Source organism: Capsicum annuum, chromosome 5 (assembly GCF_002878395.1).
Source record: "Capsicum annuum cultivar UCD-10X-F1 chromosome 5, UCD10Xv1.1, whole genome shotgun sequence".
Lineage (NCBI taxonomy): Eukaryota > Viridiplantae > Streptophyta > Magnoliopsida > Solanales > Solanaceae > Capsicum > Capsicum annuum.
Window position 1 is genome coordinate 93,456,634 of NC_061115.1, and position 61,564 is coordinate 93,518,197.

A 61,564-nucleotide genomic window follows, 5' to 3' on the forward strand; every position below is an offset into this window, starting at 1 on the left:
ATGACTTGGCTTAGGTAAGTTGTATGTTGGACAGTGTTGGGTCCAAGGGGGATTTGTAGGGTACGAGTGGTGGGCACCACTCGTATTGGTGGATACGACTGATGTGGGATGGTCATACCCTATCGCGGGGATTTTATGTTGTTTAAGTAGGGGGTAATTGGGATATTTTCCCATGTAACCACTTAAGTCCCCACGACTTATAACTTTATTGGGATATTATTTACCCTAATATTCTATTCTTAAAGAATTAAACACACTCTCTAATTCTCTCTAAGGCTCTAGGGAAAGAAAACCTAGGGTTTCATCTAGATAGGCAATTTGGGGCTTGTTTGAGTGATTTCTCTCCATCATCTTCATAATCTAAGGCATGTACTCTTCCCTCATTGTTAGTTCAAACTAAATTCATGATTTATAAATGTTTTCATTGCATGATTATGGTATGGTTTTGGGGTTTTCAAATATATGTTGAGGTTTTGGTATTAAATGTTTGGTTATGATTTTCTCATGTTTTAATTATGTTTTTACATGAATTAATGGTGGTTTGAACAATTGGTTGCATAGGAATGTTTATTGGTAATTGGAAATAGTTTTGGAAACACTATGCCCCCAACATGATTGATAAAATGTCTTTGATAATGCTTTTACTATATTATTGGACTTTTAAGAGAACTATTGCATGGTATGGTTTGTTAATGGAACCCTATATGGTATGATTGGTTTAAGCAGTTAGAAATGGCTAAAGTGTAAGGTTTGGTGGTCATGGTCATGGTTAATTAAACTTCCTTATGGGGTACGAGAAAATCCTCCAAGTAAACATGTTAATGAACTACTTGTGGGGTACTTGGGATTCCCCCAAGAAAACTCAATAATGGAACACTTGTGAGGTACACGGGATTCCCCTGAGTTAATTTGTTAAGGTAATCTATGGGTACATAGGAATTCCTTTACATAAAAATGTTGGCTAAGGACATTTCTTGCACGCTATAGTCGGTATGATTATACCACTGCTCATAGCCTTGGTTAATAAAAATAATGGAATGATGGTTTGGTTGGATGTCAATGGTTTTAATTGGGCAATAATGGCGGGGTGTGATAGTTAATCTTGAAGGTGAGAGTCTAATGAACTGACACTGGAAACTCATGTTTGCCGACATGAGGGTTGGTCATAGCGACGATACTATAAGGTACATAGGAATTCTCTGAGTACACTATACATATGTATCATGGAGAGAAAAGGGTACAAAGAAATCCTCTACTTTTATGGTATCTCTGGTTTGTGCAATTAAATACATCTAGGCCCATTCAGGGGGTTACACTGGAACCCATATAGCACGTGGGTGGCTCTAGGAATATTAAGCTACCCATACCCAGGTTAATGGTTTTATATAAATACTAAACCTGGTTCCCTTTCCCGGCATGGATATATATATGTTTAGATTGTATTCATATGGTTGGTTTACTTGGTTTTTCCGGATGGAATTGTTTTATCCTTATCCTGAGTAATTGCTAGCGTTCACCAGCTAACCCATCTTCAGCAACTGTATCCGCACGCGATGCAGGAATCGGCCATTCTACTTCTCCTGCTTAGTGAACGGATTTGAGATTAGCTATTGGGCTGAAGTGGTGAGCTTTCATATTCAGGAAGGCTCTATTTCATATCATGGAAGTCTTTACATTGGTTATTTTATAGATATTAGTTTTGTCCATAGTTGGGGGCATGTCCAAATCGGATATTATTTCTTTTTTGGTTAGAGGCTTATGTGACTACAATGGATTGGAATGGGCAAGATTGGTATAAGTGACATCCTTAGATTGTCATTGGTATTAAGGCTGATACCATTGAACTAGATTTATGATTGTTCCATCCTTTTATATTATGTTACGGATAAGAACTTGGTTATTGTTTTGGTTGTTGGCCAATGGTTTTTGTTCAGTAATTTGGTTATTGATTGGGTTTGGAATGTTGGACTCATTTTGGTCGGTCACGGTCATAGACCTATCCCAGAGTCTTGAAGTTGACTAAAATATGCTATCTTGTTATATGTTTGGAATTCATCCTACTCAGGGTTTGCGTTTGGATGGTTGGGTTGGATATTGGGGGTGTTTTTGGTCCTGGTTGAACTTAAGATGCCCATTACGACAAAGCCCTGGGACGGTTTATGTTAAGTTAGTATCAAAACTTTAGGTTTATGGTCAATTAGGAGTCTAAATGCCATGTCAATTAGAGTCTCTTTTAAGGGTATTTAGCGCACCACACTCATAGGGGAGGGGCTACAAGGTATTTAGGAATATTTTACTTTCTTGGTATTCTATTTCAAGCTTGGAGTATAAGTCCTGGAACCTTTTCTAATCTTGGTTTGTTCGCTTTTCAGATCATGCCTCGACAATCTGAGACTCAAGGCAACTTTTCTATCCAAGCTGGGGATAATGTTAAAGGGATATATACTACTTAGGGGATCCATACTCAGTCTAGGGATCTAGTCCCTGATATTGTTGAACTTTCACCGATTGCTACTAGTCCTCCTCAAGATGCGGTGACAGATGTGGAATTTTTCCAATCGATTCATGTTATTGCTCAATTAGTTTCTCCTCAGACTAAGCGATATGCATCTAGTGTTTTATCTGCTGAGGCCACAAGGGTTGGACAGTTTATAAAGATGAATCCTTCTACTTTACTGGTGTGAAGGTGGAAAAGGATCCTTAGGGTTTCTCGGATGAAATGGAGAAAATCTTCAAGGTGATGTAGGCCACGAATGTACAAGGGGTGAATTTTGCTGCTTACTAGCTTAAGGGTGTGGCATACCAATGGTACGAGAAGTGGGATAGGGTGAGAGGTGATGTTGAGGAGTCAACGTTGTAGGAGACTTTCTATAGTACTTTTCTGGACTGTTTCTTCCTGTCGGAGTTGAGGGAAGTAAAGTCAGAGGAATTTGTCAATTTGAGACAAGGGGAGATGTATGTCAAGGAATATGGCTTGATATTTATTCAACTATAAAAGTATGCTCCAGAACTATTGTCTGATATTAGGGAAAAGATGAGAAAGTTCATTTCTGGACTATCTTGATATTTGATCCTTTAAAGTAAGACTGTGTTGGTGATCAAGGATATGGATATGTCTAGGTTAGTGGTTCATATGCAATAGGTGGAGGAATAAAAGATGAAGCAGATTGAGTTTAGGAAAAGGCAAGGTAAGAAGTTCAGGTCTTCTAAATAAAGCGGTGGGCAACAGCAAGGTGATCGGGATGGCGGTAAGTTGCCAAAAAACAATGGGAGAGTTCTGGTTCCTTCTCTATAGCTGGTGCTCCTTAGCCAAAATAGTCGGGTGATATATTTCAGCAGAGTGGCGATAATTATTAGGCACAAAGTGCCCAATCTAAGGCAAGTGGGGCTCAATTGGCCTCTTCATGTCCTCCTTGTCGGTTCTGTGGTATGTTTTATAGGGTTTCAGTGATGAGAGGAGAGGCGTGTGTTTCAAATATGGCCAGTCAGGATATATTCTTAGAAACTGTCCAGTTGGTTAGAGTTCTTTAGGAGAGATTAAGGCTTTGATTGCTTCATCTTCTGCTCCTGCACCAAAGGGTGTTGCTTCTGTATTTGTTTATGGTACTGGTACTGGCACAGGTCTGAATAGGTTATATATTTTTTCTACTCAGCAGGAACCTGAGGCATCACCTGATGTCATTACTGGTATGTTACAACTCTTTTCTAGTGACCTGTATTATTTTCTTTATCTGAAGTCCACTCTTTCTTACATGACCCCATTTGTGGTTGTGTATTTTGGTTTTGATCACAAGGTTATTTCTAATCTTTTTTTCTTTTTACCCCGATAGGAGACTCGGTGGTTTCTGAAAGAGTCTATAGAGGGTTTGTGGTATCTGTTGGTAGTAGGTAGACTTTTGTGGATTTCTTTAAACTTGATATGGTGGATTTTTATGTTATTCTGGGGGTGGATTTTTATGTTATTCTGGGGGTGGATTGGCTACACTCTTTTTATGCGTTGTTAGATAGTCGGACCCATATGGTTGTCTTTAGGTTCCCTGATGAACCAATTATTGAGTGGGAGGATGGTTCCCTAGCTCCTAAGGAGAGGTTTATTTCATATCTTAGAGCTCATAGGTTAATCTCTAAAGGCTGTCTCTATCATCTGGTTTGATTTAAAGATTATAACTCTAAAGGTCCTTTCTATTCAGTTTCGGTGGTAAATGAGTTTCCTAAAGTCTTTTCGGATGATCTTCCTAAAGTTTCTCTAGATAGAGAGATTGAGTTTAGTATCGATTTGGTTTCGGACACCCATCTAATATCTATTCCTCCTTGAAGAATGGCTCCAGCTAAGTTGAGGGAACTCAAGGAGCAACTTAAGGATATTTTTTTTTGGGATTTCATCCGTCCTAGTGTATCCCTGTAGGGAGCACCCGATGTTATTCATGAGAAATAAGGATTGTTTTCTTTGAATGTGCAGTGACTATCAGCAGTTGAATAAGGTAATGGTTAAGAACAAAAATCCTCTCCCAAGGATGGATGACTTGTTTGATCAGTTGCAAAGTGTCAAATTCTTTCCTAAGATTGATCTTCGTTCTGGGTATCATCATCTTAAGATTAGGGAGGAGGATATCCCTAAGATAGCTTTTCATACACGATATGGGCACTTCGAGTTCTGGGTTAGCTCATTCAGTTTGATTAATGCCCCAATGACATTTATGGATTTGATGAATAGGGTTTTCAGGCAATTTATGGATCGTTTTATCATTGTGTTCCTTAATGACATCTTGGTGTAATCGAAGAGTAAGGTGGTTTATGACAATCACCTTTGTGTGGTGTTGCAGACCTTAAATGAGCAACAGTTGTATGTCAAATTCTCCAAGTGTGAGTTTTGGATGAACGTTGTTTCTTGGTCATATTATTTCTAGTGAAGAGATCATGATGGATCCACAAAAGGTGGTTGTGATTAAAAGATGGCCTAGACCTACGACTCTAACCGATATTCAAAGATTGTTAGATTTATCTTGGTATTATAGGCGGTTCATGGAAGGGTTCTCGACGATAGCTACCCCATTGACTAAGTTAACTCAAAAGAAGGTAAAGTTTTCTTGGTCGGATGCTTGTGAGGGGAGTTTTGAGAAGCTGAAGGATAAGCTAACTTCTACTCCAGTTTTGATATTGCCTAAAGGTAATGAGGGGTTTGTGGTTTATTACGATGCATCTCGGGTGGGACTTGGTTGTATTTTGATGCAGCATGGAAAAGTGATAGCCTATGCTTCTAGGCAGTTAAATGTGCATGTGATGAATTATCTTATTCATGATTTAGAGCTTTTAGCGGTGGTCTTTACCTTGAAAATCTAGCAGTATTATCTATATGGAGTGCACATGGACATTTTTTCTAATCATAAGATTCTACAGTAAGTTTTACTTAAAAGAAGCTAAATCTTAAGTAGAGAAGATGGTTGAAACTTCCCAAGGACTATTATATAAGTCTTCACTACCACTCAGGGAAAGCTAACATGGTTGTTGATTCTCTTAGCAGGTTGTCCATGGGAAGTTTAGCTCATGTGGATAAGGATAAGTGGGAATTAGTGAAGGTTATTCACCGCTTAGCTAAACTTAGAGTTCACCTCTTGGACTCTCATGATACTGATGTGATGTTACAGGAAGTGGTGCGATCATCTCTTGGTGCAGAGATCAAGGAGAAGCAAATACTAGATCGCATCTTAATTAAAACCAAGAGTGATATTGGTGGGCAAAGGGTGATGATACCTTAAGGTACCAAGGGAGGTTATGTGTTTCTGACGTTGATGGGTTGCGACAAAGGGTTTTGGCCGAGGTGCATGAATTATGCTACATTGTTCATCCTTGTTTGACCAAAATATATCATAATCTTAAGAAGATGTATTAGTGGAATGGTATGAAGAAGGATGTGGCCGATTTTGTGGCCAAGTATATGGTGTGCCAACAAGTTAAAGTTGAGCACATGAGGCTTAGTGGGTTATATCTGGAAATAGAGTTGCCAAAATGGAAATGGGAGGTAATCAAAATGGATTTTGTTACCAGTCTTTCTTGGTCTCAAAACCAATTTTATTCAATTTGGGTCATTATGGATAGGATGACAAAGTCCGCTCACTTCTTGCCAGCGAGGACTAACTTTTTGGAAGAGGATTATGCCAGGTTGTATCTTCAGAAGATTTTAAAGCTTTATGGGATACCTATTTTGATTATCTATAATCATGGTATGCAGTTTTTATCTCACTTCTGGCAATCTTTTTAGAAGGGGTTGGGTACTAAGGTTAGTTTGAGTACTACTTTTCATTCACAGATGAATAGGCAAGCACAGAGAATTATTCAGACATTGGATGACATGCTTCAGGCCTGTATGATTGATTATGGTGGCAATTAGGTTGAGCATCTATCTTTGTTAGATTTTTCTTACAAAAATAACTATTATTCTAGGATTGGGATGGACCTTTTTGACGCATTGTATGGTAGGAGGTGCAGTTCTTCTATTAGGTGGTTTGAACTTTGTGAGGCGGATATGTTCGGTTCAGATTTGGTTTATCAGGCTATGGAAAAGGTATAGGTGATTCAGTATAGTCTTAAGGCTGCCCAAAGTCGCTGAAAGTCCTATACAAATGTAAGGCAAAGACACTTAGAGTTTGAGGTTAGGGATAAGCTATTCCTAAAGGTATCTCCCATGAAGGGAGTGATGCAGTTTGGTAAAAAAGGGAAGCTCAGTCCCTGTTATGTTGGTTCTTATGTGGTTTTGTGAAGGGTTGGTAACGTGGTGTATGAATTAGAGTTTCCTTCTAGTTTGAGCTTCATTCATCCATTATTTCATGTCTCTATATTGAAGAAGCTTTTTGGTGATCCTTCTTCGGTGGTTCCTTTGAAAGGATTGGGTATCTAGGATTCTCTATCTTATAAAGAGGTCCTAGTTGATATATTCGATCAGCAGGTTTGTCGATTATGGACTAAGAATGTAGCTTCGGTTAAGCTTCTGTGGTGAAACCATAAGGTGGAAGAGGCTACATAGGAAGCGAAGGCGGACATGAAGTCTAAATATCCTTATTTGTTTTATGCTCTAGATATTCATATGGAAGGTATGTGTTCTTGATCACATATTTATTTTCTAACTTAGTTAAGGGTTTGAATAGATCCTTGCATCTTTATTTTCTAACTTGGTTAAGGGTTGGATTGATATTTGATAATGCAAATGAATCGTGCTTGCATTTGACCTACCTATCTGTCATTCGGGGACGAATGATCCTAGTAGGGGAGACTGAAACCCCCTGGGATGTGGAAACTTAGAAAATTTCCTGGATTTCTGGTTTATGGTCAAGATACGACTAGGGGGTATAGGTTGTATGTTGGGGTACGGTTGGTAAGGCTTGGTCGTACACTAACCAGTGTTGGTTGGTGGATTAGATTAGTTTTTCGAAAGGATATGACTTGATGGGTAGGAGTCATATGGTTGCATAGGGGTCTTATGGTTTAGGTTTTTCCTTTACTTAATTTGAGACTCAGTAACCTAAGTTGGATCTGAGTACGAATGGCTCACCATAAGCCATAAGCTCAAGTACGAGTTGTAGCACTAACTCGTATGATAGGCAGTATTCAACTTCCATGGGTTCTATTCTTCCAGGGATATAGTTTGGGGGCACTAATCGTATGGGTTGGGTATGACTTAGTTTAGGCAAGTCATATGTTAGATAGTGTTAGGTCTAAAGGGGAGGCCTGGGGTACGAGTGGTGAATACCACTCGTATTGGTGGATACGACCTGTATGGAAAGGTCGTATCCTAGGGCGGGGATTTTGTGCAATTTAAGGTGGGGGTAATCTGGATATTTTCCTACTTAACCACTTATATCCCCAAGACTTATAACTTTATTGGGACATTATTCACCTTATTATTCTAATCTTAAACACTTAGAAACACTCTCTAATTCTCTCTAAGACTCTTGAGTAAAGGAAGGCTAGGGTTTCATCTAGTGGAGCAACCGAAAAACAATCTCTAATTATCATGGAGAGAAAAGGGTATTCGGGGATCCCCTACTCTTCTGGTATCTCTGATTTATGTGGCTACACCCATCGATGCCCGTTCAGGGAGTTACACTGAACCCATATAGCCCATGGGTAGTTCTAGGACTGTTAAGCTACACATACACAAGTTAATGGTTTTAAATACATGCTAAACCCGATCCCTTTTCCCAGCATAGATGTATATATGTGAGTATGGTTTGTATGCATATAGTTGGTTTACTTGGTTTTACTGGATGACATTATTTTTTCCTTATCCTAAGTACTTGCTAGTGTTTACCTGCTAACCCATTTTCGGGTGATTGTATCCCCATACGATGCAAGAACCAGCCATTCTACTTCTTCTGCTTAGTGAACGGATTCAAGATCAGTTATTAGATTGAAGTATTGATCTTTGATATTTTGAAAGGCTTCATTTCATATTATGGATGGTTTTACATACTTTAGTTATTTTATGGATATTGGTTTTGGCTATGGTTTGGGGCATGTTCCAAATGGATATTATTTCTCTTTTGGTTAAAGTCTTGTCTGACTATAATTGGTTGGAATGGGTAGGATCGGTATTGGTGTCAGCCTTAGTATTGTTATTAGTAATGGGGATGAAACCATTGAACTGGATTTATGATTGTTCCATCCTCTTATATTATGTTATGTACAGGAACTTAGTTATTTTTTTGGTTGTTGACCTATGATTTTGGTTCAATAATTTGGTTATTGATTGAGTTTGGATGGTTGGACTCGTTTGGGTCGGTCATAGTCATAGACCTATCCCAGAGTCTAGAAGTTGTATAAAATATGCTATCGTAGGTTCAAAATTCATCCAACTCATGCTATGTGTTTGGATAGTTGGGTTGGGTATCAGGGGTGGTCCCCGATCCTGGTTGGACTTGGGATGCCCATTACGACAAGGCCCCGAGTCGGGTCGGGTCAGTATATGGATATGGTTGTATATGATATTTTGACTGGGTTTTGAATAAATGCACTAGTTTATCCTTATCCTGTATTTAAATTCTAGCGCTCCAACCATTAACTGTCTCTGAATGTTGTGTCCCTATGCGACACAGAGGGTAAAGCATCTTCTTCTATTCCTGCGCAGTAACCAGGTGTTCGAGCGGTTCGTGTGTTAACTTTGAAGTGGTGAGCTTCCATACTTCAGAAGGCATACATTTCATGGTTTTACTATCATAGACTTGTATTAGACTTGGTTTTTGACTATTGTCGGGGGCATGTCCTGACATATTTAGACATTGGATTTCTAGAGGCTTTGTAGATGACTGTAGACTTGGGTATGTTGGTTTTGTCTGTTGACATTAATGGATAGATTAGGCACTTCGTAAGTAATGATTGTTAGTCTTGTTTCTGCTATCATATTATATAATCGGAGTTCATTGGACACTTGTGGATTGATGTGATGGTAAGGTTCGGTTAACGGGGCAATCTACGGTCCTTATTGGACTCGAGATGCCCATACGACAAGGCCCATTTTTTAGTCGTGTTACTTTAGTAAATTGATCATAACTTTTTACTCTAAAAGCGAATTAACAAAGGGTTAAAGTTCTTTGAAAGATACTTAATGATCTTTTATTAGGTGGGCATTGGGCTCCATTACTCCTTATATTCTATGAGTAGTGCTTGTTTGAAGTTGACCTTTATTTAACTCAGCTCAAACTCAATCTATAAGAACACTTCAAATTTAATTTTATGCTAGAGTTATTATATGACCTTTATTCATATATATGCATACATATACTAATGGATTGATCCTATAAACTATGACGAATGTGGTTCTTATGCCTTTATCACAAATATTTTCATTAACAACAAAATGAGTCATTATAGTATAAAGATATTCTCTTTATTATAATTCATCTCTCAATTGAAATAAGAAATCTCCTCTCTTCTCTCCATTCTTCTTATTCTTACTTAATATTTTATAAAACGTTATCAGTACGAGATTCTACCATCTCAAAATTTGAAGGTTAAAATATGGTTAATTCTCAAAGCAAGTTGTCCAATTATGAAGATATTTATTTTATTGATTTTGGTACAATGCATGTGGTATTCAAAGAAGAGAAATAGTTTTCTCATTTAAAAATCAAGATAAATGTTACTATGATTTCTGGTAGTACTAATTTTATTGAAGGATTTGAAAAAGACATTATCATCTTAGCTAAGGGAGCTCAACTCATCATAAATAATGTTATTTTTTCTCCTAACCTCGAAGAAATTTATTGATTTTTAAAGAAATCCATAAAAATGGTTACCATATCAAGACAATGGATGAGATGAATCTTAAATATCTTGGTATCACAGTGAATGTCTCTGGTCAGACATATGTTATAAGAAGTACCCTAATTTATCTTCTAGCTTATATTTGACTAAGATTAGTATGATTGAGGCACATTCTAAAGTAGATCAGAAGATTACCAATTTCAATACCTTTGAACTTTGACATGATTGATTGGAGCATCCTGGATCAACAATAATGAGATGAATTATAAGAAAATTCAAATGGACATTCATTACAAAACTTGAAGGTTCTTTTCAGTAATAAATTTTATTGTACTGTTTGTTATCAAGACATGTTAATTGTGAGAGTATCACTAACTAAGGTTGAGTTTGAATCCCCTGCGTTCTTGGAAAGTATACAAGGGGATATTTGTGGACCTATTCAACCACCTAGTGAGTCGTTCATATATTTTATGGTCCTAGTAGACACTCCTTTTAGATGGTATTATGTGTTCCTATTAACATCTCACAACTTGGCATTTACAAAACTATTGGCGAAAATAATACGATTACAGAAACAGTTTCCTAATAATCAGAATAAGCCTATTCTCCTTGACAATGCTATAGAATTTTCATCCCAAGTATTTAATGATTATTGTTTAGTGATTGGGATAAGAGTTGAACATCATGTAGATCATGTTCACACTCAAAATAGATTTTCTAAGTCATTAATTAAACGTTAATTGATAGTAAGACCATTGCTTATGAAAATTAGATTTTCCATTTTTATTTCGAGTCATCCAAATTGCTGCAACACTTGTTCATCTCAGACTGACTAATTATCACAAGTTTTCTCCATTGCAACTGATTTTGGGTCAAGAACCCAATCCATATAATAATTTTTAGGTCCATTACATATGTTCATTTTGTACCACCACATTGCACTAAGATGGGATCTCAAAGAAGGTTAGAAATATATGTTGGATTTGAATCGCCCTCCATTATTTGCAACATTAAATCATTAACTGAAGAAATGTTTATTACTAAATTTGCAGATTGTCAATTTGATTAGACAATATTTTAAAAATTAGGGGGCAAATAGTGAAATCAAAAGGAAAACTTTGTCAAAAAATTCATCATTGTGTCATCTTGATCCATGTGCTTCTATTTTTTAGCAAGAAGTCCAAAAAACTATTCACCTATAAAAAATAGCATATCAAAAGCTAGACTTATTTAAAAAATTTGAAAAGTATTAACAAATCACATGTATATGTAGAGAATGTCCCAATTTGAATTGATCTCCATGTAGGACCATCCACTGGTGTCATAGCTACTGAGTCCAAAGCATGCCGAAAGCATATAAGACTATTGGATTCTAAGGATCAAAATCCAATAAAAACAAAAATAGTTGGTCAAGATGATAAAATGAAAAATTATTGTATGGATTTCAAGATTTGAGAAATTTTGAAATCCCTGAAGGAACCAATGACCCGAGATTTAAGATAATAAGGACTATCCATAAATTAAAGTAATGGTGGAAGTAATTTGTATAGATCTTAAATAGTGGTGGATTATGTATGCATATAATGTCGTAACAAAAATCATTCAAAATGATGAGGATCTTAAGGCTCAGTCTGTCACTGAATTTCGACAAAGATATGATTGACTAAAATGGAAAGAAATGATTCAATCAGAGTTGAATTTTCTAGTAAAACATGAAGTTTTTGGACCTATAGCTTAAACACCTAATGGTATGAAAACTATAGGCTATAAATGGGTCTTTATGCAAAAAAAGTAATGAGTAAAATGAATTACTAAGGTATACAACATGCGTTCTTGTACGAGGATTTTCACAAATGTCAGGTGTCACTTTGAAAGATCTATATTCACCAGTTATGAATGCAATAACATTGTGTTATCTTATTAGTTTCACTGTCCATGAGAGACTTTAAATATATTTGATGGATATCGTTATAATCTATCCATATGGATCATTCGATAATGAGATACACATGAAAATTTCCAAAGGATTTAAGATTCCTGAAGCATATAATTCAAACATATAGTTCAAAGTCTTGAGAAATGTATTCAATTAGATTGCAAAGATCATTGTACATTTTAAACCAATCTGGACACATGTGGTATAACCAACTTAGTGAGTATTTATCTAAGAAAGTCCATATAAACGTTAAAATTTGTCCATGTGTGTTTATAAAGAAAACAAATCAGGGTTTGTTGTACTTGTATATGTTGATGACATAAACCTTATTGAAACTCCAATATAGCTTCAAAAGGTGACTGATTATTAAAAGAAGGAATTTAAGATGAAAGATATTGGAAGGAAAAAATTATCTCTTGGTTTGTAGATTGAGTATTTAACAAATAGTATCTTCGTTCATCAATTTGCCTATATAGAAAAGGTATTAAAAAGAATTTATATGGATGAAGCATATGTATTAAGTACTACAATGGTTGTTCGATTACTTGATGTGAATAAGGATTCATTCTGACGTCAAGAAAAGAATAAGAAAAATCATGATCCTAAATTAGCATATCCTAGTGCAAGTGGTACACTAGTGTATCTTACAAATACTACAAGGTATGATATAGTCGTTTCGGTAAAATTGTTAGCAGGTATAGTTTTTTTCCTACTAGGAGACATTGAAATAGGATAAAATACATATTTTGGTATCTAAGAGGGACTGTCGATATAGGCTAAGTTTATTCTAATGATTATAGTCCCGATCTTGTTGTTTATGCTGATGCATGATATTTTATTTGACCCACACAAAGTTTAGTCTCAAATAGGCTTTGTGTTCATATGTGGGGTACTGACAAATCTTGAATATCTATAAAACAATCTGTGGTTGTTACTTCATCGAATCATGTTGAGATAATAGCTATTTATGAAGTTAGCCGAGAGTGTGTCGTCTTGAGAGCCATGATATGCCTCATTCGAGAAAAATATGGTTTCAAATGTGAAAAGTACCCATGATTTTATATAAAGATAAAGCAACATGCATAGCACAACTTAAGCAGGATTCATAAAAGATGACAAAATGAAGCAGGTTACGTCAAAACTTTTCTACACACGTGAGCTCCAAAAGAATGGTTATATCAACATGCAACAGATTCATTCAAGTGACAGTGTGGCTGGTTAATTCACAAGTCTCTACCAACTACAAATTTCAAGAAGATGGTGCACAAGTCGATATGTGAAGATTCAAGGATGTTTTCATTAATGGGACTTGATACGCGTTGTACTCTTTTTTCATTTTAAGAGTTTATCCCACTGAATTTTCCTTGTACAATTTTTAAAGAAGCAGTCTAAAGGCGTGTGATTATATATGTGTACTCTTTTTCCTTCACTAGAATTTTTTTTTCTATTGAGTTTTTTTTCTAGCAAGCTTTTAATAAGGCTCATTATCTATTTAGACATTCAAATGGGTATTGTTATAAATGATATTGATGTCTATCATTTTGATGTATGTCTATCAACATATAGTTAGTATCTATCAAGATATGGAATTTCTATATTTTGAAGAAAAATTTGGAAAAAATTATAAATAGAGGGTTCTCTTCATTATAAATCATCCCTCAACTTAAATAAGAAATCTCCTCCCTTCTCTCTGTTCTTTTTGTTCTTACTTTATATTTTATAGGAAAAATAGCCAAATTTACCCCTGAACTAATAAAAATGGATCAGTTCTACAAGATACCCTTTCCATACAAAAATAGACCACTTATACCCCTATACATCTACTATGTGGCACCACCGTAAAGAAAAAATCCTAATCCATTCTATTATACTATTCACTATTCTTACCTTATAGACTTAAGGCCCCACTTATATCATCTTTACCAAATTGACTCATAAAATATTTTATAACTTCACTGATAACTAAAGTCCAGTGACACGACCTCACCCGGGGCCTTATCGTAATGAACATCCCAGGTCCAACCAGGACCGAAGGCCACCCCCATTACCCAACTCAACCTTCAGCCGCCTGTCCTGAGTTGGCTAAATTTCGAACATATAACAAGATAGCGTAACTGGACAAGGACTGACCTTGGGATAGGTCTATTCCTGGACTAACCCTAACAAGTCATCTCATCCACCAAACCCCACCAACAAAACACCAAGCCAAACCAATACCAAACCAAGGGCCATAAACCAGGTCAAAACCAAAAGAAATCCAAATCATAATATGATTAATCCTAAAATGAAATACGATGGAACAACCAACAATATCATCAATCGGTATCATCCCCAATACCAATTCCAATGCTATGGATGACACTACTACCGACCCCGTCCATTCCAACCCATAGCAGTATCACAAAGCCTCTAACCAAAAGAATACCAAAATCCTATTTGGACATGTCCCCAACCATAGCTAAAACCAATATCCATAAATAAGTCAAAGTATGAAATAACATCCATGAAATAGAGCCTTTCAAATAGATGGAAGCTCACCACTTCAATACAAATACTAACTCCAAAGCTTGAATTTCTAAAGAGAAAGAGTGGAATGGCCGGCTCCTACATCGCGTGGGGATACAGCGCCCGAAGATAGGTTAGTGGGTGAACTCTAGCATGAACTCAGGATAAGAATAAAATAATGTCATTTATAAAACCCAGTAAAAACTATCCATATTCATACAACTATACATATATATATAACCATGCCGGGAAAGAAAACCAGGTTCAACATGCTATTAAAACCTTTACCTGAGTTGTGTAGCTTTGCCATCATAAATTACCCACGGGTTATATAGGTTCAGCTCCCCCTGCTAAAAGGGCCCCAGTACGTGAAGCTGCATAACCAGAAAAGAAAACCTAGGATGACTAGTACATCCCCCAAAATATATAGTGTTACATCATGCACACGGTCATTAGGACCAAACCTCACATCAGCAAATATGAGTTTCTAGTTTAGATCCCCCTGGGACCTCCACGTTCTTTGGCTTTTAAACACATCTCTCTTTTAAGCACAATTAAAACCATTTTCCATCCAAACCAGTATTCCATTATTATTAACCAAGGCTATTAGTAATGGTATCGTCATACCAATAATAACTTGCAAGTATTATCCTTATCCAATCCTTAAGGGATTCCCATGTACCCCACATAATTTCCAATTAATCAAAACCATGGCCACCAAGGCCTTTCCAAACAATTTAAACCATTCATATCATTTAGAATTCCATTACCAAGTTTAAACCATGCATAAGTTCCATTGAAAAACAAATATTATAGTGAAACCATTGTTATGGGCATTTTATCAAATACGTTGGGGACGTAGTATTTCCAAAACCAAAGTTCATTACCAAAAAAGTATTCCCATGTAACTAATTATCCAAAACCACCAATAATGCAAGAAAAGCATAATTAAAATATGGGAAAGCCATAACAAAGCATTTATAATCAAAAAACCCAAATCATATTGGAAAATCCAAAATCATACGACATTCAAATCATGATAACATTGTATAAAACCATGCCTTTAGTTGGAACTAACAATGAGGGAAGAGACCATGAGTTAAACCAAGATGATGATGAAGAGAAATTACCAACACAAGCCCCAATTTACTCCTTAAGATGAAACCCTAGCTTTCTTTGCCCAGAAACTCTGGAGAGGATTTAAGAGTGTTTTTCAAGTGTCTAAGAATAGAATAATAGGGCAAATAACCTCCCAAGAGCAATAAAAGTTGTGGGACCTTATTAGGATAAGTTGGAAATGTCTAGACTCACTTAAACTGCATTAAATTCTCGTCATAGGGATACGACTGACTCTTACGAGTAGTACCCACCACTCGTACCGTTGGCCTCCCCCTTGGACCCAATACTTCCAAGGTACGAATCATCTAACTCAAGTCGTATCCAAGTGCACCACTGGTACCCATAAACCGTACCCCTGACAAGATAAAATCCAGGAGATTTAGACACTGACCACCATACGAGTCTCAGTTACGACTCACACCCTATCTTACAGGTCATGGTGAGCCACTCTTACTCAGATCCAACCTAAGCTACCAATTCTAAGGTTAAGTGAAGGAACCAAATGATCTGTATCCATCAATATGACTTGTATCACCAAGTCGTACCCATTTCAGTAACTAAAATCCATTCCCCCAACCAACATTGTTCAGTATACGACTAGACCATACCATCCGTACCCAAGTGTACGACTCATTCCCCTAAGTCGTATCTTCCCCAGAAACCAAAAATCAAGAAAATTTCCTAAGGTCCAAAAACCAGTGTGTTTCAGTCTCCCAACCTAGGAATATTTTTCCCCAAATGATGGACAAAGTAGGGGTAACCACGCGCACGAGTCATTTACATTATCAAATATATTTCCAATCTTTAATACTTTTGAAAACAAAGAGGCAAAGTTATTAATCTTTCTTTTAATAAACTCAAAAAATAAAGATGTATTAAAGACATATACCTTCCGCATGAATCCCAGGAGCAGAAAATAGATGCAGATACTTGGACTTCATGTCCTCCTCCGTTTTTCATGTAATTTCTTCCACCTTATGGTTCCACACAGAACCTATACTGAAGGGACATCCTCGTTTCGCAACCGAAGAACCTGCTAATATAAAATCTTAATTGAAACCTCTTCATAAGACAGAGAGTCTGAGATACCCAACCCCTCCAAAGAAATAATCGAAGAAGGATCACTAAGACACTTTCTCAACATAAAGACATGAAATACCGGATGAATGGAGTTCGAACTAGAAAGCAACTCCAATTTATAAGTAATATCTCTAACCCTCCGCAAAACCACATAAGGACCAATATACCGGGGACTGAGCTTCCCATTTTTGCCAAACCGCATTACTCCCTTCATGGCAGATACCTTGAGGAACTCCTTATCCCCAACTTCAAACTCCAAGTCTCTATGCCTTACAATAGCATAGGGATTTTGGCAACTTTGGAAAGCCTAAAGCCTATTCTAAATCACCTTTACCTTTTTCATATCCTAATAGACCAAATCCAGACCGACATATCTGCCTCACAAAGCTCGAACCATCCAATAGGAGATCTATACCTCTTACCATACAATGCCTCAAAGGGGGTCATACCAATACTAGAATAATAACTATTATTGTAAGCAAACTCTACCAAGGGTAGATGCTCAACCCAACCGCCACCATAATCAACCACACATGCCCAAAGCATATCCTCCAATGTCTGAATAGTTCTTTCCACTTTCCCATCTCTCTAAGGATGAAAAGCAGTACTCAGTATCACCTTAGTACCCAATCCCTTCTAAAAAGACTACCAAAAATGGGATGAAAACTGTGTACCACGATCAGAGATAATCGAAATAGGTACCCCGTGCATCTTCACAATCTCCTGAAGATATAACTTCACATAATCCTCCGTCGAGAAGGGAGTCCTTATTGGCAAGAAGTGACCGGACTTTGTCATTCTATCTATGATAACCTAAATCAAATCATATTGATTTTGAGACCGAGGAAGGCCGATAATGAAATCCATATTGATTACCTCCCATTTTTTTTTAGGAAAAACAATCTCTTGATACAACCCACTAGGTCTCATGTGCTCAACTTTAACTTGTTGACACACTAAGTACTTGGCTATAAAATTAGACACGTCCCTTTTCATACTTTTTTGCAAATACATCTCGTTGAGATCATGATACATATTTGTCAAGCCAGGATGTATAACTTGTCAAGATTTATGTGCCTCAGCCAAGATTCTTTGTCGTAAATCGTCAATATCAGGAACGCACAACTTTTCTTAGTATCGTAAAGTACCATCACCACCAATATCAAACACCATTACCTTCTCCATACCCATATTACTCTTGATTTTTATCAAGATAAGATCTAGCACTTACTTCTCCTTAATCTCTGTACCAAGAAAGGACTGAACCACTTCATGTACTATCACCCCACTATACCTGGAGTCCACAAGAAGAACTCCAATATTTGCCGAATAGTGAATATCCTTTACCAATTCCCGTTTTCCTTCATACACATGTGCAAAAATCCCCATGGATAACCTGCTAAGAGCATCAGTAACCACGTTAGCCTTACCTGGGTGATAGGGAAGACTAATGTCATAGACTTTAAGAAGCTTCAACCATCACTTTTGCCTAAGATTTAGCTCTTTCTGGGTGAACATATACTATAGACTCTTATGATTAGAAAAGATGTCAACGTGCACTCCATACAGATAATGCCGCCATATTTTCAAAGCAAAAACCACCACCAATAGCTCCAAATCATGAGTAGGATAATTGCTCTCATGCACCTTCAACTGTCTAGAAGCATAGGGAATCACCTTCCCATGCTGCATCAAGATGCAACCAAGTCCCACCCAAGATGCATCACAATAAACTACAAACCCTTCACTGCCCTCAGGTAATATCAAGATCGAAGTAGCGGTTAGCTTATCTTTCAACTTCTCGAAACTCCCCTCATAAGCATCTGACAAAGAAAACTTTACCTTTTTTTGAGTCAACTTAGTCAAAAAAAACAAATATCATCAAAAAGTTCTTTATAAACTGCTGATAATACCCAGCCAAACCTAAGAAGCTTCGAATGTCAGTTAGAGTCGTGGGTCTAAGCCACCTTCTAACCACAGCCACCTTTTACGGATCCACCATAGTCCCCTCGCTGGAAATAATATGACCAAGAAAAGTTATAGAGTTCAACCAGAACTCACACTTGGAGAACTTGGCATACAACTGTTGTTCCTTCAAGGTCTACAACACCACACGAAGGTGAGTAGCATGATCCACCTCACTTTTGGAATAAACCAAAATGTCATCAATAAACACAATGACAAAGAGATCCAAGAACTACCTAAAAACCCTATTCATCAAGTCTATAAATATTGTTGGAGCATTATTCAAACCAAATGACATCATCAAGAATTCAAAGTGTCCATACCGAGTACAAAAAGCCATCTTAGGGATATCCTCCTCCCTAATCTTAAGCTGATGTTACCTAGACCAAAGATCTATCTTAGAAAAGAACTTGGCACCTTGCAACTGATCAAGCAAGTCATCTATTCTTGGGAGAAGATACTTGCTCTTGATTGTTATCTTATTCAATCATTGATAATCAATGCACATCTGAAGGGAACCATCCTTCTTATGCACGAACAATACCGATGCACCCCACGGGGATACACTAGGATGAATAAACCCTTTATCCAAAAGATCCTTAAGTTGCTCCTTGAGTTCCCTCAACTCAGCTATAGCCATTCTATAAAGAGGAATAGATATTGGACGAGTGCCTGGAACCAAATCAATACCAAACTCTATCTCCCTATCTAGAGGAACACTAGGAAGATCATCTGAAAAGACATCAGGAAACTAATTTAACACCAAAACTGACTGTAAAGAAGGACCTTTTGAGTTAGTATCTTTAACCTAGACCAAGTAATAAAGACAAGCTTTAGAGATTAACCTCCGAGCTCTAAGATAAGAAATAAACCTCCCCTAGGAGCTAGGGAACCATCCTCCCACCCTATAACTGATTCACTAGGGAACTTAAAGACAATCTTACGGGTCCGACAATCCAAGGATACATAACAATAGTGTAACCAATCCATCCCCAGAATAACTTCAAAATCCACCATATCAAGTTCAAACAAATCCACCAAGGTCTACCTGCCACCAAATACCACACACCTTTTATAGACTCTCTCAGCAATAACCAAGTCACCTACCAGAATAAAGATCCAAAATAACCTCAGGATCAAAACAATACATACAGCTACAAATGGGGTCACATAAGAAAGAGTAGATCTAAGATCAAGCAGACAATACACGTTATGAGGGAAGAGTTGTAACGTTCCAGTAATAACATCAGGAGATCCTCAAATTTCTATCAAGATGCAAGAGCATAAAACCTATTTTGGCTAGTGCTGGTACCAAAAAACATTGAAGTCGCACCACTGGGCATAGAAGCAGAAGATGAAGCAACCGAAGTTGTGAATGCTCCCGAAGCTCCCTTACCAACCGGATAATTCTTGAGCATAAGGCCTGGCTAGCCACATTTAAAACACTTATCCCTTTCTTCGTCACAATAACCCCGATAAAGACGACCACATAACTGGCAAAGAGGGAATAAAGAAATCGATTAAACCCCCACTCAACTGAGATTGGGCACCCTATGCCTGGAAATTATCACCACCTTGCTGACGCCTATCACCCGACTGCCTCGGATTAGGAGTGCTAGTAGAAGAAAAGGAACCAAAACTTTCCCAATTATTCTTCAGCCATTTGCCTCCATCCTGACCACCTTGCGACTAAGCACCTCCATGATTTGAAAACCTGATTCACTTACCCTGCCTATGTCCGAACTCTGCCTATTTTCTCTTCTCATCCTCTACCTGCTGTATATGGACAACTACCCTAGAAATGTCCATATCCTTGATTAGCAAAGTAGTCTTGCTTTCCAAGATCAAATCCTGAGATATCTCATAAGAGAACTTTCTCATCCTCGCATGTCAGCCACCAAAATAGAAGCATACCTTGAATGGTGGTGAAATTTCAAGGCATATTCCTTGATAGACATTATCCCTTGCTTAAGATTCACAAACTCTTCCATGTTTGCTTCCCTTGGCTCTTGAGGAAAGAAGTGATCCAGAAAAGCACCATATAAAGCATCATATAAGGACATCTCCTCCGCATCACCTCTATCCCTATCCCACTCTTCGTACTATTGGTACGCAATATCCTTGACCTAATAAGCTGTATTAGGAGCCTGCATCACCCTGAATATCTTTGCTATTTCATCTAAGAAACCCTAAGGATCCTTCTCCACCTTCACACCAGTAAAAGAAAGAGGATTCAGTTTTATAAACTAACCAACCCTTGTGGCCTCAGAAGATAACCCATCAAACGCATCCCACTTAGCCTAAGCAGCAACCAATTGAGTAATAGTATAAATAGACTGGTGAAATTCCACATTAGTCACCTCACCTGGAGAGGGACTAGTATCAACTGAAGGAACTCCAGAACTATCAGGGATAGGACCCTAAGATCGAAGATAAACTCCAGACATAGGAGGTACCCCATCAACATTGTCCCCAGATGGGATTGAAGAGTTTTTTTGTGTTCTAGATCGTTGAGCCATGATCTATAAAGTGAACAACCAAGGATTAGAGAAGAATTCCAGAACTTAGACTCCAAGCTTGAAGATAGAATACCAAGAAAGTGAAACATTCCTAAATGTCTTGTAGCCTCTATCTTATGAGTGTGATGCACTACACCTCCTTAAAAGAGACTCTACCATACACGACTTTGTGGACTTCCAATTGACCATGAACCTAAAGCTTGGATACCAACTTAATACGACACGACCCAAGGCCTTGTCGTAATGGGCATCCCAGGTCTAATAGAAACCAGAGACCACCCCCGTTACCCAACCCAACCTTCAGCCGCCTATCCTGAGTTGGCTGAATTTCGAACATATAATAAAATAGCATAACTTGACAAGGAATGACCTTGGAATATGTCTATTCCTAGACTAACCCTACCAAGTCATCCCGTCCACCAAACCGTACCAACCAAATCACCAAGAAAAACCAATACCAAACCAAGGGTCATAAACCAGGCCATAACCAAAGGAGATCCAAAACATAATATGATTAATCCAAAAATGAAATATGATGAAAGAACCAACAATATCATCAATCGGTATCAGCCCCAATACTAATACCAATGCTGTGACTGACACCACTACCGACCCCGCCCATTCCAACCCATAGCAACCACAAAGTCTCTAGCCAAAAAAATATAAAAATTAGATTGGGACATGCCCCAAACTATAGCCAAAACCAATATCCATAAATAAGTTAAAGTGTGAAATAATATCCATGAAATGGAGCCTTCCGAATAGATGAAAGCTCACCACATCAATCCAAATATTGACCCCAAAGTTTGAATCGCTAAGCAGGAGGAGTAGAACGGTCGATTCTTGCATCGCGTGAGGATACAGTGCACAAAGATGGGTTAGCGGGTGAACGCTAGCATGAACTTAAGATAAGGATAAAATAATGTTATTTATAAAATCAAGTAAAAACCATCCATATACATACAACCATACATATATATATAACTATTTCAAAAAAAGGAACCGGGTTTAACATGCCATTAAAGCCTTTGCCTAGGCTGTGTAGCTTTGCCACCCTAAACCACCCACGGGCTATATGGGTTCAGCTTCCCCTGCTGAAAGGGCCCCAATGTATGAAGCCGCACAACCAGGAAAGAAAACTTGGGATGACTGGTACATCTCCTAAAATATATAGTGTGACATCATACACACAGTCACTAGGACCAAACTTCACAGCGGAAAATATGAGTTTCCAATTTAGATCCCCCAGGACCTCCACTTTCCACGGCTTTGCTACATATCTCTCCTTTAAGCCCAATTAAAACTATTTTCCATCCAAACCATTATTCCATTATTATTAACCTAGGTTATTAGTAGTGTTATCGTTATATCAACAATAACTTACAAGTATTATCCTTAGCCAATCCGTAGGGAATTTCCATGTACCCCGCATGATTTTTAATTAACCAAAACCATGAAATCAAGGCTCTTTCAATCCATTCAAAACCATTTAAATCATTCATATCATTTAGGTTTCCATTACCAAGTTTAAACCATGCATAAGTTCCACTGAAAACTCAAAATTATAGTGAAAACATTGTTATAGGCATTTTATCAAACACATTAGGGGGATAGTATTTCCAAAACCAAAGTCCATTACCATAGAACCATTTCCAAGCAACCAATTATCAAAAATCACCATTAATGCATATAAAAGCATAATTAAAACATAAGAAAACCATAACCAAGCATTTATAATTAAAAACCCCAAATCATATTGGAAAACCCAAAAGCATACGACATTCAAATCATGAAAAGATTGTATAAAACCATGCCTTTAGTTGGAACTAACAATGAGGGAAGAGAACATGCCTTAAACCAAGATGATGATGGAAAGAAAGCACCAAGACGAGCCCCAAGTTACTCCTTAAGATGAAATCCTAGCTTCCTTTTCCCAAGAGCTCTAGAAAAGATTTAAGAGTGATTTCCAAGTGTTTAAGAATAGAATAATAGGGCAAATAACCTCCCAAGAGCAATATAAGTCGTGGGACCTTATTAGGATAAATGGAGAAATATCCAGATTGCCCTCACTTAAACTGTATTGAATTCCCATCACATGAATACAACTTACCCTTACGAGTCGTACCCTCCCTGTATGAGTGGTACCCACCACTCGTACCCTTGGCCTATCCCTTGGAGCCAATACTTTCCGAGGTACGAATCATCCAACTCAAGTTGTATCCAAGTGTATGATAGGTACCCTAAACCGTACCCCTGGCAGAATAGAAACCAGGAGGTTTAAACATTGACCACCATACGAGTCTTGGGTACGACTCGTACCCTGGCTTACGGCTCATGGTGAGCCACTTATACTCAGATCCAACCTAAGCTACTAAGTCTAAGGTTAAGTGAAGGAACCAAACAATTTGTATCCATTAGTACGACTCGTACTACCAAGTTGTACCCATTCCAGTAACCAAAATTCATTCCACCAATCAACACTGGTCAGCATACGACTGGACCATACCACTCGTACCCAAGTGTACGACTTGTTCCCCTAAGTCGTATCTTGCCCAGAAACCAGAAATCAAGAAAATAATCTAAGGTCCAGAAATCAAGGTGTTTCATCCGGGACTACTTTTTTTCTCTTTTCTTATACCCTTTATTTGTTCATTTTTTTATTTGGTGACTACAACAAATTCAGCAACAACGTATAATAAACTCTACATAAATTGGTAAAATATTATTGTATTAGAAAATTCATATATCCATCATATTACCTATCAACACAAAATGGTTGGACACACCATCCAAACTACACAATAGCTTTCTAGACTTTCAACAATCAAAAAATGCAACCAAGAATCTTGATTGTGGAAAATCCATCTTTATACTCGAGTGCCTAAATAATTTTTTTTATAAGAATAAGAAACATAATAAAAAAAGAACTGCTCGGCATCAATTTAAGTTTGGGTCACTCCGATATCCTTTTTAGCCTTCAACTTCGAAATTGTTTGTTGTCTTGTCTTTCGACGTCCAGTTGATTTTCGTTTATTGCATCTTTTTCTTTCCGACTGATGTTTTCTAGGTGGGTACGACAGATTTTTGGGTTCACCTACACCATGTTGGTCTCCGTATAGGAATCGAACCTCTGAAGCTTTACAAGAGGAATCGCTGCACTAAAGCTGAGATTAAATGAAAGGAGGAATCAGATAATAGGGTTAATAGAAAGGGTCAAATGACTTGGCTTATTTTAATTTCCACGTGTATATATGTTGGTATTTTGGTCATGATGTGTATATATTTAAAATGGGTATAATATTGACGTTGAGGTATTAGTTTTTAGTCTGTTAAAAACAGTAAGGTATATTTGATCTCATTTGCAAAAGGAGGGTATAACTAACTCATTTTTAATAGTTGAGTAGTAAATTTGGCCCTTTACTGTATTTTCTAACAAAGCCTCAATTGTCACTTTAAAAATAAAAAGACAAACTATATTTTTAAAATACAAAAAAAAAAAATATATCAAAATATTAATTAAAAATTTTAAAAATAATAAAAATTAAGAAATAGGAGGTTTGTAAATTATAAGGGCAAACGTGAGCCAGAAAGATGTGCAGAGGGATATGTTCAGTAAAAAAAAGTGGATGAAGGATACATTTAGACCGTTGAGACAGGTCAGGCCATTTTGACCCTTTTCCATATAGAGAATAGTCTGCATTTTTGCTTTTAGGACAAAAAAGGATGAGAGAATCACTTACAGCAAGAAGTCAAATAAACAGGAAGATGGCAGAACATCCATGAACAGCAAATAACTAATAAGAAAATGACTTGAAACATCATGCTTTCTTTATGCCTTGAAAATTTTGGCATCAAGAAATTTTTAAGCATCAGTTATACAAGGCCATCAAGTAGCTATGTGGCACTAAGATCAAACCATGTATGTCATTCCTACTTGGATGATGTTCATGTGAGGAACATGCATTGTTGCTGCACCTCCTCTACAATTCTTCCTCATGAATGCATAGAAGTAATTTATACTCAATTTCTTGATGAACCAAGACTGTTTCTTCGCCCTCACGTCCCCATGTCCAAGCAAGTATGTAAATCCAGATTCTGTGGCTTCTCGGAGAGCAGAGAGCTCATATTCCAGACTAGGATCTTCATCAATGGACATAACACTAGCTGGCAACGCCAAAGATGCTTCTGATGTTGATGCCCCTGTAATTTCCAATCTTTGATCACGCATTAATGGAATCTTAAGCTCCTCCATGCCATCACCATCTTGTATTTCAGACTCATCCCTTGACTTCACGGAAATGCTATCAAGGTCTGGTTGATTCAGGTTGCTTTCCAAAGCAAGATCCAGGGCCTCCTTTCTTAGAAATTTCTCAAGGCTATCCACCAAAAGTTGCTCAAATGCATGATGATCCTCTTTTCTGACATCTTTATAGCCATATCTAGCCACACAACGGAACATATGATAGTCCTTCGGACCAACCCTTCGAAACAAGAACCTTTCTTCCCGAGGGACAACAGGTACTGGCACATATTTGATGCAGACAAAGACTATCACAGAATGAATAGCTGGAAGATCCAATAGAAACTGTGCAAAAATAGAGGGAATGCCTTGAACCAGCTCATTGTATAGTAAACCAATCCCTGGTACCCTTACCGTCCCAAGAGAAGAACCAAGCTCATGCATGAAATCCATTGAAATCTTCTGCTTGACCTCACTCTGGTACTTTAAGACACTCCCATAGTTCCAAATATACATTACACAGAGGAACCAAGAGGCAAAAACAAGCGGAAGCCAACCCCCCTCCAAGATCTTGGATAGAACAGCAGACATATAAATGAGCTCAATTGTTCCAAATATAAGTGGAAACAACAGAGCTAGAAACAAATTTATTTGCCATATAAGAAGCATTACGACTGTAACCAAAGTTGTGCTAACCAGCATGACACCAACTTCAGCTATGCCTGCAATAGATAAGGATAACTTTATATGGAATATGCTCAAGTGGGGATATCTAGAAATGATTGAATCTTATTTTCATACTCAGTCACTTAAATTTATAATTCCATACAAAAATGAAATAACATTCCAATGCCAAGGAGCAAGCAGCCCCAGGACTTTTCTCTTTTCATTCTTCCATTTCTCTTTTCTTCTGTGACTTAGCTCTGAATACATTCCTAGTAATATATGGTATAGCTGGAGCTGCTTGAAGAAATGAATGTGGAAGAACGAATGGGATTGAAATGGAGGACTAAACAGTGCTGATTCAAGCAAGTACTCCTATCAGTTTCATTTTGTATGATACTATTTGACTAGACACGCATTCAAGAAAGAAAGAAAGAACTTCACACATACCAAAACTGCCCTTAGTATTTTGTGGTCTTCAACATGTCATGCCACTTCCTAGCGGAGCATGACATAAGGGGCAAAATGGTATATAATGCTTAAGGAGGTTCCAGATACAGAATATATGAATCTTTCTAAAATGTACAAAAAGAGAGTTCCATAGGAGTATTATTAACTAAAGGGAAAAGGCATAATTTCCCCCCCGAACTTGTCGCCAAAACTCACTTTAGCACTTTAACTTTATTGGTAATTATTTACCCCCTAAACAACGTTCGCCTGAATTATATACCACCCCGAAAATGTAATTCCACTCTCACAATGAAGAGTTCAATACACTCGCCCCCAAGTCAGCGCCACGTGTTGGCACGCAAGCACACACAAAAAAAATAAAAAAAATACTTTATAAGTTATATATATATAAGTTAAAAAAAATAAAAAATTTACCCCCCCCCCCCCACCCTCCCTATTTTTCTTTCCCCCTCAACTCTTTCCCTCTTTTTTTTTTTTTTTTTAATTTTAGACCCAAATATTTGAAATTTGCTTTTGAAAAATTACAATTGTAATACCAAAGAGTTTCACTTTGAGGATAAAAGCAATTAGAAATACAGAATTTATCCCACTTTGATTGTTGAACTTTTTCGTCAGAAAAATAAAGAATTTATTTGATTGAAGATTTTTGGTGGATAGAAGTGTAAAAAAAAATTGAGAAAGGAGAAGACATGGGGGTGGTGGAGTGTGAGGAAGAAGAAGACATGGGGGGGGAAGGAAGAAGGGGAAAAAATTAATGGCTGGAAATTTTAAAGTGGGCCCCACTTAATATTTTTTATACTCTTTTTAAATAAAATGCGCTTTAATTTTTATTTTTTTTTACTTTTTTGCCACGTCAGCCATTAAGGGGCGACAAGTTCAGAGGGAAATTATGACTTTTCCCTTAACTAAATGCTGAAAAATATTTTGTTTTTTGTTTTAAGAAAATCCACAAAGTTGCTAAAGTGAGGTACCAACCATAGGCATTGGCTATGTCAGTCGTGCTCTTGAAGGCAGCAACCACAAGCATGCACATTAACATCAAAAACCAATTAATGACAGGAATGTAAATTTGACCAATGTGCCTCTTTGAGGTGTGAATAATCTTCAATCTTGGGAAGCATCCAAGAGCCATCGCTTGCTTAACACACGAAAATGAAGCAGATATCATGGCCTGGCTGGCAATTATAGCAGCTACAGTTGCTATCCCAAAAACTGGCCAAAAGAGACCTCCTATTGTTGACAAAAACTACTAGTGTCAAAGAAGTACTTAATAATCAACACCATTCCAACATTTGAATATCAAGAAAAATGTAGCAGCAAAGAGAATATGTACAATACAGCCTCTTAGCAATAGTACCTGGCACAGAATCATAAAATATTCTCCCAGATGAATTTGGGTATTTCATAAGATAAGCAGCTTGGCCAAAGTAGGCCAAGAAAAGGCAAGGGAACACCACGCTTGTGAAAGCAATCTGCAAAAGTCAACTTACATCAGAACGGAAACAAATGCTGCAGACATCATAACTAAGGGAGTTACTTGAAACTTCAAGTCGGGGTACAGTAAAGAAAGGAACCTGTATAGACTTCACAGAGAAATGACCTAAATCAGCAAACATTGCTTCCGCTCCTGCAACCATTCATTAATAACATATCAACTCACCAACAACAGTTACTACTACCACACCTCAATCCCAAACTAGTTCCGCTCGGCACTAGAATCTTTCTACACATTCCACTCCATTCAGGCCCATTTCATTCAAGTACTTAATGATTTGTCTTTAAAGACAAATGCATTCTCTAGAACTAAATGTTTTCGCAATCTAATACATGCATCATAAATGCAGTAATACCTATCAGATCAACTTTCAACTATCTATGGAAGCATTTTCTAGAGCAGCCAGAGAAAAGAATGTTCATTGCCTTTGAAAATAGTTCCAATCCTTGTTCTTATGAATCAGCCAATGCATGCTTGCACCTTTTAGAAGACAAGGAGCTCTTAGGCCAGAACTAAAACACAGCAAATGCCTCGATCATTATACCTCCCATTACACACACAATAAGAGAAGTAAACAAGACAGCTCCATATATGTGCATATAAAGTGAAAACTGAGATATCTTCATGCACTAAGCTAATTTACGAACTTTAGACCATACCAAAGGAGAAAAGAATTTCATATACCTGTGATGCATAAAACACAGCCACCAAGAGCTGACCATCCATTGATTGAGTTCTTCTTGAAGAACAGATATATATAAGCTGGATTTAAAGCCCTTAAGACAGTTACATCATGCTTCAGCAGATTATAAACTCCTATAGACCCTAGACTGAAGAACCATAAACCCAGGGCAGGAGCAAATGTAAATCCCACTTTGCTTGACCCATATCGCTGTATACTGAACAATGCGCCAAGGATGATAATTGAAGTGATAACAAGAGCATCTGCAAACAACATTAATAGATTATTATGAATAGTACTACCATGCTACATCTCGTCGTGATCTTTGAACATTAAAATGTTCATGCAAAGAATTTGTACAGAGAACTTCAATGTATTTCATTGAAGGAATGCCCGGTGCGATAAAACTACCGCTATGTGCGGGGTTCGGGGAAGGTCCAACCACAAGGGTTTATTGTACGCAGCCTTTACCTTGCATTTCTGCAAGAGCTGTTTCCACGACTTGAACCCGTGAACTCTAGCTCACATGGCAGAAATTTTACCAATTAATTCAAAGCTCCCCTTCAATGTATTTCACTGGAGCATATTAAAATGAAGACCTGTAATCCCAAATATATTCTGAACTGGAAAAATTCTCCCTTCCTCTAAGATTAAAGGTGGTGATTTTCCATATTGTATGGAACCTTAGTTTTACCACATTACAATTAATAGCTAGAAGAGGCATGCCATTTGAAATGACTGAAATCTTTCTATTGTTGTCTTGGATCCAGAATTAACATTACAGATCCTTAGCACTGGAAAATTCTTTGCCACCCTGAGCTCTCCTGAATCAAGCCACGTATCATAACTCTGTCTACTGTCTTGTGTACTGGACCTTTTGTTCCACATTGAAATAGAACCTTAATTTATCACTCACTGTTACGTAGTTTCGGCACCGTACAACAAATAGCTAGAAGAGGCATGCTATTTGAAACAAATTTGGCACTTCCAACATAGCACAATTTTTTTCCGGTTTAATTCTCAGAAGCAACTGGTAGCAGCAATTACAAAGAATACTCACTTGTGCCAAATCCCGGGATCCTACCATGCAGCCCACTTACAGCAGACATAACTGCAACAGATGAGGATCATTAAGAGACTTGTTTGGTAACCAAAAACACTGTGAAATTAGAAAAGTAATTGTCGTGCCAGACAACTAGAAACATAGACAGAATCCTACTCTAGGGGATCCGGGTCCACACAACAAGTCTTTGAGGAACTAGAAAGAACAAATTATAAATAAGTACAGACCCATAGTTCTTGTCTTCTAGATGACTTCTGCACAAAGAAAGATAGGATTTCGTGGCCTTTATTATTGTTAGAATATAAGTAGAAATAGGAATAGTATATACAAAATCCTACTTGGAAAAAGATTGTACTATAGTGTCTATAAATAAGGTCTCGATGTAATTATGTAAACACACCATTCAATAATATTTTTTTCCATTAATTCTCACATGGTATCAGAACATTGGTGAAAAAATTCAGAAAAGAAAAAAAACTTAGTCACCTCGTCAATTCCGGTGACTGATTTGTGTAATATTTTATTTTGTGGGTTGTGTGAAAAATACAACACCACCAAGAGGATCGAAAAGCTCAAGCGACGCAAACCCAACCCAAACCACCAGAAAATTAGCCCCCACGCGCCTGACGGAAATCCGGCGAGATCAATCACGCGCCGGCGCATGTCTTCTCCGGTTGAATTTAAGTGGTTCCTTTTTTGTTGGGGTTGCCGTTCTTTTCTGATCCAGCCAGTTACTTTATTTTCAAATTCCGACAATTTTTTGAAGAATCCAGCCGCCGGAGTTAGGGTCCGGCGGCTTCAAATATTTTTTTTCTGACAGTTTTTATTCGGAGATTCAGCTACTGTTTCTTGGTACTTTCAAGTTAAAATTTCCAAGTTGTCTTTTGGGTATGATGTTTTTGGCCCCAAAACTACCGGTATCGGAAGTTCAAATCCTATGATCACTTCCGAACCATTAATGGAAAGCTCAAATTATTTAGCCTGGGCTTCCTCAGTTGAGTTGTGGTGCAAAGGTCAAGGTGTCCAGGATCATTTAACAAACAAGGCTAGTGTGGTAGATGAAAAGGAAAAGTCTAGTGCGGAAGATGCGAAAGCTAAAGAGATATGGGAGAAAGTTGACGCTCAACTATGTAGTCTCTTAGGACGATCTATTGATTTCAAGTTGATGCCCTTGTTTCGTCCATTCCAGACGTGTTATTTAGTTTGGGAAAAGGCTCGTGCTTTATACACTAATGATACATCTCGTTTTTATGATGTGATAGCTCGAATGACCAACTTGAAGAAACAGGAATCCGATATGTCTACTTACTTGGGACAAGTACAAGCAGTCATGGAAGAATTTGATATCTTGATGCCCGTCACTGCAAATGTAGAAAAACAACAAGAGCAAAGACAGATGTTTTTAGTTCTTACATTTGCTGGACTTTCTACTGACCATGATGTTGTACGTGATCAGATTTTAGCTAGTCCTGCGGTTCCTATAATTGATGAGTTATTCTCTCGTCTACTTCGTCTTGCCGTGCCTCTCAGTCACAAAGTAGTTTCATCACCCATTGTTGACTCTTCTATTCTTGCATCTCAAACCATAGAAAAACGAACATATCAGCCTATGGAAAACCGGCGAGAAGGAGGTCGTTCTGGAAAATCTCGATCTAAGTGTAGTTATTGTCATAAAGTTGGACACACTCAGGATATATGTCATAGTTTGCATGGTACACCACCCAGTTATGATCCCGCTGTTGTAAAGGAATATATTGAGTTCCTTCGGAATCAAGCAAGTAAGCAGATATCTCCACAGCCTAATCGACCATCCAATAATGCTCATATTGCCCAAACAGAATATGATGAGTTCCTCCAGTATAAAGAAAGTAAGCAGACATCTCCACAAGTAGCCTCAGTTGCCCAGCCTGATGCTTCTGTTGTTTCTGTTGCTGGTATTTCTTTTGCTTGTGTTTCACAGTCTAGTACTCTTGGATCATGGGTTGTAGACTCAGGTGCTTCTGATCATATTTCTGGTAACGAATCACTTTTGTCTGATATTGTTTATTCACAATTTTTTCCTACTATTACTTTAGCCAATGGGATCCGAACAAAACCAAAAATAATTAGACAAGCCAAACCCTTATCTTCTGTCACTCTAGACTCTGTTCTTTATGTCCCTGGTTGTCCTTTTAATCTTGCATCTGTTAGTCATTTGAAACGTGCCCTTAATTGTAACATAACTTTTCTTGATGACTCTTTTCTAATGCAGGACCGTAGTATGGGACAGACGATTGGCGCAGGACATGAATCACAAGGCCTTTACCATCTTACATCTTCAAATTCCTTCACAGCATGCTCCGTTACAGACCCTCCAGACCTAATTCACAAACGTTTAGGACATCCGAGTCTATTTAAGCTACAAAAGATGGTGTCTAGTTTGTCTAGTTTATCCACATTAGATTGTGAGTCATGTCAACTTGGGAAACACACACGTGCTACTTTCCCACGTAGTATAGAGAGTCGTTCAGAGTCTATTTTCTCATTAGTACATTCTGATGTTTGGGGTCCTAGTAGAGTCAGTTCACCTTTAGGTTTTCGTTATTTTGTTAGTTTCATTGATGATTTTTCAAGATGTACTTGGGTTTTCTTAATGAAAGATCGTTATGACATATTTTCTATATTCAAAAGTTTTTGTGATAACCTACAAACTCAATTTGGTGTTTTTATTCGTACTTTTCGTAGTGACAATGCCTTAGAATACTTATCCTCTCAGTTTCAGGAGTTTACGACTCATCAAGGAATTGTTCACCAGACATCTAGTTCGTACACCCCTCAGCAGAATAGTATAGCAGAAAGAAAAAATAGGCATCTTCTTGAGACTGCTCGCACTCTTCTCATTGAATCTCATGTTTCGCTGCAATTTTGGGGCAATGCAGTCCTCACATTTTGTTATCAAATTAATAGAATGTCATCATCTTCCCTTCAGAATAAGGTTCCCCATTCTATATTGTTTCCACAGTCACATCTCTACTCTATCCCCCCTCGTGTCTCTGGGAGCAAATGCTTTGTTCATAACTTAGCCCCTGAAAAAAATAAATTAGCCCCTCGTGCTCTCAAGTATGTCTTCCTTGGTTACTCTCAAGTTCAAAAAGGGTATCATTGTTATTCACCAAATCTTCGTCGTTACTTTATGTCCGCCGATGTCACTTTTTTTGAATCTCGACCTTACTATATATCTTCTAATCATCCTGATATCTCGGAGATTTTACCCGTATCTCCAGTCTTACCCGCACCATCCTTGGTCTTACCCATATCTCCACACTTACCCGAACTAACCTTAAAGGAATCAACGGTTACTTCTACGTCTCTTGCTACAGTGCCACTACTTCTGACTTATCATCGTCGTCCGCGTCCAACATTAGTCCCAAATGATTCATGTCATGCGTCGGACGCTGATCCTACTGCGGACTTGCCTTTTTCTATCCAATCAGTTGCACTCAAAAAGGTATGTGTTCCACTCGTAATGCTAACCCACACTATACTTTCTTGAGTTATCATCGTTTATCATCACCCCATTATGCTTTTGTATCGTCTTTGTCATCTATTTCCATACCTAAGACTATAGGTGAAACACTTTCTCATTCAGGATGGAAGCAGGCTATGATAGATGAGATGTCTGCTTTACATGCAAATAGTTCTTGGGAGCTTGTTTCCCTTCCTGCAGGTAAATCTACTATTGATTGCCATTGGGTTTATGCAGTCAAAGTTGATCCAGACGATTACGTTGATCGGCTTAAGGCTCGCCTTGTTGCCAAAGGATACACGTAAATATATGGGCTTGATTATAGTATGTCGATTGCGCAAGTCACTTTACGGTCTGAAACAGTCTCCTCGAGCTGGGTTTGGAAAATTCAGCCTCGTAATTCAGCAGTTTGGCATGATTCGTAATGGAGATGATCACTCAGTGTTTTATCGACATTCTCAACCAAATTTGTGTATTTATCTAGTTCGAAGAAGATTGTTGTAGCAGGGGATTTCAACGGGCACATCGGGGCGCTACCGGGAGGCTTTGGGGATGTGCATGGTGGTTTTGGTTTTGGGGAGAGAAATGAAGAGGGGACGACCCTATTGGAGTTTGCGAGGGCCTTTGGGCTGGTGGTGGTGAACTCGAGCTTCCCGAAGAAGGACGAGCACCTGATCACCTTTCGAAGCGCGGTAGCCAGGACTCAGATTAAGGGGATAGGGCGTTGTGTAAGGACTGTAAAGTCATCCCGAGTGAGAATCTTTCGACCCAGCATAGGCTCTTGGTTATGGATTTGGGTATAAAGAAGAATAGAAAGAGGAAGAGTAAGGAGGGTAGACCGAGAATTAAGTGGGGCGACCTGACGCCAGTGAATGCGTGGGAGATAGGGGAGAGGTTGGCGGGAATGGGGGTGTGGGAGTGTAGGGGGGACGTGGATAGTATGTGGGACAGGGCGGCAAGGTGCATCAGGGAGAATGCAAGTGAGGTGTTGGGTGTTTCTAGGGGCCGAGCCGGGCACCATCGGGGGGATTGGTGGTGGAATGCAGAGGTGGAGAAGAAAGTGGGGACCAAGAAAGGGGCGTATGCTAAGTTGGTGGAAAGTAAGGACGAAGAGGAGAAGCGGGTGTACAGGAAAGAGTACAAGCTAGCGAGGAAGGAGGCGAAGTCAGCAGTCACGGCTGCTAAGACGGCCGCTTTTGAGAGCTTGTATGCAGGGTTACAGGGGAAAGGAGGGGAGAAAAAGTTGTTTAGACTCGCTAAGGCTAGGGAGAGGAAGGGTCGTGACCTCGATCAGGTGAGGTGCATTAAGGGGGAGGACGGTAGAGTGTTGGTGGAGGACGGCCACATCAAGAAGAGATGGCAGTCGTATTTTCATGGGCTCTTGAATGACGAAGGGGATAGAGCTATTGTGTTAAGGGAACTGGAGCACTCAGAGGAGTGTCGGGATTTTAGCTATTGTAGACGTTTTAAGGTAGAAGAGGTTAGACAGGCTGTCCGCAGGATGCGAAGGGGTAGGGCAACGGGGCCGGATGAGATACCGGTGGAGTTTTGGAAGTTCGTTGGAGAGGCTGGTGTAAGGTGGTTGACTGGATTGTTTAATGAAATTTTCAGGACGGCAAAGATGCCCGAGGCGTGGAGGTGGAGTACCATGATCCCTCTCTATAAGAATAAGGGGGACATTCAGAGTTGCGATAACTATAGGGAGATTAAGTTATTGAGTCACTCGATGAAGATCTGGGAGAGAGTGGTCGAGGTGAGGCTGAGACGGATAGTGTCTATTTCGGAGAACCAGTTCGGATTTATGCTCGGCCGCTCGACGACGGAGGCAATCCACCTGGTACGGAGGTTGGTGGAGCAGTATAGGGAGAGGAAGAAGGATCTGCACATGGTGTTTATCGACCTGGAGAAGGCTTACGACAAAGTCCCCAGTGAGGTGCTTTGGAGATGCTTGGAGGTGAGTGGGGTACCGCTGGCATATATCAGAGTAATTAAGGATATGTATGATGGAGCGAAAACCCAGGTGAGGACGGCGGGAAGAGACTCGGAGCATTCACTGTCCTGACAGGATTGCATCAGGGATCTACTCTTAGTCCCTTTTTGTTTGCGTTGGTGATGGATGTGTTGACGCAGCGTATTCAAGGGGAGGTGCCGTGGTGTATGCTTTTTGCAGACGATGTAGTTCTGATAGATGAGACTCGAGGGGGTGTGAATGACAAATTAGAGGTGTGGAGGCGAACTCTTGAGTCTAAAAGGTTCAGGGTGAGCAGAAGCAAGACAGAGTATGTGGATGCAAGTTTAATGACGTGAGGCGGGAGAATAAGGTAGTAGTGAAGCTGGAAGCTCAGGAGGTATGTAAGAGGGACAAGTTCAAGTATCTTGGGTCCGTGATCCAGAGTAACGGTGAGATTGACGAGGATGTCTCGCACCGTATTGGGGCGGGATGGATGAAGTGGAAACTCGCGTCGGGGGTGCTGTGTGATAAGAAGGTGCCGCCCAAGCTTAAAGGCAAATTCTACAGGGTGGTAATCCGTCCGGCCTTGTTGTATGGAGCGGAGTGTTGGCCAGTTAAGAACTCCCACATCCAAAAAATGAAGGTGGCAGAAATGCGGATGTTGCGCTGGATGTGTGGACTGACTAGAGGGGATAGAGTTCGGAATGAGACTATCCGGGAGAAGGTTGGTGTGACTTCAGTGGAGCGCAAGATGCGGGAAGCACGATTGAGATGGTTCGGACACGTGAAGAGGAGGGGCATGGATGCCTCGGTCCGTAGGTGTGAGAGGCTAGCGTTGGATGGTTTTAAGCGGGGTAGGGGTAGGCCGAAGAAGAACTGGGGTGAGGTGGTTAGGCGGGACATGGAACAGTTATAGCTCACCGAGGACATGACCCTAGATAGGAAGGTCTGGAGGACGCGAATTACGGCAGAGGATTAGGGCCAGTTCGGGTCGCTAGTGTAGGGAATTACTTGGTGGGGGTTTTATTCTTGTCATGATTCCGTGTTCCGTGTTCCATGTTGTATTACGAATCTGTGTGCTTTCCCCTGCTTTCCTCTGCTTTATATTACTTATGGGTGCCGTATTTATGTTATGTAATCTGCTTCTGTGCTGCACTATGTGTTTGTGTGGTATCTCGTGCCTTGAGCCGGGGGTCTATCAGAAACAGTCTTTCTACTTCATCAGAGGTAGAGGTATGGACTGCGTACATCTTACCCCCCCAGACCCCACTAGGTGGGAATACACTGGGTTTGTTGTTGTTGTTGTATCTGGTGGTTTATGTTGATGATATCGTTATCACCGGCAATGATGAAGATGGTATCTCTAAATTGAAGCAACATCTCTTTCAGTATTTTCAGACCAAAGACCTCGGCAAACTGTAATATTTTCTAGGTATTGAGGTTGCTCAGTCCAGATCAGGTATTGTTATTTCTCAACGCAAGTATTCCTTAGACATTCTTGAGAAGACACGAATGATGAGATGTACACCCATTGACACTCCTATAGATCCAAATGCCAAACTTCTACCAGGACAGGAGGAGCCACTCAATGATCCTGAAAGGTATAGGCGGTTGGTTGGAAAGTTGAATTATATCACCATAACTAGACCTGACATATCCTTTCCTATGAATGTTGTAAGTCAGTTTATGACTTTCCCCTGTGATAGTCATTGGGATGCAGTTGTTTGTATTCTGCGATATATAAAGTCAGTTTCAGGTAAAGGACTACTCTTTAAGGATCGAGGTCACGAGCATATCATCGGATACACAGATGCTGATTGGGCAGGATCACCCTCTGATAGACGTTCTACCTCCGAATAGGAAGTAATTTGGTGTCTTGGCAGACTAAGAAACAGAGTGGTTGCTCGATCTAGTGCAGAAGCAGAATATCGAGCAATGGCTGTAGCAACTTGTGAGCTAGTTTGGATCAAACAGTTGCTAAGAGAATTAAAATTTGGAGAAACCGGTAAGATGGAACTTGTGTGTGATAATCAAGCAGCCTTTCATATCGCATCAAATCCAGTGTTTCATGAGAGGACTAAACACATAGAGATTGATTGTCACTTTGTCAGAGAAAAGATACTCTCACGAGATATTGTTACAAAATTTGTAAAGTTAAGTGATCAACTTGCAGATATCTTCACCAAGTCCCTCACTGGTTCTCGTATTAATTACATTTGTAACAAGCTAGGTACATATCTTCACCAAGTCCCTCACCGGTTCTCGTATTAATTACATTTGTAACAAGCTAGGTACATATGATTTGTATGCACCAGCTTAAAGGGGAGTGTTAGAATGAGTAGAAATAGGAATAGTATATACAAAATCCTACTTGGAAAAGGATTGTCCTATAAGTGTCTATAAATAGGGTTTCGATGTAATTATGTAAACACACCATTCAATAATATTTTTCTCCATTAATTCTCACAATTATATTACCTACCCCTAGGTTGTTCCTTTCTTTGACTGTTTTTGGATTGAGGACCTCAATCTTTCACATCATCCACTAGTCTACTTCAATATATATACAGAAGTTTAGAGAATCCAAATCAAAATTGTTCATCTTATGCAAGTGATTGAGTGAACCACAAAGTACAGTAAAATCAGTCTTTTGTAGACAATCTCCTTCACCTTTGAGCTAAATGAAAATTCCCTTTCCAAATTAACTAGGTTATCAAGTTATTATGGTAACTGTGTTCCCACAAGAACACCAAGTCAAACATACATTTTACCCCTAAATTTTACAACTGCTCAGTAATATTTCTTAAACAGATGGCATAATTAATCCTACCTCTGATACTTCATTTCTTCTTGCCTATTCTTCCACTCTACCATAATAAAGAGAGTGATCAGCATTTGTAATGAAAACACAGAAGATCAAAACTGGTCATTAAAGTGGTCACTCAAACTTGGTTTTTGGCAACTTAATCAAAAAAGAAAGAAAATGGATTCTTCTTATTGAGGACCTTAGCAAAGTCGCTTCTGCACCTTACAAGGACAACCAAAAATTTAAAGAAAAAAATACAATACCTGATATTGCTGGGGTCAAGATACCATCACCTATTATCATTGATGTTCCCATCAGAACAAACAGCAAGACAAGGGTTTTAAGAGAAGATTTACGTTCCAAGACCTCCTTTATGTTTAAAGACCTTTCCAGTTCTGGAGTAGGCAACTTGAGCTTAAAACTTGAAATGTGTTCATCAGCTGGCTGTCGATTGGGAAGAAGGTTGATATTTGCATACCTGCAGATCAATGAGTATAGTGCAAATGTTCCTCCTGCCATTAAAATCAAAAGCTATTAAAGAAACCATCATTACCCAGAAGAGAAGCACATGACAAGTCATAAACAGAAGACCTTTTTAGGAATTAATGATACCTTCTCCATTGTCATTGGCCTTGAGCACTATAAATACATATTTCATTAGTGGAAGGAGCGCAATCGTGTATAACACAATGGACAGTGCCCCTAAGACATCAACTTCTGATGTGATGGGCACCTTGCTGAAAACGTCTGAGAAAACATATAAAGGGCTTGTGCCCATGTCACCATATACCACACCAAGTGTTTGAAATGCTAGAGCAAATGTACTCAAAAGAGAAGCCTCCTGATTTTTTGGGGAGACATAAATTAGTGAAGGAAGAAATGAAGCTAGATCCCTTGTAGATACTCTTTCCAAAAATAATAATAAGTACATGCTGATAGAAGAGCAAGCATTTGCATCCCTATGATTAATATTGTTACTGTAAGAACCTTCTCATTACACATAATACCATTTTGCAGAACCAACAGAGAAAAGGAAATAAATTTTTCTCGAAGCTCGATCTTAGCTCTACTACATCCTTGTCATATATAGGGACCAAAACCTAGAAAAACTACTTCCAGAAACTGCCAGATGTTATAATCAAGTCAAATAAGGAATCGCCTTGGGCGAAAAGGAAGACGAAAGATGGAGGAATAAAGTTTTCTTGGCCACTAAAAGTTGTTCCCAAATTTTATGTTCTGAATACTTTTGCTCTTTCCATATAAGCTTTTAAATAGCTTTTCTTAAAAAAAAATTAACGCACAATAGTTGCATATAACTCTGAGTGAGCTTCACATCTTATGTGAACTCATATTTCATCCCTAAAACAAATATCTACAATTTCACAGCAGTATTCGAACCTTTAAACATATTTCGCATTTACTTCTTTAGCTTTCTTCTTTTTTTCCCTCGCTGCAAAGACAACCTGAACTTCTACACAATTCTGTAGTTTGAGAAATATCAGAGAAGGTGATAAATTTTAAATTGCATGAAATGCAGGCACAATAACATTGCCAAGAAATGAAGAAAATAGTCTGCACAGTATGGTGTAAAAGGTTTTCTGCATAAGAATAACATATAGAAGCAGCTAGCTGTTTGGATTTGAAAAAATTTAGAACGAATCTCGGAGATCTTGTCCTAAATTTCGTGCCAATATTGCTCACTTGAGCTCAAGATAGTTCATAGCTTGCGTTCATCCATATAGAAGCTTCACTTCGTTTCCCAGAAAGCATACACTTATCCAATCCTAGATGATGTTGGTCCCACATTGCTCTAAGAAAGAAATTCATTTGTTCACATGAATATACAGACAGAAAAATTTGAAGGTCGAATTATTACCTTTTTATGGTGAGTCGCATGGGCAACAGAGATTTCCATTGCTTCAACATCAAAAGAATCAACTCTTTTAGGCTTCTTGACAAGTCTTCTCCTAACAGATCTATAACCTTGTCTAATTTCCTCATCACCAAAAAGTGACCACGTTGGTGATTCTGTGTCCACTTCACTGCCATCCACCCACCTTGTTGACCCTCCACTTCCTCCAGTAGTGCATCTCTTCAACGACCCCACTGTACGGCTGCTCTCTTCAATCTCTTCTTTCCCCATTTTTTAACTCTTTAAATGACCCTGATTTGTCACTCAAAAACTTATACTAGCAATTGGTCGTCAATAATTAATGTTTTTTTGTCAGACTATCATACAGTATTTTATTCTGATATACGATCAGCTAGACAAAACCTTTTGATAAATTACAATATCCTTTCAATCATTTTCTGACAAATTCAAGAATCTTGAAACTTGTTGTAACGAGACAAAAGCGGCTCTTTTATCTTGTGAACATACCCCATTATTATACTTACAAAGCTTCACATGCCAATATTGTCTCGTTTTGGATCTAATAACCAGACTTTAGAATATTTGTAGAAAGCATTTAAGTAGTAATCCCTTCTCACTTGTACTTGTACACTGTAGTACTTTACATTAACTTACAAAACAAAAATTACAATGAATCTTTTATCATAATATACAGATTAATTAATATCAAAAAATTATGAATAAATAAGAAATACTGAGAATAAAATTAAAAATAATAATTACCTTTTTTTAATATATTAAAAATAAATTATTTTAAAACACTATAATAACCAAAATGAGCTGAGAGAAAATTAACTTTTTTCATGAAAAGATTTATCTTTCAAAAGTAACAGCACATGCAAATTCATGATCAATTTTGTCTCTATTTTGATTGGTAATTGTAGTATTAGTAATAAATTACTCCATTAATAAGTGACAACTTGTTTGATGTAGTTTTCTAGCTAATTGAAAATAATATCAAGTGATAAATAGGTAGCTTTCTTAGGATAAGAAATAAACATATGCTTTTAGTACAACTATCAAGCCTGAATACCAGTGCTTTTGTTTTTTTGGTTAACTAGATAATAGACTAAAACTAAATAGTGGTTTTGAGTTTACAAACTGCAGGTCTTCAGCCTCAATTGAAAGTAGTTAAAATAAGACATGTTACGATTCGTTTTCGAAACTAGTCAAAAAGGTTCCATAACTTTGTAGCGAAAAAAGAAAAGATGTTTATTGTGATTTTATTTTGAAAAAATAATTTGGAGTCGCCACTTAATTTTTAGGAAAATTAAGAAACCATTTAAAAGGGTAATTTTGAAAGAAAACCTTTTAAAAAAAAACTAAAATCTAAGTAAGGGTTCAAATAAATTCGAAAGAAGATGTTAGGCACTTTCAAAGATCCACAAAGTATGATTCCCAACGGATTGAACTTATTTGGCTGATTTTGAAAAAGTTCTTAAGTTGTTCGAAAAAATCTTATTAAAAATCTTGAATTTATTTTTAAAAACAATAGAATTTATGATACTAAGCCATTTAATTTAGTCTAAGTAATAAATTAAACATCGAAGTTTCAAAATAATTCTAACTTTAATAAATTTATCAGGATTAAGATTTTAGGGTAAATAATTAACTCAACTTCTTAAATGTGAATTTATGCTACTTAATAACTATGAAGGGATATGAAAAATCTCCCAAGTTATTCTACGAGTTTAAGTTTGCCTAATAGCACGAATTTACAATATAGAATGACCAAATAAGATGAAATAATTTAATTTAAACTTACTCTTGGGGAATCTTGTAGATAAATTAAATTAAACCAAAAACAAATAATAATTGAATAAATACAAAAAAATAAAGGAAGAAAGGGTGAGATTTGGGCCCGTCTTGACCCATTTTAAAATGGGTAACTTACATAAATCCCTAAATCTTTAAGTGATATTACATAAAATTTCGACTATTTTGTTAATTACATTTTATCTCGATTTTTTGAAATGGTGATACATATATTATATGATGATACATATAAAAAATTGATACATTTGAAACTAACAAGATATTTATTTAAGAAAATAATAGATTCTCTTTTATTCATTGTATTCTTTTATTTAAGGAAGATATCTAATTTTTCTTTTTTGCTAGATTTAATTTAGGTGTTTTAATTATGTTTCTCTTTTTTTGTCTTTCATTATGAAAGATATGTCTTTTTTTTTTTATCTTTTTTCGTCTTTAATTTTAGTCTACCTTTTCTAGATTTAATTTTAATTATGTTTCAGTTCTGCTTTTAGTATTTTTTTAAAAAATATTATTATTTTTGTTTCCTACACTGACTACACCATTACCTTTCATTAATAACATATGAATCACCAAATAATTAAAATAAATAATTGTATCTACCATATGAAGCATCATAATACCATATATATCGCCCATTAATATCATATGAATCACCCAATAATTGAAATAAATAATTGTATATACCATATATATAAATCACCCAATAATTGAAATAAATAATTGTATCTACCATATTAATCATCATAATATCATATATATCACCCATTAATATCATATGAATCACCCCATAATTGAAATAAATAATTGTATCTACCATATGCATCACCATAATACAATATGTATCACCCATTAATATCATATATATCACCCGTTAAAATCATACAAATGTATCTATTGTATGAATCATCATAATAACCCATATAATGATATCATATTTATCATTCATATGAATCACCATTAAAAAAATAAATATGTATGAATAACTAAACAAATTTATATATGTATCAACAGATTTTTTTAAAAAAAAATGGGAGAGATTTTAGGAGAGGAAAAAAGACTGCATGCATTAATGGAGGAGAAAAAATCAGGAAGGAAGATGATTTAAGCATTAATGGAAGAGAAAAAATCAGGAAGGAAGATGATTTAATTGTTGATAATTAGGGAGATATTTTAGGTAAGGAAATTTTAAATGAGTTAATGGTGGAATAAAAATAGGATGTGGGATTTTCTTTATATGTATCAAGAGTAAAGTTGAAAAATGAGATTTTATGTAAATTTTAAAAAAGTAAGAGATATTAGGTAATATAGACCCTTAAGTATGAGATTTGTATAATTTACCCTTTTAAAATCTGACCAGCCCTTTGAGCCTATTCTTTTTTTTTTTTTTTTGACTTTAAGTCCATTTTCCTAATTGTATACAAGCTGTATACCAACAGTATATTGTTGTATTTCTTGTATATATGGCTCATGTATGACTGTATATCTGCGCATATTACTGTATATCAGCCGCATATTTGTCTTCCACCTGTATGCTTGCTCGTTTTTCTTCGTTTCTGTTGTATATCCTATGTATACTAGTGTATACTAGTCCATTTGAACTTGATTTGAAGCATAGACTCGAAGATTCGGGCCTCCTTGGCCTTTTAAGAAGATGTGGAGAATTTTACAGTCCCGTGGACTCATGAGGAGTGTTCATGCAAAGAGAATGATAATGCAAATTAGTAAATTTATTAATATAAAAAAAAAGATAAATTTATTAAACATGCTGAAAAATACACATCACAAAGATAACAATCTCATGTCACAACTCAATTATTTATCGAATATGAAAAAATAAGAAAAATTTATTAAACATGCTAAAAAATACACATCACAAAGATAACTATCTCATGCCACAACTCAATTATTTAACGAATATAAAAATTGAAAAGCAAATCAATAATTTTCTTGAGTAAATTAACTCCAATAAGTAAACTAGTAGCTCAATTGCTATTCACTGCTATCAATCTTGTGGGTAGGCAGATCCATAGCCAGATCAATTACAAAAATAAAGAAAGAGAAGTAGATTACTTTGACATAAAGGATAGCATTTTGAAACAAGGAGTGCACATAAAGTAGAAAATGAACACTTTCAACAATTTTCACATAATCCAAGCACACAATGACACATTAATTACACAAAATTTGATAAGATGTGCTGCCTGTTTAAACCAAATCCTTGATCATGATAATCATAAGACATTACACTCAAAAATCTGTATAATTGTAGCGACTGAAAAGGGAAGAGAAAATAAAACTTTAAACTAAATTTCTTTTTCTTTTTTTTTGTTAATCTCAACAGATTCAACAACCTAGCAAATAATGTCAATGGTCTTTAAGAGAAAAAATAGCTTTTACAAGATTAACATTAGCTATATTCACACAATAAGTCAACTTCATGAAACAAAAAAATTTGATTGGGATATCTAAAGAACGTGGTCTACATATTGGTAATCACATAAATATTAAGCCAAACATTGAACTCGAACCAGAGAAAATAACACTCAAGCCTAAACAATAATATCAACAACTAAAATAAAAGGCAATTGAATTGAAATAGTGAGCTAAGACGTGCAGCAACAACATTTGGGCTAGAATACTAGTATTAAAGCTAAAATAAAAAATACTAAACCAAAATGACACACTGAAGCAGAAAAGGAAACTAAAATATTGTAGATCAGTTCCAACAAACGCTTATTCAAAGAAAATCAGTAAATTCACGTACAACTATTGCAATACATATCACACGAAAATCCTATAGCCTTCAAGGATTCTACAACAAATAATTCCACCATAACTATGCTAATGATGAAGAAGTAAATAATTCCACCATAACTACGCTAATGATGAAGAATCGATACTCAGAAGAAGAAGAAGAAGAAGAGCAAATAACTAAAGAATTGAAAAAGTGAATGGTGTGTTTACCTTTTTGAGATAGCAAACCAGGAAGATTATCTTTTATTGGAATCGCTTCACCACCGTTGGGGAACTTTGAGTTTTCTTTGTCAAAAACCAAGCTCAGGGAGTTTTATAGGACCTTTTGGCTTTGAAAACTCTTACTAATAGCAAAAATCTCTTGCAGTGGGGTTCTTGCCTAACCATGACCCTTTCCTTCATTGATAAATAACGGGGTTAGAAATGAAATTGGGGCTTTGGGGAATGAATATTCAATGTGGGACTTTGTAATTTGATATAGGATGAGGTTTGTTGAAATCATATGAATCTGAATTTGAAAAACTTCAAATTGATCGAACCTTAGCAATGTCGTTTGAATGTACTGGACATACGGGTTGCTGGGTTTGCGGGTAAGTGTTTTGACTCTGGTCGGTGTCGAGTTGCTCAAGTTGTTGGGTTTTGTGGGTTCCACCATTTTCTATTATAGCTGGTCGGCTAATTTGTTGTTGTTGAAGCTGATGTCATTGTTTATTTGTATTATTAATCGGGTAAGGGGAATGAATAAGGTGAGTTGGGTGTTGGTCGAGTCAGATTGGTGTGTTGACTGCTGTTGTTGGATTGGATTGCTCATGGGTTGCGCAAGTTTTAATGGAATAAAAGGGGTTAGGAATTAGATTATTCAATAAATAGCCCTACGTTGATTTAGTAAAATCAAATACATATTTTCCAAATAAATTAATTTAGATCACAAATTATATTTAAATCATGACTTACCCATTTGAATTAATTTTCAAGCTAGTCCTTGATTAAAATTTATTTTTTCATAAAATAATTATTTGAGTAACAAAATTACACAATCTCGTATATACAAATACGAGAAAATATACAATCGCTACTTAAAACGACAAAATTACCTAGAAAATATTTTGAAAAGCTTTTATTCGAAAAAAATAAATGTTGTAAGTTTATTTTAAATTGCAGAAACTCATAATTAAGCTTAGTCTTGGAGGGCAAAATTAGTTGTCAACAACTGCCCCTCCCTTTGGGTAGGGTGGATGTAAGTAACCCTGGACAAAAGGGAGTTTGACGTTCCTAATTTTTGTCCGACCATAAATTTATTTCTCGAAAGGGGTTTTATTTTTGCATGAATTTTGTGGAATTATGGATGATACCCAGCATCAGGTTTCCTATATATCTTAGGGTACATGATAATTCAGACCATTTGTAGTTTATAAAGCTTGATTTTAAAGCACGATTTTCAAAGAAATCACATGTTATTTTAATTTTTGAATTTTGGTGAAACTAAAAAACTAAGGAATAAAAGAATTGTGGGGAGGTTGAAATGCAATCGAGTTTTCAACACAAAGCCCAACCTACATATCTTAATGATTCAGGAAATCCGACTGCTTGTAGTTTAACGCGATCGGTAGAAAAGATAGTCTTTTATTTTAGACGATCTTTGGCTTAGGATGAGTGATAAGTTATTTGAGATTATGGAAAAGAGGCTTGTAACCTATGAACCATGAATTTGGAATCCTTTACATCCATATAAAAGAATTTACCTGGACATAATTTCCAAAACTCTGAATGCATTATCACCCGAATTTGAAGGAAAGGGGAGGTTACTTTCAGTATGAGTTTAGAAATATCCTGAAAGTAAAGATGAAACAAGAATATTTCAAAATACCCCACATGCCTTGTAATAGGGGTTTGGTTTAATGGTGGTAGAAGTCGTCCCTCAGCTCGCGTTCAAAGAGTTTGATATTCCTCTTCAAACTATGTCCCAATTTGCTGTTAAGAAAAAGTTTCACATTTGTGCTGCGTTTTTTTTGGAGTCATCCACACTTGTGGTTTTGATTTGAGAATTTCATATTTTTGGATGCTCTTGACAACAACTCAAACCAATGATTAGTTATAAATATAGCATTACGCAAACATAAATTGATATAAACCTATTTGAACATGATGTGCTGAGATAGTTAATAAACTAATTTGTACAACCTTGAATGTAACATGCCACTTTGAACAGAGTGACAGTCCAACATGTCTCATTGAAGGGCAAACATGTTGGAGCAATAGAAGATTCTTCACCTCTCTTTTATTTTCAATTTCTTTAGAAAATTTAAACCTAATAGAAGAGATAAACAATAAATTTGCTGTGTTTTTATTTTTATCTCTTTTCATTTGAAGTTGATTCGGTTGATTTCAATGGAGGTGGTACGATCTAAGATTAACAGTAAGGGTTAAGATCGTTTATCTAGGAACTACTATTTTTCAATTAAAAGGTTAGCTTTTTTCATTCCTAAATATAGTAGTTCTAGGATCAATTTTCGTTCCTAAATTCGATCTAGGGTTTTTTGAGTTCGGGTTTTTTCGTCTTTAATCTTTCCAAATTAAGTTGTTTTAGTTTATTTAGATGCTCAATATGTGATAATATAACCCATGATGTTTATAATTGTTCGATTTTACTAGGGTTTTGAATTAGGGGTTTTTGCTGTGTTTAATTTATCTTTAAAATTAATGTGTTATAGTTTTTTTATGTGCTTCAATGTGTAACAATATAAGGTGTGAGGCTTATTTTGTGTATTTGATTCAATACGTGATAATATAACTTGTGAGACTTGTAATTGTTGCATAAATACTATAATTTTTTGCTCGTGTACTGTGAGACTTGTATCTTTATTGTGTTTTTGTGGTCAATGATTTCAGGTTTATAGAATGAGTTTTGAACTGATCACTTTGATATTTTACCATGATGGATTTTTGAATTGATCACTTTGATATGTTAAGTTAAGAACTGGAAGAAAGGGACCAGATACTATTTATGATGAATCTGTAAGTGGTGATAGAAATAGTTTGGAGGGTAAGTTAGCTGGTGATGAACCTTCTTACCCATCAGATGAAGCTGCCACCTTTGAAACTGATTCAGATGATGTAACTGATTAAGAAGATGAAGTTGAATAGGTTGAACATAGAGATAAGGCTAGAAGGAGGAAAAAAGTTAATAGAGTTGTAATAGTTCAGGCTGTCAGAAAGTTATGTGGAAGTTAGGACTAGTTTTTGAAAAGTGTTAATGAATTTAGAGTTGTTGTTACTAAATATATTGTTGTTGAACATGTTGCAATTGAAAAATGTGTTAATAAACCTAAAAGGGTAAGGGTTAGGTGTACAACTGGTTATCCATGGCTTCTTTATAGTAGCATTAATTCTAGGTCCATGAACTTTGTTGTGATGACCTACAATCCAGTTCATAAGTATGATCCTATCAATAGGAACAAACTTTGTAATACCAAGTTCTTAGCTAGCCACTTCAATGAGAGGATAAAAGAACAACTAGATATTAGAATTTTTGAGTTTCAACTACTTATTAAGAAGGAACTGGATTTACATGTTGGAAGAACAATGTGTAGGAGAGCCAAAAATAAGGTGATTACAAAACTGATGGGTGACTACAATTTGGAATTTGAGAGAATTTTATATTATAGAGATGAGTTGTTAAGATCAAATCTAGGTAGTACATGTGTAGCGAAGCTTCATGATGAAATATTTGAAGATAGTAGAAAAATGTTTCAAGGCTTCTACATATGTTTTGATGTAATGAAGAAGTCCTTCCTAGCTTGTTGGAGGAAGTGCATTGGTTTGGATGGATATTTTCAAAAGGAGTGTCAAAAAGACAGTTATTAGTTGCTATGTGTAAAGATGGTAACAATCAAATATTGCCACTGGCATGGGCAGTGGTTGAGATTGAAAATAAGATCACTTGGAGTTAGTTTATCAGGATTGTAAAAGAAGATCTTCAGCTGGGAGATAGGACAGATTTGATAGTGATAACAGACATGTAAAAGGTAAGAAATTATATTTTTGCTTCTGCTTTTGTTTCTGTTTATGTTTCTGTTGTAACTATTTTTGTTTTTGTTTTTCTTATAGGGATTATAAATTGTTGTAGCTGAATACTTACCAAATGCTGAACATAGAATGTGTGTAACACATGTCTTTGAAAACTGGTCAAAAGATGCTATATGTAGAGGTATTGAGAAGAGAAAATATTTTTGGAGGTGTGCAAGATCTACCTTTAAGGCTAAGCTTAGGTACAACATTAGTTATATGAAGATGTTTGGGGGAGGGGGAAGAAATACTATATAAGTTGATGTATTTTAATCCAGAGAGATAGAGCAAGGTTTACTTTAGCATTGGAACAAAGTGTGATATTGTAGACAACAAAAACATGGCAGAATGTTTAAATGCATAGATATTAGAAGCTAGGCATAAGACAATAATTACAATGTTAAAAAAGATATGAGTGAAAATGATGAAAAGAGTGGTACAGATGAGGGATTTTTATGATACTTGGATCAGTGTCATTTCTCCAATGTCTATGAAAGTACTAAATGATAACACATCAAGGTCTATAAAGTACAACATAGAATGGAATTATGATACAAGGTATGAGGTGCTTGATAGAGGATATAGGCATATTATGGATCTTCCTAGATAATATTGTAGTTGTAGTGTATAGATGTTGAAGGGTATACCCTGTCCTCATGCAGTGGCTGCTTTCACCACAAAAAATTAGAACCAATAAACTACATCTCTCATTAGTACAATAGAGAAACTTACATGAACACATACAGTTTCTTCATTCAATTAGTTTTGAATATGAAAATATGGCCACAATCACAGAATATCTCTATTATGCCATCTCATTTTAGGAAGATGCCAGGTTGGCATGGAAAGAATAGGAAGAAAGAAGAAGGTGAAACCAAAAAAGAAAACTGGAAAGCTAACCACCTAATAATTGATATAAATTTTATCCCCTTAAAACATAACAAAAACAAAGCAACTCTATTTTGTTCATGTCTATTTTGCTCTCCATAGATTTGGTTGTCCTAGTTGTCTTGTCATCAACTATTTTGTGTTCATAAAATGCAGAATTTCTAGAAGATTCAACTCTTTCCTCAAGCTTTCCAACAATTTAGGAATAATAAATTTGGATCGTTCATCAATAGAATCATCCTTCCAAAGCTAGAAATCGCATGATCTAGCATTCTAAAATGAAAGTAACTGATTCGTGTACACTATTCATGATTAATGTTTGAAGGGAAAACTCACTTACCCCATTGTAAGGACAAGTCAATATTTTCTACCCGGATTTCTTGAGGTCCATGAAGTTATCAAAGGCAAAAGATGTCTATTTTTGCACAAACCTCGTCCAAATCATGATCTTTTTCTTGCTTACAAAGTCTAATCAAACTTATCTTAGCCATTAAAGTACCTTGATTAAGAAAACAAGATTTAAGAGAGGTTTAACAATGACTTGAGAAAGAAAAAATTATCAAAATTGCAACAAAATTAAGACAAAATAATCGTCAATATAGTAAGAAATCGAATGATTAAAAATATTTAGTTACCTATTCTTCAAACAAATGATCTTCAATTTCAATTTTGAAAGACAAATTTGGGAATTAGGGTTCTTAGTTTAGAGCCCCAAATTGGCTTAAATAAGAATCAGGGTTCAATAGATCCACTGGAAATTAAATGTGCTATAGTTTTAATGTTTTTAGCCATTTATTTTTGTTATTCAAAAGGATAGACGTGCCTAAAATAAGTGTAAGAAATGTGCCTTAGAATGGGTGTCGTGGGGAGGTAATAATATCACCTTTATATTGTTTAGGTGTGTAATAAGTCACTTCGATAGTTTAGGTATGGCCTAGACTTTTCGTGTATAGTTTGGGATGGAAACAATGTCTTTTCCCAATAAGAAATCCTTAAAAGGACTTGTTCTTGTCTTGAACTTCTATATTGAATCCTCAAACTTTGAGAGGATTGATTTGTGTCAGTTCTTAGAGCCGGTCTTGCATAATGTCACCTGTATAACTCAAAAAACACTCATTAATAACATAATAATTTGTTGTAACTAAGTAAAGAGTGTAATAAAAGATAGTGTTTAAAGATAAAGTCATTTAACTCATGATGATTCAGAGATAGTATTTTGAATAATATCCCCATATCTTAATTATTATGCCCGATCATTTCCCTACAAAATTAGAAAAAATGTTAGAGATCATAACAAAGTAATTGAAACATAAATCAAGAGAAAAAATGGAGAAAAAAGGTTGTCTGAATTATTATGGCTAGGTACGATGAGTCTGGTAATATCCTTTGTAATGTTCAATGTTGTCAACTTTGTAACTTCACTGTTCCTGCATCCAAATAAAAATACTTAATTTTGAGAGATCGGTTGTGTTGGTATTTCCTTTCTCTTCTAATATTCCTTATTGATCATCAATTTTCAATATTGAAGTGTAATTTTTGTGGAAATTTTGAGGATATTCCTCAAAAATTCTTCCTTAGTGGATAACATAGTAACCCTCGAACTTTCTTGTAACTTATGACCTTGTTTAGGATGAAATTTTTGAGATGTTCTAAAAAATTCTTCCCCAGATTGAAATGAAAAATACTTAGGTTCTTTCTGATGTAATATAGCTTAAAATTTGAGAACTTCTCAAAACTATGCCCCAATTTCAACTTTAGCAATGTTTGGTGGTCACCTTTGTAGCAAAGTTGAGTTTTGTAAAATATTTGCTACTTCCTCAAAAATTTCTGCCCCAATTACATGCTTCAATGTCATCTCCATGTAACTTAAAAAAATTCCTCTTAGCGAATTTTTGAGATCTTTTAAATTTTTTGCCCTAGTTTATATGAAAATATTACGAAAAGTATCATCAAACAGATGTCGTGCCCACGTATCCCATTGAGTAGGAATTATATCAAATGTAGTTCCACCATAAGATGAAAAAATAAATTTTTTAAAGGGCTGACCGAAGCCAATATAGGTCACTTACGTATTTCATTCTTAAAAGTTTAGGTCAAACGTAGTTCGTATAATTAAAAAAAATATTTAATATTTTTGAAAGTGTAACCGAACCAAATACAGTGTAACGATTGGGAACTACCCCCTAGTCATCACACGGTGCTTACAACCTCGAAGGACCACAAGCTAACCCATGACTGATATCTGGTGTGACCAATGAAAAATAATACTAAAATAATTGCAGAAGAGTAGGCTGAAATGCCATAATGTTCAAACATCTGAAATACTGATAATGAATAATAACATCTGAATCTGAAATACTGTCTGAATCTAGTCTAAAAAGCCTCTAACTGAAATTTTCTGAAATTGGAGTTGATTGGACAATCCCCCAACTAAATTCATCTACTAAAATACTTCTAAGCTGAAGTACTAAAATGAAAGCATATCCTCGATAGATGAGGACTCACTGCTAAATCTGCTACTGTTGGCTAAATCTGGCTAAGCGCGGTAAAAAACCTAAGCATCCGAACCTATAATATGAAATATCATAGCGCAGGAAAGTATGTGTTAGTATGTGGGAATATACTGGTATGCTAGATGAGGTAAGGCTGAATGCAAGGGTTCATATGCATGAATAATAACTGACTAAATGATACGCAAGAGCTGGATTAGCATACATGGAGGATCTGTAACTACTGAACATACTCTGCATACTGTAACTAAGTATACTGGAACTGAATATGATAACTGATAACTGAATATACTAATAACCTAAGATCACTAATAATCTAAATTACTGATAATTGAGTAACTGTATTTGATAGTCCTGATTCTGTAGAACTGAACTGAGTTCTATTCTGAAAACTGTGACTGAAACTGAAACTGTGGGAGGTAATCATCTAACTGACATACCCCAATTTGAACTAATAGGGGTCCAATCTTTAACCCCAATTGGAAGGGTGTCAGTACCGTGCCATGGGTAAAGACAAGCTGAAGAGTAACCCTTTACTAGCAGGTTCCATAAACAAGAACGGTGGTACCCTCTATTGGCAAGTAGAGCACCTCATCAACCCTCAACTGGCAAGTTTGATGTCTTAACCTATGCTGGCTATGTAGTTCTGGAATGCAAGGATTGCTTCTAAGGATCACACCCTCTGCTGGCAGGTGGGCCCCTATCCTTGGGCTCACTCGGTCCTGAATCCTACTCCCAACTGAAAGACACTGAACTGAGTATACTGAACTGAGTATACTGAACTGGACTGAATTGATACTGAGATTACCGAGTTTTCCTAAGTTCTGTAACTAACTGAGTTTTATTGAATTCTATAAGGGACTGAAAGTGCTAGTGATCGTGACATAACTGATACTATTCTGTAATCGACACTGGCTCTAAGTAGCAGCTAGATTGTCGGGTATTAAGTACCCCCAGGACTCGATAACATGAAAAGTAAAGAAAAACATAATTTTGGATAACATAACAATGTTCACTTGGTCACAATTCATTCATACAGACATTTCATCAAACACTTGCTTTGCATTAACTTGTACATGAATGGGAAATACATGTTAGCATGCTATAATGGCATTATTTCATTCTCATAGACAATTTATCAAACACATGTGAGGCATACTTGATTTATTAAATCATAAACACTTAGGGTTAACATGGATATAACAATCAACTTGCAAATTCATGGATTATAAGATAGGGATTACTCAATTCAATATACATGCTATACCACTTCATGTAATCTACCATTAATTATGGATTAGGACTTAATAAATGTCAAAACATGAACACAATCCAATTTAATCCATGTAAATCATGAATCATAATTCTTGAAGCTTTAAAAATGGATTCTTTGACCCCATGGGTGGAAAGGACCCATAGATGAACATCTAACATACCTTAATTCGAGAGTTTCTTGGAGTTCTTGGAGAGATTCTTGGGATTGACCTTGATTCTGAAGAGCTAGGGTTTGTTTTCTTGAGAGAGAACTACCTTTTGATTTTGGAGAAAAGTGAATAATGAAGGGTTTTACACGTTTTTAGGGCTTAAATCCCACATCTAGCTGGAATAAAATCATGAGAAAAGATTGTTTTAACCTTGGCACAACTTTAATTTTTTGTGAAATTTTCCCAATCTGGACCCCTGGCGCGATGTGCCACTATTGCGCTAGGCCACTAGAAAATGACAATTGGAAAATTACATGGTGACGCGATGTGGTGGTATCGCGTTGGTACACTGGAAATTGACAATTGTGAACTGATTCTATAGCGGGACGCGCTAATATCGCGGAGCAACAATAGAAATTGACAATTGCTATTCTATCATACTCCGCTATGCGCTAATAGCCTAAATGACGATGTTTAACGACTGAAACTTAAAATCATCATAACTTCTTACCCGATGCTCAGATTTAGGAGAATTTTATATCATTAGAAAGATAATTGAATTTCCTACACAATGGTAGGCTCAAATATGAAAATTAATAAGTATATCCAAAAAATTTATTTAGTATAACCCATGTACTGAGAGTTAATCTAGGCTATGGAAATATGGGGTGTTACTATATCTCTTCCTTGGGAACATTCATCCTTAAATATGGCTAGTTAAGCTGAGAGAGTACAGACAGACTGAGTTTACGCACTGAGCTAGACATGCACAACTGTAGCATGATTACATGATTGGTATGATAGACTGAACTTACATCCTAAACATGTATTTTTGATGTACGGGATACATGACTGAAAATACTGATAAGCTGAGTTTACATATTAAACATGTATGTCGAATTCCTGAGTATATGTTTGAATGGATTAATGAATATGTGACTGAATATGCATGAACGGGAACATAAGGACAAGACTAAGTCTAAATCATGATATATGAACTAACTACATAAACTGAACTGGTTTTTTAGATACGTGTCATGACAGGGAATGGTCATATAACTGAGATTGGGACTTGAGTGTCAACCATGAGGACCCATTACTTTGACTGGATTCGTTACGAGAAGAGAAAATAAAAGGTTTAGATCGTGATAGCTCGGGTATTATAGTGCATCTCACTCTTGGGATATTTGTAATGCCCTAAATCTTGTACCTAGAATGCTACACGGTGCTCATGACCCTAAAGGACCACAAACTAACCCATGACTGATATCTATACCTGTATACTACATGATAAACTATATAAATGCAGAAATAAAGGCTGAAAGGACATAAGGTTCAAAACTGAGACATAATAGCTGATAAAACATAACATCTGGATGGGATATGAAATACCCAAAAAAACTAAAATAAATTATCTGAACATACTGTAGTTTGAAAATCCTCTAATTGATTGAACTGTTTGTATAAGGAGTTGATGGGACATGTCCCCAACTAACTCCAACCAATAAATTAATTAATGAGATATTAAAGTAATGGTCATGTCCTTGAAGGATGAAGACTCACTGCTAACTCTGACTACTGATACTGGAATGCTACTGATGATCTGGAGCTCGTGCTTCTGAACCTATAGTATAAAACACCATAGTGCAAATGTGTCAGTATGTTTGAATGTACTGGTATGCATGTAAGGTAGGCTAAATGCAAAGGGTTCACATATATGAACTATACTAATTGACTGGATAACATGAACGTGAGAATACATGTATGAATACATAATGACCATAATTGAGTTCGTGATAATGTGATTACTGAATCAAAGTACTGATAACATGAGATACTGATAACTGTATAACTGAAATGACTGCTACTGAAACTATATTTGGCAGTCTAGGTTCTGATAGAACTAGCTGAGTTCTATACTGTTCTGAGTTGACTATATCTGACAGTCCTGAATCTCGTAGAACTATGAGGTTAAATGACTGTATCTGAAAGTTTTGATTCTGCACTGAAACTATGGGAAATAGTTATCTAACCGATATGCCTAAAATAAAGCAATATAGCTAAGTTGGGGTCCAATCTGTAGCCCCAATTAGAAGAGTGTCAGTACCGCGCCTCTAGTAAGGACAATATGTGAGTAACTCTCATATAACAAGTAACTCTCATGAGAACGGTGGGAACCCTCATATAACAGGTTAAGACACCTCATTTAACCTTATATAACAGGCTATGATGTCTCAACCTATACTGGCTACGTAGTTCTGGAATGTAAGGATTGCTTCTAAGAATCACACCCTCATATAATAGGTGGGTTCCCATCCTTGGGTTCTCTCAGTGCTAATTTCTACTCCCATCTGAATAGACACTGAACATGATTAACTGAACTGAGTTAACTGAGTTTCGTTGACTAACAAAATACTATTGAGATTACTGAATTTCTAAGATTTTTGAGATTACCGAGTTTACTAAGTTTTCCTAAGTCACATGACTGAATGAATTTCTATGAACTTGGCTAAACTGAGAGTATCTTGAAAACACGACATTAATTCTAGGCACACCACTAAATTTTTGGGTACAAGTACCCCCAGGACTCGATAGAAGGAAACAAGCATGACTTTCTTGAATACATAACCAACATCATAATCTACAATACAATAAGTTGGAGATTTCATGAAGTAGAAGTTCTAAAGAACCGCAAGGGTTACACATGTATCCATAATTTATTGACTAAGACATTTCATCAAATATTTTACATGCATAAACTTGTACATGATTGGGGATTTCATATTATCATACTAGTATGACACTTTTCTTTTACATAGGCATTTAATCGAACACATGGATAGCATGCTTTTGTTATACAATCATCAACACATCTAATAATCAAGGATACATCAATAAACATGTAAATTTTAGGGTTTATCATGATTATTATGCAAATCACCACATCCTAGGGTCAATGGAATATGTAATTTCAAACATGAATCAAAACCCCCAACATCATGAACATGAATTTCAATTCAATTTAAATCATGAACATTCATAAATCCACAAATCTTAAATTTTGAAAAGAGATTCTTGAGCTTCATGGGTGAAAGAGACCCATGAATCAACACATGACATACCTTGATTGTGAGTTTCTTGAAGTTCTTGGACTTGAAGAACTTGGAATCTCTTAGTTTCTTGAAGAAGGATTTGAATCTTATTTCTTGGGGATTATCTTTGAGAGAAAACCCTAATTTGATGTTGTAGATGGATAATGAAAATATGGGATATGGTATGGTATAATTAGGGGTTAAAATGGGTGAAAAAACCCAAAATACCCTTTTAAAAATGGCTTAGAATTTTCTGAACGGGATCTGCGACGGCTCGTACGACGGTCTGTCATTCTGACCGTCGCACCTGGAGCAGAATAGTGACTCACTGCCTTAGTAGCGATGGCTTGGGCAATGGTTTGTCGCAAGTTTAACGGTCTATCAACCTGTTTGTCGTACCTAAGCTAGAAGACTGACTTACTGCCTTAGCTGCGATGGTCTAGGCGAAGGTCCATTGCTAGATCGATGGTCCATCGACCTATCCGTTGCACCTGGGTGGTTCTAACAACTCTCAGTAAAACGTCCATAATGTTGTACTTCGATACCAGATTTGGATGAAATTGGTATCACTGGAAATTTAATTCAATTTCCCACTAAAAAAAGTGAAAATCTTAAAAATTTCACGTGTACACAAATGGATTTATCTTTCTAGGTAAGTTTCTAACATTCTTGGGATGATTTCAAGTTAGGTAGAAGTACATGGTATTACAACACTATGTACCTCAAGAATGCTAACTTGGATGAGATACTAAAGAAAAAATTTGAGACGATGCATGGGGCACCCACGAACTAAATTATGATTGAATATTTGGGATCTGAAACTGAGGCATAAATATGTAAATGAGAGATCTATAACATACTAGTGACCACATTAGGAAAACTTTCCTGATCTTGTCTAGACTGAAGTGCATAAAACCTGTTTAGGCGTTGCCTACTAGTGGCACTGAAAACGGCACCTTATTGATTCAGGCGACCTGACTGAGCTGAAGGACAACTACATTGACCCTGAGAACCTGATTGAAGACAATCTGTGACTCTATTTCCTGGCTTGCCATACTCAAAACAAATATTACTGCCAGCTTTATACACACCCTTATAATTCTTACCACACTCTTCGCAAAATAGATTGGTATGACCAGTGCTTATGCTATCCTGGGTCATCAGTACACTGGCTGAGAAAAGAGCTGGAACTGAAGACTTTGGATGAAACTAGGAATGGTTACCCCCATCTGACTTAGGCTGATTAAAATTAAAGCTACCTGTTCTCACCCTCTTATTTTTCCTCTCCTTCTTCTTAAGTTTCTGCTCCTCAATCTATTGAGCATGGATTATAAGCCTAGATATGTCTATCTCTTTAATCAACATTGCTATCTTAAACTTCTTAGCCACACTATCTGACACCCTAGATACGGACTTGCTCATTCTGGACCTATTATTTGCTAATACATGGGGACCATACCTGTCCAACTGAGTAAACTTGAGGGAATACTTTTTTACGCTCATGCTACCTTATTTGAGATTGATAAACTCTAACACTTTGGCTTCTTTCAGCTCTAAGGGAAATAATCTATCTAGAAAGACAGTAGTAAACTCTTCCCACTATATGGACTCTACATCTATACCCTGTCTACCTTCTACTACTTAAACCACATATGGGCTACATCTTGTAGCTGATAGGTGGCTAACTCAACACTCTCATTGGAAGTCACTCCAATGATATTTGTGACTTTCTAAACCTGATTGAGGAACTCTTGTGGATCCTCTTCAGACTTAGATCCCATAAAGGAAGAAGGATTCATTTGGGTGAAATCCCAAATTTTGGTTGCTACAGTATTGGCCACTAGGTTGGCCAAAGCAACAACTGGACATTCATTCTGAGATACGACTGAATTGGCTAAAATAGTAAATACAGCTCTGAATTCTGTGTGAGAGACATGTTTATGCAAGAGATCTGCCTGAACGGGTTGAGGGGCTGAATGATTTTCGGTTCTTCTTTTGTTAGTACTTTTAGGAGGCATATTCTGTAAACAAAAGGAAGAAGTGGATTAGACTAAGAGATTAACTTGAGTTCATGCTCAATTGCACGACATGAATACTGAAAGAAGGGAAACTTTTCCTAAAACATCTCATAGCCTTCTGTCCATAAGTGTGGCATGCTATATACCCATGTATAAGCCTCTATGCAATGCGGCTTTTCAGACTTCCTAGGACTCTATTGAACCTGGCTCTCATACCAAGTTTGTAATGACCCGGGACTACCCCGTAGTCGTCACATGGTGCTTATGACCCCAAAGAACCACAAGCTAACCCATGACTGATATCTACTTTTAGCACTGAACAATAATACTGAGATAATTGTGGAATAATAGGATAAAATGCCATAAGGTTCAAACATCAGAAATACTAATAATGAATAATAACATCTGAATCTGAAATACTATCTGAATTTAGTCTAAAAAGCCTCTAACTGAAACTATCAGAAAGTGGAGTTGATGGGACGATCCCCCAACTAACTCCATCTACTAAAGTACTGCTAAGCTGAAGTATTAAAATGAAAGCATATCCTTAACAGATGAGAACTGGCTTCTAAATTTGCTACTGCTGGCTGAATCTAGGTAAGCGCGGTTAGGAACCTGAGCGTTCGAACCTATGATATAAAACATCATAGCGCAGGAAAGTATGCTTCATAGAGACATTTCATCAAACACTTGTACTGCATTAACTTGTACATGAATGGGAAATACATGTTAGCATGCTATAATGACATTATTTCATTCTTATAGACAATTTATCAAACACATGGGAGGCATACTTGATTCATTAAATCATAAACACTTAGGGTTAACATGGATATAACAATCAACTTACAAATTCATGGATTATAAGATAGGGATTACTCAATTCAATATACATGTTATACCACTTCATGTAATCTACCATTAATTATGGATTAGGACTTAATAAATGTCAAAATATGAACACAATCCAATTTCATCCATGTAAATCATGAATCTTATTTCTTGAAGCTTTAAAAATGGATTCTTTAACTCCATGGGTGGAAGGGACCCATAGATGAACATCTAACATACCTTAATTTGAGAGTTTCTTGGAGTTCTTAGAGAGATTCTTTGGATAGACCTTGATGTTTGAGAGCTAGGGTTTGTTTTCTTGAGGGAGAACTACCTTTTGATTTTAGGGAAAAGTGAATAATGAAGGGTTTTACATATTTTTAGGAAAAGACTATTTTAACCCTGAGCGAAACTTTAATTTTTTGTGAAATTTTCTCAATCTAGACCCCTAGCGCGACGCGCCACTATCACGATAGGCCACTAGAAAATAATGACTGGGAAATTACATGGTGGCGCGATGTGGTGGTATCGCGTTGGTACACTAAAAATTGACAATTGTGAACTGGGTATATGGCGTGATGCATCAATATCGCAAAGAAACACTGGAAATTGATAATTGCTATTCTAATACACTCCGCAATGTGCTACTGGCCTAAATGACGATGTTTAACGACTGAAACTTAAAATCGTCATAACTTCTTATCCGATTGTCGAATTTAGGTGAATTTTTTATAGTTGGAAAACTAATTGAATTTTCTGCGCAATTGCAGGTTCAAATCTGAAAATTACTGAGTATATTCAAAAATTTTATTTAGGATAACCCATGTACTGAGGGTTAATCTAGGCTATGGAAATATGGGTTATTACATACAGGCCACCTACACATTCCACTAGGGAAATCAGGTCGAACAAAGTTCATTATAACTTGAATGTACGATTACAAGGAAATCACAATGTACGATTATAAGGAAATCAAACCATAAAGTATGCTTACAAGGAAATCAAAATGAGAAAGTACAATTACTAGAAAATAAAATAATAACTTGAAGATAGAAGAATGCCAAAAGTGCACCTTGGAGGGAACTTCATTCTTTGTTGCGACTGATGATTCCAATAAATACTTCTTATGATTAGGCAATGGATTGTTGTTGACATTAACTGTAGCTTCTACAAGTGTTATCGTTTTTTTATTAATCAAATCTTGAATTTTGTGCTTGAGAGTCATACAATTTTCGGTATCATGTCCAATAACTCCAGAGTGGTAAGTACATCGCTTGTTTGGATCATACCAATTAGCAGAAGTGTTCATAAGTTTTGCTTTCACTGGATGAAGTTTGCTTTTTTCAACCTTTCAAAAAGGTGAGTAAGTGATTTTGCCAATGGTGTGAAAATTCTGGGAGGCTTCCTTTCATGATTGGCATGAGGAGAATTATTTTGATAGTTTTATGATGGAGGTTAAACATGATATGTTGCTTCTGTATTGAAGACCGGATAGTCTGTATGTCAAGTATTGGGTCGGTATCATGCAGATTGCTTATAGTTGGATGAACCTCATTGAGTCATTACTTATATAACTTCTTTCTCCTTTTTCTTTGTACTTCCAAAGAGCCAGTCTAGAAACTCTTATGAGTGGTTTATAGTTCTGTCAAATTTATTATCCTCCCTATCTTGAGGCAATCCTCAATCATTTCTCCAGTCTTGACAATTTTAGTATATGTTTTTCCAGCAATTGTCACCATGCGATCAAAATGTTCTAAATTTAGTGCATGAATAAAATAATTGATAATTTTAGCTTCCTCCATAGAAGGTTGGACCGTAATTTCCTCCTCACTCCACCATATGGCATATTCACGAAAACTCTCATTTGTTTTCTGCCTTATCTTTGTAATAGAGATCCTGTCAAGAAAAATATCAACATGAAACTTATAATGATCTACAAAAGTATTTTCCAAGTCATCTCAAGTGCGCCACTTAGCCACATCTTGCTTAACATAACATTCTAGAGCCTTTCCACTTAAACTTTGACTAAATAGTACT

At 36.6% G+C, this 61,564-nt stretch overlaps 1 protein-coding gene across 2 annotated transcripts; it reads right to left on the reverse strand.

Annotated features, from left to right (window-relative positions):
* Window positions 1-25,135: 25,135 nt before the first annotated feature.
* Window positions 25,136-41,196, reverse strand: LOC107870768 (putative potassium transporter 12). Of its 2 annotated transcripts, XM_016717408.2 has the most exons (9): window positions 40,134-41,196; window positions 38,870-39,098; window positions 38,521-38,769; window positions 29,993-30,043; window positions 28,935-29,195; window positions 28,330-28,382; window positions 28,113-28,227; window positions 27,731-27,985; window positions 25,136-26,343 (listed from the first exon to the last, which is right to left on the reverse strand). In XM_016717408.2, the coding sequence occupies exons 1-9, from the start codon at window positions 40,398-40,400 to the stop codon at window positions 25,292-25,294; spliced, it is 2,532 nt and encodes an 843-aa protein (XP_016572894.1). In that variant the 5' UTR covers window positions 40,401-41,196; the 3' UTR covers window positions 25,136-25,291. The 2 variants fall into 2 exon arrangements, with proteins under 2 accessions (XP_016572894.1, XP_016572896.1); XM_016717410.2 differs by lacking the exon at window positions 27,731-27,985 and having other exon boundaries at window positions 40,134-40,778.
* Between the last annotated feature and the right edge of the window lie 20,368 nt (window positions 41,197-61,564).

What these genes read in the sequence shown, in the direction of transcription:
- LOC107870768 (XM_016717408.2), bottom strand. Translation starts at nt 40,400, where the DNA reads ATGGGGAAAGAAGAGATTGAAGAGAGCAGCCGTACAGTGGGGTCGTTG. An exon ending in ATTTTATGATTCTGTGCCAG is followed by an intron (nt 27,986 to 28,112) that starts GTACTATTGCTA and finishes TGTCAACAATAG; the next exon opens with GAGGTCTCTTTTGGCCAGTT. An exon ending in TGACATAGCCAATGCCTATG is followed by an intron (nt 26,344 to 27,730) that starts GTTGGTACCTCA and finishes TATCTATTGCAG; the next exon opens with GCATAGCTGAAGTTGGTGTC.